The 69,412-nt window shown below is 43.5% G+C and overlaps 5 protein-coding genes across 9 annotated transcripts in view; 3 read left to right on the top strand and 2 right to left on the bottom strand.

Moving 5' to 3' along the window:
- The window catches only part of TTF2 (transcription termination factor 2), a 19,757-nt gene extending 12,554 nt beyond the window's left edge, over positions 1-7,203 (bottom strand). Inside the window, exons 1-10 of one of the 3 annotated variants that reach the window (XM_086463837.1) lie at positions 7,176-7,203; positions 6,963-7,074; positions 6,574-6,660; positions 5,810-5,876; positions 4,367-5,338; positions 3,357-3,483; positions 2,041-2,241; positions 1,659-1,816; positions 549-630; positions 132-245 (exon numbers count right to left, since the gene is read on the bottom strand). In XM_086463837.1, coding sequence (XP_086319963.1) covers positions 132-245; positions 549-630; positions 1,659-1,816; positions 2,041-2,241; positions 3,357-3,483; positions 4,367-5,338; positions 5,810-5,876; positions 6,574-6,660; positions 6,963-7,074; positions 7,176-7,203 — 1,948 coding nt within the window. Of the gene's footprint in view, positions 1-131; positions 246-548; positions 631-1,658; positions 1,817-2,040; positions 2,242-3,356; positions 3,484-4,366; positions 5,339-5,809; positions 5,904-6,573; positions 6,661-6,962; positions 7,134-7,168 lie in introns of all 3 variants that reach the window. The other 2 variants (XM_086463826.1, XM_086463817.1) reach the window with 2 other exon arrangements.
- A 2,887-nt stretch (positions 7,204-10,090) lies between these two features.
- On the bottom strand, positions 10,091-19,160 carry GPR161 (G protein-coupled receptor 161). 3 transcript variants are annotated; one of them, XM_086463874.1, is made up of 6 exons: positions 18,721-19,160; positions 17,476-18,200; positions 15,817-15,921; positions 12,991-13,110; positions 12,155-12,157; positions 10,091-10,338 (listed from the first exon to the last, which is right to left on the bottom strand). In XM_086463874.1, the coding sequence occupies exons 1-6, from the start codon at positions 19,158-19,160 to the stop codon at positions 10,091-10,093; spliced, it is 1,641 nt and encodes a 546-aa protein (XP_086320000.1). The 3 variants fall into 3 exon arrangements, with proteins under 3 accessions (XP_086320000.1, XP_086319989.1, XP_009951766.2); XM_086463863.1 differs by lacking the exon at positions 12,155-12,157; XM_009953464.2 differs by lacking the exon at positions 12,155-12,157 and having other exon boundaries at positions 12,979-13,110.
- Positions 19,161-22,793: 3,633 nt separating this feature from the next.
- Positions 22,794-33,735, top strand: TIPRL (TOR signaling pathway regulator). The gene is made up of 7 exons (XM_086463886.1): positions 22,794-22,974; positions 25,846-26,025; positions 26,865-26,964; positions 28,142-28,273; positions 28,678-28,773; positions 29,540-29,602; positions 33,133-33,735. Exons 1-7 carry the CDS (start codon positions 22,874-22,876, stop codon positions 33,280-33,282), a joined length of 822 nt encoding a protein of 273 aa, XP_086320012.1. The 5' UTR covers positions 22,794-22,873; the 3' UTR covers positions 33,283-33,735.
- A 3,329-nt stretch (positions 33,736-37,064) lies between these two features.
- SFT2D2 (SFT2 domain containing 2) lies at positions 37,065-43,499 on the top strand. The gene is made up of 8 exons (XM_086463899.1): positions 37,065-37,127; positions 37,818-37,904; positions 38,240-38,325; positions 39,428-39,509; positions 41,577-41,612; positions 41,730-41,788; positions 42,557-42,586; positions 43,233-43,499. The coding sequence occupies exons 1-8, from the start codon at positions 37,065-37,067 to the stop codon at positions 43,270-43,272; spliced, it is 483 nt and encodes a 160-aa protein (XP_086320025.1). The 3' UTR covers positions 43,273-43,499.
- Positions 43,500-54,342: 10,843 nt separating this feature from the next.
- On the top strand, positions 54,343-67,603 carry TBX19 (T-box transcription factor 19). The gene is made up of 8 exons (XM_086463909.1): positions 54,343-54,539; positions 60,249-60,513; positions 62,383-62,517; positions 63,294-63,355; positions 64,465-64,526; positions 65,187-65,375; positions 66,245-66,377; positions 67,163-67,603. The coding sequence occupies exons 1-8, from the start codon at positions 54,343-54,345 to the stop codon at positions 67,395-67,397; spliced, it is 1,278 nt and encodes a 425-aa protein (XP_086320035.1). The 3' UTR covers positions 67,398-67,603.
- The last annotated feature ends 1,809 nt before the right edge of the window (positions 67,604-69,412 follow it).

Genomic DNA, 69,412 nt, shown 5'->3' on the forward strand with positions numbered 1-69,412 from the left:
TTTTCCTACAGAAGAGAAGTGAGCACAGATGGAGCCCATTGTTTTACAAGCCATCAACCTATAAAGCTTTAGGCATTTCAGATTGCACTGCATCACATTGTATGTACTGTATGACAGAAACAGTTCTGTACCATTTTTGGATAGCCATATTTCTAACTTCTCCCTTCTTGTCTCCGTCTTCAGCTGCTTCTGGGCCAGAATGAGAGCAATCATCGTTAGGGTCTTCCCCAAACCCATGTCATCCGCTGGAAAAAGACAACAGAGATGTTGTGACCTGCAGAAATGAGCCCCCCTAGATCTACACTGAGGTAAATACTGCAACATAAATTGCCCTGGGGAACCTGGGAAATAAAAATACACGTATGACCATTTCAGGGTATGATTTAGTAATGGGTTAACAGCTGTAACCGGCCAAAGGGCACAGAGAAACAAGCCCCTTCGACATGCCTACAAAACAACCAGTTATTGGCCTCCGAGTAAGTTATGTGCCAAACTGTTGCTGCCATAAATCTGCCCTCCAAAATACACTTTCCTGTTCTGTTGCTTACCCAGAATTCCTCCACAGGGCCTCTGACTCTCTCTCCAGAGTAGCCACGCGAGCGCCTGTTTCTGGTGTAACAGCAGCGGAACCTGAGAGGGCAAGACAGAGGGTCTGAAGGAAACACCTTGCCAAGTTCAGACACTTCTGGTTCCTGTACCAAATCATCCAGTTGAACTGTTCTACTACATTCTTACTAAAAGGAGTTTGCCTATCTATTCTTTTCCCACATGGACTGGGATACCCAAGATAAGCAACTCCTGCAGACAGGTCAGCAGTACCATAGATCAGTCTTGCTAATGCTTTATGCGCAAACCAACCTATTGCCTCACAGTGCTCCGAGAGCACATGAAGGCGGCTTATTCAGGTGGAAAATCCACCCAAGCCTTCCTTGCTCCAAAGAAGTCACTATCAAGGAGAGGGACTGAGAACACTTCCCCTTTTCTTGCTGAGTCCAAGACCCCTACAGACTCTTTAAAGAAAGGAAGAGGGACTACATACCATCATCATAAGACATTAAATGGCCTTCCCCAGCACTGAAAAGGTCCCAAGAGGATCTGACGAGTGACACAACATATATGCATCAACTCACCATCTTGTAGAGGCATGTGCCTTTCAATACTTGCACATAACCTCAACTATGGGTACTGCACCACCTGATAGATAAAGAGCTGCTCTTTGGCAGATCAGAACAGACTACTCTGGGGTCTGTTGGGTTGCACGAACTCTATCATCTGCAACACATTTTTAAAAGACTATTTCTTATAGTTCACTGGGAGAAAAGACCAGTAAGAAGGTTCTTGGTCTGTTCCTCACTAGAGACCTGCCTCCGTTCTGCCAGTCACGTACCAACAAAAGGTTGTGGATCAGTTGCTTTGTCTGAAGCACTACTACTTCATCCAAGCATTAAATAGTCTGAAGACACCACAGCAAGAGGCTAGAACATCAGTACGGGCAATCTGAAGCAAGTCTCATGGATGGAAAGTCATTAGACCATCTCCTTCCAGCAGGATGAAAACGGCAAAGTACTTCGAAGTGTGAAAGGATAGGATGACCTAGGGTACCACCCAGATGTTACACTTATTCGTCAGCATGACATCCTTCATCCTTGCCAACTCACCTTCAATCCAGAGGGATCTTCAGCTGCTGTCTGCTCTGTTGGACAGGATTCTAGAGATTTGTGAAGATGATTAATAGCCTCACTTGTGGCACTGTGCACAGCCCTGATTCGGTCTTCTGTCATTCTTCCTCCGTATAGATTCTGCACTCCAGAGCTCACTGGAAAGATACAGTATTATGCACAAGATGTGTTTACAAAGCTAACTTTCCCAAGCATCTCTGAGATTGAGCTCAGTGCCTACGGATACCTGGGGGGACAATATGCAGCTCACAGTAACAAAAAAGGTTTGGTACTCTCACGTATAGCCACAAGTTGCAGGATTATTTCAGAAACAGTCTTCACCAGTGTTCTCTTTAATGAAAAAAAGTCTTTCTGTACTTACTTCCAAAACTGTGGCCGTAATATTCACTGGAAGCCAAAGTAGCAGCAGCAGCAGCAGCAGAGGGGTGACCGTGTGAGCCTGAAGAGATCTTTGCTGTAGGATCCTGGAGCGGTAGTGGCGTTATCAACTTTGTACCACCTGGCCTGCCAAATGGGTCACGAGAAGATTCATTACGGCAGTCACTGTGTGTGCTCTCCTCCCCTTAAGAAGAAAGGAATCACAGGTTGAAAAGACTGCACAATGGACCTCAGAGCTTTGCATTACAGCCCAGAGAAGGGCCTTTGTTTTGCCCAATAGTCTGCTTGCAAAATATTAAGTGGTGACACGGATTTGACAGCAGAGTAGCAGGTTACCATATCACCTGAGCCACTGCAACTTCTAACATGCATGCTCTTAGCCTGCTCCAACATGGCAGGCAATGCAGTTTGGCTAAAGCCTCAATGTGTGGTTTATACCAACACAGGGAACTTTGCAACTGTAATCAATTAGTGCAAATGCAAGTCAGTTCTGCAGAGTGTTCTCAGAGGATTTATTCCTTTTAAAGACATATTTCTTGTCAATCTTTTGGTCACAAAAACTATCAAAACATCCAAGAACGAATGGGCCAAGAACTCGTGAGCTTTTCTCTCCTTCCTGGAAAGCTCCGTCTTTCTTAAAAACAGGTAATAGTATAAGACATTGGGACTGCTTGTTGCATGGTGGCCTGTGAGTTACTGCTTCTTTGTTAGAGATCTTCAGTTTCCAGAGTTGTCAAACTGGATCTTTTCATCAACACAATTGATATTATGACACAAAGTAACTCTCTTGTTGAGGTGATTGTACAGGTAACTCAACAAAATGCCTCTCTTCCACAGGTGATTAATACTAATTAATAGAACTAGGAAATCACTTTACAAGAATGGCACACTGGAAGCTGCTTATCTTGTATCTGGTAAATAATCACTCAGACTCAGCAGCCAAAACATGCCTAAGCAGCATGGTTCCATACCGAACACTTCACTGGCAAGTTGTCAGAGAGACACTTGCCTCAATCATGCAGCCAAAGCAGGAAACAGCAGTAGCCCTGGGTCCTAACCATGGGAGGAAACTCTCTTGGGAAGCCACCACACTTCAGAGGAAAGGTTCGAGTTGTTCCATTCATCTCTCCCAGACATACACTTTGCAAATAACACTTTTCATCTTCAGTGAATCTCAACAGGCAAACTTTATGTAGACCACATGCCATATATAAGTTCATGCTATTGTTCCTCAGTATTAACAACTACAGTAAGACAAACTCTTTTTCAAAGTTCTGGGGCAAAAAAATTTAGCCCCACCTTTTTCAGTAGTATCTGCTGTCGAAATGTTAAGAGCACTGAGTGCAGCTTCCAAATCCTGCACTTGCTTTAATAACCGTTCCCCTTTATCTGGCAGCAGCTGAATGTTCACTGTAGCCAACGTACTCTGCAAAACAAAAGAAAACCTGAGTGTGCTTACCAAGCTCTCTGCCAACAGAGAACAATCAGGTCAGAAGTTTAAAAGCACTAATCTTATGCCACAGTCATTGCTATTTTGATACTGTTCTACATTCTCCAAAAGCATTTAAGTGTCATTCACTGTGATTAAACAGTCTTTTAGCAGAAAATAAATTAACCATTAGTGTACTTTAGAAGAGATGGAAGGATGCAGGGTCTCCCCCTTTTTATGAAGCAGGATGAACAGGCAGTCAAGTGACTTGGACAATCTTAACATCTCTCAAAGCACCCAACGTTCAACCTACTTGCATGTTTCTTTCTATAGTAGCAGGAATGACAGGACTCACTTTAGAGTTTCTGTTCTGAGCTCTCAGCCAACAGTCATTCTCACAATAAAAACTATGGAACATAATTATTGGCATTTATTAAAAAAAGTAAACAGACAGGTAGTTCATTTCATCTTAGTGTGAGCTTTCACGGCTAGATCACTCTTACGCCACAAGGCCGAAAGAGACCACCAGAAACAGCCACATTATTGAAAAAGGTTAAGCTGGCTGTGCACTGTTCCATCTTATGCAAATTACTTTCTGGGTAAAAGACAGACACAACCTCAGGCAGGTCAAAACTAGGCACCCCCAAATGCAAAAGGTTGTATTACCTATGGGGTAATTATCTTATATGTGGTTTAAAACAACTAGCCTGTGCCTCGGCTGAATCCCTTGCCCTGTCTTCCTAAACCATCCAAATATTTTGAGTTTCTGTTGTGAGGGGATACCAGGGGATACCATATTCTGATGCCTGTCATAAGTAAGGGAAGTCACCCTGGACAAAACCAGCCAAACAAAAAAGGAATAATAGTTGTAATAAATTACCTTCTTCTGCTTCAGCTGGACTACAAGATGATTGTGAAGAGCTTTAGGGTCCTGGGGCCCTTCCACGTGATGCGATGCTGCAGCTCCTGGCAAAGATGTCCCCTGCATACTCTTTCCTGATTTTCCTGAAGGAATCTCTCTTGACTGCAAACCTCCAATTGATTTTTCAGGTTTACTTTTATCTGATGAGGAACAAACAAATACTACTTCATCACTGTCACTGTCAGAGACTTCATCAGCAGGCTGTTCCAGCCCTGGCCTGATTTGTGTCTGGGGTGGCACTGCCTCTGCTCCTCCCTTCGGGGCAGCGTGTTGCAATGCTGACTGTGGTACTGCTGGGGAAATCCCATCTTCTTTAGACATCTGTTTAGTTCCTCCATTCTTCTGACCACTGTATTGTTTCTCTCTGGTTTCTTTATCCCCACAGTTTTTTAAGCTTTTCTCTCTGAGCTGCTCCTCCTCTGGAGGCTTGGTACTTGCACTTTGCTTTCCAAGACCTGGTGGAAAGAGCTTTGATCTCCCACCTGGCTCTTTCTCCACACACCCAGAAGACTTGGATTCCCTGCCACTGCCACCATATTTCTCTTCCTCCCAAAGGGCGTTTTTCCCTTTCCAAGTCTCAGAAAGACCAAGTTTAGATTCAGACACTGTGCTCTTCTTAAGTTCTGGATCACTCCTATTTCCTGTGGATTGCTTCTTTTCAGTTTTCAGCCCTTCTAGAGGGTCTTTCTCTATGGAGGAACCGGAGGTTGATTTCTTTTCTTTCTGTGACACCAGCATGCTCTCTTTCTCTGCTTTTACTCCTTTTGCTTTACTTTCCTCTCTGTTTCCTTGCATAAAATGTTTCCAGGACGACGGTTCACAATTCTTGTCTATCACCTTGAATGGATTTCTTTGGCCACTGGGATTGAAGACAGGTGCTGTGTTGGGCTGGGGTTCTAAGGCTTTTGACACTTCGGTAGCTTTTGGATCCTGCAATGTATACAAGTCAGTAAATGCTAATGTACAAATTAGTAATGCCTGCTAATTATACACACAACCCGATCATTTCAAGCAAGACTTCATTCTCTATGAACATCAGCTTTCCTGTCATTTTAACAGGATCAGGATAAACTTTTTACAAGAAAAACGAAACAAAACTGCTGGTTTTCTGCTTTCTTTGCCATTCCCATGCTTTTTAGGGATCAAGTCCCCACAGCATCATCCTCAAGAAAAGAGGACAGCCAGAGAACAAACCCAAGTTTCTTTTAAGACTGGAGAACTGTGATTACTTCACACAATTTAGGAGTAAGAGAAGTCTCATCTGGAGGACAGCAGGCTCATACACTTTTCAGCTAGAAAATACAAATTCTCCCACTATGTAGTCTCAGAGGTGATCACAGTACAGAATGAAAAGTCATGCTGGAATAAGATGATACTATAATACAAATGAAGCATTCATACCTGCCATGGGACACTTCCACACCATTTCTTCCCATTCAGCTTACTTTTAAGGCATCGGTAAAACAACCTACCAAAGAATAAAACATGATTTGAACTGAAGGAGCCAGTCAAGGAACTCTAAAGTGTTCCTTAAAAAGTACTTTGCACCAGAACCATCACAGACACGTTCTCTTGATCTGCACTTTACGTCCAGACTTCTGCATAGCAAAAGGCCATGAATATTGGCAATAAAACTTTTTACAAAAGCATTCTTCTCTAGATAAAGATTCCTAGGGCTTTGGGTTGCCTTTTTTTTTTTTTCCATTTTAACAATAAAAAATTTAACTGCTCAGGGAAAAATATTGTCTTTCAAGGTGTAAGGAAGCAGCTGTTCTTTTAGTTACACTGCACAGGCCACCTCATGAACAGAAAAACTTTAGATATGGTCTTTTTTTTAAACTGGCAGCCAACTAGGACTGCTGCAAGAACTTTGTCAGAATTAAAATAGGTGAATTCAGTGCAACCATCGCAAGCCTTGGATGAGTCCAACCGCAGGGCCATGTTCAATTCTGTTAAAAACAAACATTACCTGATCACTTAGGTTTATACCTTTGAATATAATTGCTAATAAAAATAGCAAACATTTTGAAACACGGTAAGTGAAGGCCTCAAGGCTGAATGAGCCTCTTTAATTTCAGAAGGAAACTGCAAATTAGCTGCCACCAAACAATTCCAGATGTTCAAACCTCTACAACAAACTTTTGTTTCTACTTTGAAGAACTTACTGGTATTCATCTCTGTCCTGCTGCTTAACCAGGACTTGCAGTTCCACCATGCATCCCTCATGGATCAAGCAGTGAGAAGCAGGAATACTGAAAAGAGGAAAAGAAAAAGAGGAAAAATAAAGCCAAGATAAGCTGCCCAGGGAACGGCAGCGGCAAAAGCAATTACTTAGGACAAAATACTTGGCGAGCCTTCTGAAAGACCACGTGACTAAGAAAATAAGTTTACAACTGCTGACGCCGCCCTGAACTTCCCTCAAAACAGTCATGTATCTTCCCGTCCCCCGGCAGGGGGAAGGCCTCCCGCCTCCCGCCCCCGCCCCCCCCCCCCCCCCCCCAGCCGCACAGGGCGGAGGGAGGCCCTCGTGCAGCCCCCCCACCCCTGCACCTACGGCGCCGGGAGGACGAAGCCGCAGGCCGCTGGGCCGTGCGTCCCGCACACGTAGAAGCTCTTCCCCTTGTTGGGGCCATCGCGGACTCCCGTCTTCAGGAAGCAGAGGGACCCTGCAAGGTGGAGAAGAGGGGAACTGGTCAGACCGGGACAGCGCCCCCCCCCCACCCCGCTACCCGAGACAACGGGACAACCGCTCCCCGCGACCCCTCACCGTGCTCCGCGCACGGTATTGCCTCCATCGCCGGGCGACAACCGCCGCCCCCGCTCTTGGAATTAGCCAATCCTAGACAGCGCCTGAGGACTGTCCAATCAGAGCGAGGCAGAGGGGGCGGTGGAGCCAATCGCCGCTGCGCTGGGAATTCACTGTTCCCGCCCGCCGCCGCTCCCCCACTCCCAGCTCCGCGCAGGTTCTGCTTTCGAAAACCGGGGGGAAGGGCGGGAAGAGGGTGGCGCGCGGCCATTGGCGGACGCACGCAGCGGGAGGTCGGGCGGCCCCGAGTGGGCGTGGTTCCGGGGCAGGGGGCGTGGTCTTCGCCGCGATAAATTTAAGTCGCGGTAACATTAGAGTAAATAAATACCGTGGGCCATTAGAAGCTCGAAATAGTTTTGGTTTTTTCTTTTGTATTTAAGAGGGGGAATACAGTTTTACAAAACGCGTGCATTTCTTAATTACCGGTTTTGTTAATGACAATTCAAGTGAGATAACGACTCCAGTAATAACAGCATTATGGAAAGGTTATAATGTGCGTACAAAAATATTAACAACATGTACACTAAGTAACAGATTAGTGAAATTAACACTGACAGCCAAACTCAGTCATGGTGTAAAGTGATGCAGCTCCACTGACCTGCTGAATTTGGCTCAGTACCTGTGTGAAAAACATGTTTTTTGTTTTTTGTTTTTTTTTTTTTTTTCCCACACTACTAACAAGTTTGTGCTTTCACATGTGCCTTGGAAACTTTCCTCCTAAATATACACCATTTGGGGCTAGGGCCGACTTCACTCCACCCCATGTATGCCTCCATACCCACGTGTGCCCTTTTCACATTCAGCAACAGCTTTGCTCAACGTGTTTTGACGCAGGAATATGAAATAAAAGGGATGCAGATAAAATACATTAAGCCACTGAAGGCAAGTGTATACCTTAAGGAGTGCTGAGTACAACAAGTGCTGTGACTGTAATGTTAATGATAGCAATAACGACCTCAGTGCAGGGCATCTCCTGGCAAATACCAGGATTTTTTTTGTTTTTAAATGAGTGCCCAAAGTGCCAATTTATCTAACACACTAGAACCACAAAATACAGGAGTGAGGACCTCGCTATTATTAGTCATTTCATTCCTGCGTTATGCAAAGAGCCATCTTACTGGTGCTTAAGTGTTCTTGCTTTAACAGCCTGTTCTTAATCAGCAAACCACGTACTGAATTTTAAGCACGCAGTTAAGTCTTACACGGGCACGTAATGGGGTTCAGGCTAGTTCATAAAGTCAAGCTGCTTTGTCCAGAGATGGACATAAGCTTGTGCTGAAATAAGTCTCTGAGCTGGGAACACGCACAAATAGGATGTCCAAATACAGCACCAGACTGAGGCTCTGCCTCAGGAACAGTTTGCTTCTGCGCCTCCGAGTAAGTCGCACGCAGCCATCATTTGACAGGCGTACACCCAGTTTTTGCCCAGATGGAAACATCCCACCCCTGATTTCCAAACAATCTGCAGCAAAACTCATACAAACCACTTTTGGGGAAAAGGTGGAGGCACAGGGGAGCAGACACAGAGTTAAAAAAAAAAAAGCAAAACCTTGGTCCTCAAGTCCATTTGCTACTGACACCCACCCCTAAATTATCCTACTCACTTTTGTCTCCCTCTCTTCGAAATAAGCAGTAAGGCAGGGATGTAACCCCCGCAAAGGAAGGGGCCAGCCCACAAAGGCACACGAAGGTTCCTCAAGCCGGACATGCTTGTACAATCCACCTCCTCCCCCTTCTCGTAGCAAACCTTTCCACCTTTGCAGCTTGTTTCATCGCCAGCAGCTTGACCGCTGCTGAGCGCCCCTTCTTCAGCAAGCAGGGCTGACCAACCCTCTCGCAAAGGCCTAACAAGGTATCATCCGTACAGTGCTTAAGAACATGCAAAGTGCAGTATAAGTGCCATATGTTCTTATTTTAGCGATTAATGAATTAATACTCCAAGAAACATATGCACCGAGGTAACTATAGCTTAAATACTACGCTCCCTCACATTCAAAGAAAACCCAAACTCCTAGAACTTTTCTCTCTAGAAAAGATGAGTCCTGAATATGAAGTGGTAATACCTTACTTATATTCTGTCAAGCTTACCACAGCCATAGAGTGACCTTTTAGTATAAGCAAAACCTGGGAAGCGAATCAAAGTTCTCACAGAAACTAAGAACTCTGCGTTGATGATTTCATCAAATACCATCTCTGTGGTATTTCCAGCACAGGTCTGCTCCCAGCCATTACATCTGGAGAAGCTGGTGTCTCGTAACACAGCAGCAATGCACAATCCAGTTTCGGATCTAGCGTTCTGGTGGCTGAGCAGCCAGAAATAGCTGCTAGCAAGGCTAAGTAGGACCATAATCTGAACGAGCTTTCTGGAAAGCTCAGGTTTTGTCTCTTAGTGAAGTCCATGCTCCATCATTTGGGATCCTGTGGCAGCAAGACTGTACGTAGTAACCAATGCACAAGCTCCTGTCAGAGCACTCCGGCTATCAAGTATAAACTGATTATCCTGGTGGTCAGAAAAGGATCAATGCCATAGTGAATTAAACACTGCACTTTTCCTTTTTCATTCCTGTATCGGCTTTGGCCAACAATAGACCCAAGATTCAACGGACTAACGATCTGGTCAATGAAGCCAAACCTTGCATTCCTATGCACTGTGTGACAGATTTAAGACATGGCATAAAAGAGTCAATAGCACCCCTAACAGTGAACAAATACTGCTGTAAAATGCTGATGGAAGTACCAGAACTCAGCTGGTTTTCAAGTGTTGAAAAAAACACTGAAAACATCCCAACAAGGTACGCTGGTTCTGTTGAAACACTAACAGCTGAAGTAGGTCCCACTTAGTGGTTTCATTCTGTTTTCTTACTCCAGTGTTCCTGTCAAATAGTCCCTTCATCGATGCTCTGCAACTGAAGTCTCTGGCTAGCATGGGGCCTGATACCGCGCCGTGTGTTCATGCTGCTTCCTGGCAGAGTCCGCACAGGGAACAGAGCTCCTGGTAAAGCATCTTCCCCAAACAAGCTCATTTTCACGTCAGCTTCAATAGCTCTTGCTAAACTGGATGCATAACTGTCCAGAGATTTATGGACTTCAGCTTTCACATGAAGAACAGAATTCCTTGCAGCTTCTGGAGAAAAAAAAAAAAAAAAGGAAAAAAAAGGCAACATATCAGAAAATTAACAGTTGATCAGCATGGCTGCGCAAATGCTTGGAAACTAATATTGATCCTTTTGTAAAGTTATGATCACGCCCTCTGCAAAATAACTACCCTAGAGAGCGCATTTCCCAGTGATACCCAGGGTTCCTAAATCATTCAATAAACACAAAGCTTCACAGTGACCTCGACAGGTCAAGCAGAGAAAGGTTACCTCCAATTCAAGTGAAAGTGATGAAGCAAAGTGCTTATGCACATCTTTAAATTTGAATTAAGCGTATGTTGAATGATTTTCTGAACCTGAAACTCTGAACTGAGGATTTTATTGGTCTGAATTTGTACCCAGCTGAAGTCAAAAGCCTGATTTCTGCTTACCACCTGGAGTCCAGGATGAGGGACAGTGGGAATCGTCTGGTATCAGGCAAGAACACATGCAGAAGACAGAAACAGAACCCTCAATTTGTACTACCTCTGCTGTAAGCACGATTTACAGTCTTACAGGGATTCTCAGTGCATTTAGACTAAGATCCTGCACTTCATTGACATGAGCAGTGCAGTTTAAGAGCTGTTTTATAATATGTTTTAAGCCCAAACACCAGACGTTGTATTTATGGATTAACAAGTCCCCAGATTCCAAGGGCTGCTTCCAAGTAGTGATTAAAATCAGCAGTCTGCTGTCCTTAGGCTTAAATTTGTTCCAGCCACACCATGGGACCTACCTGCCCTTCCAGTGGGGAAGCTGTAGAGGTCTCCATGCCAGAAAAAGTCGAAGACTGCAGCTGCAGACCGCAGTATACTTCTTCCTAACCTTTTATTAGCTTGGATACACTGTCTCTTCAGTGTTGGTGTACTTGCTTTTGTAGCATATATATACCCCTCTACCCACCAACATGCTGGGCAACACAGCTCTTTGCCCTAAATGTATTTCTTCAGTGAGGCTGCAGAAATAATTTAAAGTCTCAGAGATCCTGAAAACCCCGAGACATACCAGGGAGAATTGCTAAACCTGTGGAGAACTTTTGCACTAAACTGCAACTCTCACTGAACTGCACAAAACATTAGATGCCTGCCCCCATGTAATTGCTTAGAAAGACAATGGGAAACACGGTAATGTATTTATCCAAGGAAATAATCGGCTCATGCTGGGAAGAGGGCAAAAGTGAATTCCGCCAAGATGTTTGAAAATTCACAGAAAGAGCCTTCTCATTATTTCAGAATAATAAAAATAATAGAATCACAGAGTGGTTTGGGTTGGAAGGGACCTTAAAGCTCATCTAGTTCCACCCCCCCCTGCCATGGGCAGGGACACGTTCCACTAGACCAGGTTGCTCAAAGCCCCATCCAGCCTGGACACTGCCAGGGAGGGGGCAGCCACAGCTTCTCTGGGCAACCTGTGCCAGTGCCTCACCACCCTCACAGTAAGGAAATTCTTCCTAATCTCTAATCTAAATCTCTCCTCTTTCAGTTTGAAACCCTTACCCCTCGTCCTATCACTACCCTCCCTGGTAAAAGGTCCCTTCCCACCCTTCTCATAGGCCCCCTTTAAGCACTGGAAGGCCACTGTAAGGTCTCCCCGGAGCCTTCTCTTCTCCAGGCTGAACAACCCCAACTCTCTCAGCCTGTCCTCATAGGGGAGTTGATCCAGCCTCCTGATCATCTTCATGGACTCCTCTGGACCTGCTCGAGCAGGTCCATGTCCTTCTTGTGCTGGAGGCCCCAGAGCTGGACGCAGCACTGCAGGTGGGGTCTCACCAGAGCAGAGTAGAGGGGGAGAGTCACCTCCCTTGACCTGCTGGCCACACTTCTCTTGATGCAGCCCAGGATGCAATGGGCTTTCTGGGCTGCGAGTGCACGTTGCTGCCTCATATTCAGTTTTTCATCCACCAGCACTCCCAAAATCAGTCAGGTTTTATTGTTACTTGATTCTTAAAGGCATTCTGCTCATTTTTCTACTATCCACAATCATTTATTGATAATAACAAATTAATTTACTAAACAAGTCCTCTAGTCCATATTACCGTAACTATCAGCTTAAATGAAACTAACTTTGCCATCTTTAAATATGATCACAGCAACACTTCGCTAGCACAGAATCAAAAAGTGAGTTGACTGAAAAATAGTGCATGTGGTTCATCTATTTTCATACTCAGTAAAATGAATGAAATAAAAAAAAAAGTAGGTGAAACAGAATGAAATTGTATTTAGACCATTAAAGTCTGTAATGTAAGAATTTCAAGTCTGTGAAAGAAAGTTGAGAGGAGGCAGCAAATGAGAAACACTGTGATAACAGAATCAAAGTACGAGGGTAGGAACACGTATTCCTTGAGAAACACGAAACAGACTGCAACAGCCACCAGATGAGCGGAGATACAGAGCAGATATTGCTGTGCAACATAAACAATATGTATGTAGGGAATTCCAGATTCTAACTCTTGCCCTTGTCTGTTGCTACTTGAGAACTGGAAGACCTGATCTTACTTTCTGTGGCACCTGCATGAATGGTCAGGTCTGTCAAGGTGAACAGTGATCAGATATGTTTTAAGGCAATTCTGAAGGTTCTGGGAGGCTTCCGGAGCAGGCAATGTAGTTCTTTCTGAGCATTTCCATACTTACCCCTAAACCCACCTTTAATTTGCTCTACTTCATCTTCAAATGTTACTGAACTCCTCCTTCGAGGAGGACAGATGCAGTGTGGGGCATGAGGGCCATCTGAGCTATAATCTTCAAGAAGCATTGCATCTGTTCCTGAAACAAAGCAAGAGTTCTCAAGCAAAACAAAGTAACACTGGGATACAATATTGAAGTGGTGGCACAAACTTAGCAGTTCCTTCAAAAGATGTCTAAACCCAGCTTTTGTGAGTAAATTTCAGCTAAATTAAACACTGCACAGAAAAAAAAATGAGGTCAGAGTTTTCTTTGAAAGGATTTGGAAATCCTTCCTCATTAGCCACCTAAAACCTCAAGCAGCTCTGAAATTCTCAGCTGCAGAGCTTCTAATGTCAATAGGACAGCAGACAAAGATGAAGCCTTACCTTCAGTAAATAAAGGGTAAAGTTAAAGGCAACTTTCCCCGTTTCCCGATGAAAACAAGAGGCTAACAATGGCTACCTGAGAGGCAGAGGACCACAGCTGCCAAATATCACGCTGGTAATCAGACATCTGAACTGGAGAATTTTTCTGTTCATTTTAGTTTGTTTCTAATAACCTATTTTGGCTTTCTTGGAGTGTATTTTAATGGGGAAAAAACCCTTGCTGGTTAGGAATTATTTTTGTCCGGTGAGTCTTTTTACTAGTTTAGGAGTCTTTTTTTTTTTTTAATTTCACTTCCCTGCATTTGCTTTGCACCTTTCCAACATAAAAAGGAGTTTACAAGCACAAGGAAATTCATCTTGGCATCTCTGCAATGCTTTCACACAAAGGGCAAGACCGTAGCCTAGACCTCCCTTGCAATGCTGATCTCTCTGCTGTGTAGGGGAGAAGCAGAGCAAGCCCTTCAGAGAGATGTTAGGACAGTGCTGAGTGAGCAGCCCTCAGGGAAGCTGCTGTTAGAAGACACAGCTTGCATACACTCGATGTGTGACATTTTACTATCAGTCAATTTACTCCTGTGATATGACAACAGGCCTAGGACAAAGAGCCTCCACAGGTTTCTTAAGTCCTCCAGATAGTGGCTTTGCATCCCTCTTCACCCACTTGATCGCTTTTGATCCCCAAATTTATTCTTTTTGCAATAAGGAGGTGTCTCAGCACCCATTTTACAGAAAGTGATAGGCATCACTGGGGCTGTACCTCTAGACAACATACTGCTCCACAGGTCTAGTCTTAGCTGACAATTCATTGTGATATAAATAAGTGACAAACTTTTTAAGGTGAAACTTGTGTGTTATGTCGTATGTCTCCCTCTGGCACACAAGAAAGAGAAACGAGTTGCTGCCCTAACACCCAGTCCTAACTAAGCTAATGACTTTCTGTGCTGCTCTGTGGATCAGATGGGTTTGGGGCTGTCTGCTGAAAACAGTAGACTCAGTGATCTCCGTGGGTACCAGATCCTCCACAGCAATGCAGTGTGCAATGGAAGGGTGGCACCAGGCAGAAAGAGACACTTTCTTCCATGGAGCAGAATTTTAGCGTGTTTTTTTCAAATGCCCTAGTTCAGTGCATTTTTTTCAAATGAGGCTAGTGAAGAGACTAGCCTCTTATTCTCACAGGGCGGATCTTCGTTCTTGGAATAATTGATCTTAAGGCAGCATTTCTAGCAACTGGGACACAGGTCTCACTTCATATTCTGTGTACAGCTGGCACCACTTGGATTTTTTTCCCTCTTCTACTACTACATCTGTTTTTCACAACATGAAAAGCCCAGCTTCCATTTACCAGGGCAAAAACGCAACTGCATCGCCAGCCACAGGATCAGGTACTGCAGCAGGCAGCACTGAAGAAGGACTAAGACATCTTTCTGCTCTTTAGTTCCTCACAGTAATGGCATCCAGCGAAACAGTACTTCACAGTGGATCACTGTATATCCATTCCCAGGCTATGGACTGTACCCCTCCATAACAAACAGTGGCACTTCTAACAGCATTCGGCATGTATTTAGTTTGTCCATTTGTTTAAACTGCTCAGTACCACTCTTCAAAAGATGGTAACACAACATCCTCTTAACTGAGGCAGGTTTACCCAGATGCTATTCTCCTTTATCACATACAGATGCAGAATATCCACAACAAGCGTGGATAAAAACACCAGCGTAAAACAACTACCAAAATAAATCCCAGCTCCACAGACTTCCCTTACAGAAACAAACCTCTAACACCAAGCAAATGTTAGAAGATCACCTCTGGTGTCTCTAGAGAAATATTCTTCAAAATAACTGTAGTGCAGTTAAGGAGTGACAGCTGAATTAACTGCCAGAAAAGCCTAGCTACAGTTCTGGATAGAAAGTTACCGGCAGAGCTCTTTTTCCCTTTTCCAGAGCATCTTCAATTGAGAGATTTTAAGCAGTGACGAAATCGTAAGATGAAACCATCTGAAGTGTTTATGTTTACACTGCAGGATGAGCACGACAAGGTGTCTAACAAACTAGGAAACAGAGAAGCACATTCTCCACAGCACTTTGTTGCTCTGTTCCTTGTGGATACAGGGAAAGTCCCTGAAGAATGACAGAAACTAAAGGAGAAGAGCACAAAAGCAGCAAGTTCTGTTCCCAGGACACACTATCAAGGGAGGGTCATCATTCCTTAGAGTAAACCATATTGTGAAAGTAAATATATTGAGAGCAAGGAAGGAAAAAAGCAACTGCAGCCGTTTTGTTGTAACAGCTGGAACAGATGCTTCATGTCATCCATCCACCAAGAAACATCTGTGTGTGTAAAATCAGACTAGCCCAGAGTTCTGCCAAGTTACAAGTGCAATCTTCTGCCCAAGAAAAGAGAGCAAGAGACTTTTAGTTACCTGAATCCTGTGAGCAGCTGAAACCTGTGTCTCCTGTGCTGCTGCTGTTTCCTAACGGCCGCCCACCTGCCATGAGGGCAGTGAGATGAGGAGATAGTCCCAAATCTGCAAGACAGTTTTGTTCTTGTTACACAACGAATGTTTAAGGGGTCTGCAATAGCAGAAACCTCTTCCACTAATACTCACTCTACTGCCTTATTTATTAGTCTTCGTATAAAACTTACCTTGCTGATCCAGAGTGCATAGCACCTGGACTTCCCACCTTAGAAATCCAGTCAGCAGCTTTCAGGTATCCTTGGAGTCTCTCCATATGGCAAGTCTCCTCTCTACCTGCACCATCTCCCTCCCGCTCTTTTTGCAATTGCATGTGTTTTACCAGCCAGACATGCTTAGCACAGTGCACACACACTCAGAAAGACAAGGATATTTGCCAGACACCTTCTAGATAGAGAATAACCTGGTAGCCACTAGCAGCTGTGACAGGCCATTAGTGTGGCAGGAAGCTCACGAGCAAGGCTGGGGCACAGAGAAGCCTAGCTGCTTTCAAATCCCCAAAGCAAGAAGGGAGGAGATTCTAGGATTCTTACAAAGGTGCTGCCTTTTGATCCCACTTCAAGATTTTGTTGTGAGTTTGGTTGGCTTATTTTCCCCTCCCCGTCAGCCTCCCGCTAATACACCTGATAAGTTTGAAGCTGTCAGCTTCTTATCACTTGGAAAGAGAAAGAAATTTCCTGTCTTTTCACTCCTATTTCAGTTCCCAATGTATTCATCCATAGCATCTCACGGATAGAGATTTGCCAAAGCCCCTGCAGCTTGCGAAGTGGCTGCCACTGCAGAACTCTTTCATTTACATGGCAGTCTCTCCCAGTGATCCCAGGTTGCAGAAAAGATAACGCATGCCTTGCTACTCTCCCCTTCCTTCTGCATTTTGGATCTTCCTTCCCAATTAAATAACTTCAGTTCCTGCCTCTGCATGTAACATCCTAACGGACCCCATGAAGATGCCCCATTTTTGGAAGCTTCCGAACTGGACCAAGGAAAAGATAAATTTAAAAAAAAAAAAAAAAAAATCAGAATTTTCATTGCGTTACTACTTTAAAAAAAAAAACAACCACAAATGCTGAGCAACTGAAGCTTAGCCTGCAACTTGAGGAGACATCAAATATTTTTCCTCTTTTACATAGTTTTACTTCATTATCATTCCTTCACAACCATTAAGACTAAAAACCGAATTTGCAGAAATAGTAACACCAGGGTAACATTGGTGAATCTCCAACAGTTGTGGCATAAGCCAGGAATCAAAAGAACAAGTGCTGCACAATGTACTATTGGTAGTGCTCAAATCTGGGTAACACAAAAGAGTAGGCAGATGAAAGGAAACACTTGAGAGGTGAGAAAATAAATTATTTTTATTAACCCCACCACTATGTCTCCTCTAGCAGAGAAAATTTTACTGGAGTAGGAGAAAGAGGTTAACTCCCACAAAAAAATTTCTCCTTTCAAGTGTCTACAATAACCTCAACAAAAGACTGCTGAAACCTCCAGAAACATCCCACTTTGTTTACAAAGCCTTGAAACATGCCACGAACATGCAGATGTTAAGCTTTGCTCTTACTGGTATCAAGGAAGACTTGTGTCTTTTGCAGCCACGCATCTTACCTGTGATCCTATTGGAAATGCTGAATAACCTCGATGTCCGATGCCGCTGAACAAAGGACTCGCGATAATACCGATCCCCAAAGCACATTCCTAGTAGTTCCTTGCGCACTGTCTTGTTCCACAGTCCATAAATTAGTGGATGGCAAATGGCACTGGAAAAGGACAACCATGTAGCTAATGTTTCCAAGGCAGGGGAAATACTGTTTTTCCCCCAAAGTGCTTCTGATGTAATTACTACCATGTAAGGCCCCCACGTAATCACAAAAGCACCGATGACAACCAAGATGGTTATGAAAGCTTTGCACTGGTTGGCTGAGTAGACAACCCCTTGGAAAGCATTCCTCCGGCTGCCAGAAGAGGACGTGGAGGTGCTGGAGTTCTTCCTCCCGTTCCTCTGGGAGTCCTCCTCCACAATGACGACGCTACCGCAGTGGATTTTGCGGGCCTTAATCCTTGCCACACGGAATATGAACCCGTAGCAGATCATCATGACCACGAAAGGCAGCAGCGCACACCAGATCTGCCAAAAGGCAGTGTAACCAGCCTCTTTGTGCCAGGCCGCCACGCACATCCACTTGAATTGGTCAAACTCCAAAGACGACCAGCCGAACAGGGGAGGGAGGCAGCCAATAAGGGAATGTAGCCACACATACACAAGAGCTACCACTGCTCTGTTGCCTGTAATCTTCATTGGGTAAACCATCGGGTACAGGACAGCATAGTACCTGGCAGACAAGAAAAGAAAGAGTCAACAGGAGCACAAAAGATGTACAATAAAAAAAAGAACGTATTTTAATGATATTGATATCTAGTTCTCTTTTCCCTAAACCTCAAAGTGGGCTTAGGGACCCTGTTTACAAAGATAATTACATGTTGTTGCAGGCAAGATTGTAAAACTTGGCTGAAGGCTCACATGCAGCTATTAAATCTGTCCCTACGTGTGCGTGCATGCTTAGGGTATAATCTGGAATTTTAAGTCATTATTTCTTGTTTCTCAAGTAGTATGTTATTATACCACCAATAGCTTTAAAAAACTCTAGATGCAGGACTGCATTTTGCATTATTGATGACATAACTTTTTTCTGTTCTGCATCAAAATTTCACATGGGGCTGAAGGAAAAATTACACTACAGCAGTGCACAGCGTTATCCACTGCGACGCTTCTCAACTCTGTGAACAGCCAACGAGTCACTCTGTGGAATGACTAGGCAATTCATTATGATTCACTAGAAAAGAGCTGCTTACCGGTCTATAGCTATGAGTCCAAGAGTAAGCATGCTGGCTGAGCTGATCAGCATGTAGAGCAGGGCTGAGAAATTACACCAGACGACTCCAAAGATCCATTCCCGCCTGATGGAGCTGGTGACAACAAAAGGTAGCACCAGTACAGACAGTAGAAAGTTGGAGAGGGTCAGGCTGAACACAAACTTGTTGCTCAACGTGAGAAGGTAAGACTTCCGATAGAGGGTGACAACAATCACCAGGTTGCCCAAACAGATGAAAATAGCAATGACGATTATAGCAATGGACTCTGTTACTCTGACCGCCCCGTCTTCCTGGGTGGTGAGGTTCCTCAGGCCCTTCACGCTGCTGAGGGAGGAATTGCTGCTCATCGTCAGAGCGTGCAGAGCTGGAGCAGCCAAGACATGCTGAGCAGCTAGAAGCAGAACAACGCTGAGAAACATTCAGGTAAGATTTCTTCAAACTCTCTCCAAAGACTGGAGGCCCTTTTGCCTGTGTTAATTAAAATTTACCTGTAAGATGCAGGAAATCATTTCAGATGGGAAAGCGAAGGAGCAAGAAATTGCCTACGGGTACACCAAAGAGGTCAACAACAGAGCCAAGCCTAGAACAGGGAAGAAACTATCTAAAAGACAAAAAGAGGTGAAGGGAGGAAACAAGGAAGAAAATTAGCACATTTTACTTCAAAATCTTCAAAGGATCTTACTTGTTTCTAAGCCATACTTACCAGCTGTGCATCTCACTCAGTCTCTTCATCTAAGCTGTGAAAAAACCCAAGAATGTTACTATCAGTCTTCGTTTCTCTCACTTTAAAAAAGTAACTTTTTTTTTTTTGTTTAATTCTGCCTGTTTACCCTCATTGTTACCTTTATTCTGGCTATGCAGCATTTGCTGGTGGCCTGTGGATGCCTGGCTAGTCATACGCTACGGACTCTTTCGCAACAGTTGCTAAGTAACATTCAAAGACTCGGGGATCATTGCACGTACTCCCCTAACATCACTTCTCCATGTTCATAACCACCTTACCTACAGCAGTGACTCTATTTTACTGCCAATACTAAAGGGCAGGGGGAACTGGCTTTCTGTACAGCAGGTCTGAAAGCCACTTCCTTGCATTAAGCTGCGGTCCACCCTACAAAAATGTGTGAGAACTTTTAATCCCTGACTTCTTGGTGTTAACATCCATCCCACTGACAAAACCTCATCTTGTGGATGTCGGTATCTCTCCCAATTTCTTAGCTGCCTTTTCCCTGCTGTGCCAAACATACATTCCTATCTACTTCAATCCTTCACCCATCTCCAGGCCAGGACACTGAAGAAAAAAAAAAAAAAAAACAGCACCAAAAATGCAAATATGCAAAACAGAAAACAAAAGAGTCCATCAATTAATAGAAAGCTGATACTAGCATTTCTTGGAAATTAAGGACTCAGGGAAAGTCACCTCAGCTAATTCTGCTGCTGTGGCCACCCATTGCTTCTGAACGGCCAGTACTCACAGAAACGCTCCCGTCTGTATGGCTGCTGTGGCCTTAGGCAGCAAAGTGAGGCTGGAGAGACGTGTTTTTTCCATTTTTATCGGTGCTTTCCTAAGAGCATAATTAAAGACATCACTGGGCCTTGCTTCGTAAAACGTAACTTAACTCTCCTCTAGCGAAGCTGTTCTGCAAGTGTTTGCAAAAGTGCTTCTCCTCAAGTTTCTCTCTAAACGTTCCTGCACCGCTGCTGCGAGCCTTTCCATACTTTTTACTGGTGCAGGTTTTGGAAGGGCGGCTACCCCCGAGGGGCGGCGGCCACTCCCTACACCAGCGACGCCCGGGACAGCCGGCGCTCGCCGTCCCCTCACGGCCCTGCGGCACCCTCGGGGGAGGACAAGGCCTCTGAGAGAGATGGCCCGCCCGGGGCAGGGCAGGGCAGGGCAGCCCGGGGCGGGGGGAGCATCCCGCCCCTGCAGGCAGCCCGGCCAGGCGTGCCGGTACACACGCACAAAGCCAGCGGTGTCAGGTTGGAGATAGGTTGCGGAGGGAGGGGGTCGCCATTTTGCCCCCGCGCTCCCTCCGGCAGCGAACAAAGGGCGGGGGCAGGCTCCTCCGCCCCAGGCATCCCTCACCCTCCCCGGTCCCGTCGGCGACGAGCGGGTCCCGCCGCCGCTGCTACAGCTTGCCCGCCCACCTCACCACCACCCGCCGGTGCCGGCACCGCACTCACCGTGCCGCCGCCGCCAGAGCGAGAGATTCCGGTTACAGCGCCCCGGACCCCCCACAGCCGCCGCCGGCAGAGAGGCCCCGAGCCGCGGCCCGACCCTCGCCCGCCATGGCCGTGCTCCTGCCCCCTCCCCGCCGGCCCGCCCCGCCGCCTCATCCCGCCGCGCCCCCTCCCCGGCCTCGCCGCCCGCCATTTTCTCCGCGGCCGCCCCCCGGCGGGCGGGCTCACACCCCCGGAGCCGCTCTCGGCTTGCGACGCGACGGGGGTGCGCGGAGCCTCCCGGACACCCCGTCCCGGGCAGAGGGCTCCTCCGGTCGGGACGCGCCGTGCCGCCGCCGCGGGCAGTCCTGCCGTGCCCCGGCTGAAGGGGGACACCGCATCTGCCCCCGCGGGCCCGCCCGGAGGCACAGCCGCCGCTCCCCGACACCGCAGGGCTCTTCACAGCCTTCCTTTACTGGAAACGCAGGAATCCGGTTAAAAGGGGGGAATCCATTTTGCATAATTAGGTGAAATGACTTGCTCCAGCACACAGTGGAACTCGGGCACTCAGAGAGGGGCAGATCCTAACTCCTAAACTTCCTAGGCCCCAAAATGCTATTAAAAGTCATACAGAGCAGATTCGGGGAGGGGTTCTTGCTCCCCACCCGAAGCAAAGCACAGGTAGGTGCAGTATAAAGGGTGCAGGATGATTAAGTGCCACATTTGTGTGTGGGATTTCACTCCCAGCTTCCCCATCTCTTGGCGAGACCCTTAGGTGCAGAGGACCACTGCTCTGACTTGAGCTTTGCTGCCTTTTGGTTGCTCTGGGATTTGGAAGAGATGGAGCTTTTTTGTGACACGGGCATCATGTTCCTGTGGCCGCTGCCTCTGCTCACCCTCACCCTCGTGCTGTGGCCTTGGGTCCAACACAAGGAGCTGGACCACGGGTCGTTCCCCCCCCGAGGGAAGTTAGCTTGTCCTTTCAATGCAGAAAAGCAACACAAGCACCAGGCCGTCAGTGCTGGAATAGTGAATTATGCGTCGTTCTCAACCAGTTCTACCTGTGCTTTTCTACAGGACTAAGCTTACCACGCTATCACATTTTTACTTTCTTCAAAAATCATATTTGGATGGCATTCAAGGAAATATCCAACCAGTGCAAGAAATTCCACATATTTATTATCTCATAGGAGAGCATTAAGGTGCCTGGACGTTGGAGCAAAAGCCAGCTAGGTAACGCTTCCTGAACCCGAGACTGGCGAGGGACCATCAGGGCTCAAGAGCTCCCGGTGACCGCTCTTACCCATCCGTTAGCAGCACCGCCGCAGGGACCGGGCGTTAGCGCCCGGCTCGGCGAGCCCTGTGCCCAGCCCCGCGGCAGAGCCAGGGCCGCCCCACCGCTCTCGGTCGGGCTGGGCTCGGTATCACCGTGGGGACGCGCCTGGAGGCACGAATGCCCCCTGGCCACACGTACGCTTCACGGCGGCAGCTGCGGCCGCTCCGGCCCGGTTCTCCGGGACCAGGGGTTCAGGTGAGCTCACTGCCCCTTCGCGCCCAGCCGCCCACCGCGGCGCCGCCGGGCAGAGGAGACCAGAGACGCCCCTCTCCCGCGGCGGGCGGGAACAGATAGGCAGCTCCCGCCCACGCTCTCACCCCGCAGCACGACGGCGCCGGGGGCGCACAAGGGCCCGGGGCCCGCCGCCAGGCACCGCCCCGGCAGCGGCGGAGGCGGCGGCGCTTCCAGCCCGCCCGCCCCGCCGAACGTCACCTCCTGCCGCCGCACGGCTTCCGGGCTGGGCGCGCCCCCGGAAGCGGAAGTTCCTTGAGGCGGCGGTTCCGGCGGCGCCGTTGCTGCCGTTAGGCGTGTACGGGTGTAGCGGAGAGGCGAGGCGGGACGGGGCAGGGTAGGCTCCGCCGCCCCTTCCGGCCCCTCTTGCCTTCTCCCCGGCGGGGCCCCTTCCCCCTCGCCTCCGCCATGCACCCCGTTTTCCAGAGCAGCCGGCGCGAGTTCACCTTCGGCCCCTGGAAGCTGAGCGCCGCCCGGACGCACATCATGAAGTCGGCGCAGGCCGAAAGGTGGGGCGGGCTGGGGGCTACTGGGGCCGGGACGGTTCCTCCGCTGCTCGCTGCCCCTCCCCAGGCTGAGGCTCGGGAGCGGGGAGGAGCCTGCGAGGGGTTTGGAGCGCCTGGTCGCCTTGCGCGAGAAATAAATACCGTTCCCTGGGAGGGGGAGATGCTGTCGAGTGCAGTAGCTCGGGGATGGGGTGGGTGTCGTGTGTTGTTCTCCCTCTTTTTTTCAAGGGTAAGCTTGATTCTTTGGCTTGAGAAACTGGGATGATTTGGGTTACAGGCGGTTTCCGGAATTTAGTTTTTAATGATGGCAAATGGTTTTGGAGATCTAGACCTCGGTGAAGTGAAGCCTGCTAATTAGAAGCCTGTTTTTCTTAATTACTTTTTAATGGTGATTAAAGGTCTTTTAAATGTGGTCCACAGACTCTCGAGCCATTTCGTGGTAATGGCTATTTGAAGTTAGTGGTTTTCATTAAAAATTTATTATTTGCTCTCTGCTTGTAGTAGCAATTTCCACTGCTGTCAGACTTGGAGAAGATGCTCCTGTGTCAGCATCAAGTACTTAAGTCAGGTTTGGTCATGTGGAACTGAACAGTTCAGCTGGGTAGTGCAGTACCTGACCTTGATGGCAGGTGAATTTGACAGATGTTTCTTGGTTTTAGTTTCTGGAATACGTACATGGAATCTTGTTAGACTTGTTAAATGTTTCCTCATTCATATTGCTTCTAACTTTTCTGAGTCTTAATGTGTTTGATAAAGTCTCATGTCTTGAAATGTTATGCTGGTTTGTATTATACTAAACTATGTAAATGTAAAATTTTTTAACATAACAGCATTATACTGATTTTTTTTTTTTAAATTGGATATCAGCCTTAAAACAGGTAAAACCTATGTTCCTTCCTCCATCTTTGTCCTATATTGAATGCCTAAAATAATCTTCTCAAACCGCTTCTGGCTAATGATCCTTTAATTTTTACAGTTACAGATAAGAAAACTTGAATCTTGTGATTTAGTCATTTTTCTGTAATGAGGATTCAAGGTCCAGCTAAGCTGTACCTGTGTCCTGCAAGGGAAGGGGGGGCAATTATTAGGGTGTCCCGTTTCTGTGGCGTTTTTGTGAGGAGTTGTATTGTAGGATGTTATCTCTTAAAAATTAAGATCTTTATTCTTAAGATCAGGAGGATGTTAAGTGTCCTATCTGTAAACAAGAGGGAGACTTGGACTGCCAGCCTAGAAGCCAGATTGCCTGCTGTACTCATCTTCTGATCTATTCGGTTTCTTTACCTGTAGCTGTTTTAACATAAACAGTCACCTCTGTCATTTTCAGAAATTATCCTTTTCTGTTTAGATGTTTTTGAGGGATGCACAGTTTTTCAGAATGTGTTGAAAAAGGCCAAAAAGTAAAGTTGCAAAAGCCACAACGCAGCCTTGAGAGAACACAGAATCTTGCAGGGTAGGGAGGAGAAGTCCAAAATTAGCCATTTCCCTATAGGTCTTGGTACCTAGTGTGAGATCCCAGAAACAATTCTTCCACTTCAAATTTGAAGAGTCAAGAACTACCCACTTGCAGTGCTTTTAGTCAGTTTCCTTTTATAATGTATTTCTCTTGGCATTTTGCCTTTTTTTATTGCTTGGGGAATATCATTAGTATCTGTAGGAGTTTTATTTCTGGCAAGCAGATAGCATAAAAATCCGTTGGCAACCTCTGGGGAAAGGTGAAGGGTTAAATGTGCCATAGCCAAGAACTCCTTTCTGTGCTGGAGTTGGTTTTGCAGGTCAAGGGGCCCACTCTTGGTGAAAGTTCTGGAAAAGTTTATGATGTCATTGTGCCTTCTCTGGAAAGACGTTGGGTCTTATTCGCCAGGTCTATGAATTCACTATTTTTGTTTCAGTTTTGTTAGCGTAATGTTCTTTTGTATGCAAGGTTTCAGAAGTAAACTTTTGTTCAGGAGTGCCTTGTTATCAAAGTGAAAGTTGCAATTAGGACACTTCCCCCCTCCAATTAGTGTATTTCCTAAAGTTTTCTTCTTTGCAGATGTCATGCGTTTCCCTTTGCTCTTGCTAAGTGACGTAGGTAGTGGTAGGGAGGAAAAGAAGTATCTGAAGCCTTTTGGTAAATTAGGTCAGTATGTATGTAAAGGGGTGTTATATCTATTTGTGTGTCTATTTATATATAGTGTGTTTGTGTATATATACATATGTATAAGTAAGTATAAAGACTGATGTAAACCAAAAGGCGAGATAGGATGGTTTGAGATTTTCAGCAGGGATTGTGCTTATTTGGTTCATGCAGTACTTTGGTTGGTTGGGTCTGTGCCTCCAGCTGTGGCTTTCATCCTTAACGTTACAGATACTGGTATGTATTCACTGCCAGCTTGGGAAAGTAGTAGAGCATAGTGGTGTCTTCTGCACTTTTCACATACTCTGCCAGGGTTGTTTTCAGCCCGTTTGGTAGGCTTCTGAATTTGGAGGTGTGGACCACTGTTTTAAATTTGCTGACAGCGAGTGCTTCTTTTTGGGCACCTGCTGAAGTAGATCATGGACTGTCCGGGGATTTACTACAGCAGGGTGAAAGCTGCTGCTTCGTGGTTATCAGATATTTTTTTGATTCCTCATGTATGAGACTTTTGTACGAGCCTGATGGAGAAGGAATATTTTAGGAATACTTCTGTCATGGAAAAGTCACTTTGGATCGATGACTCTGCAATTCATGTCAAGTGATTAAACTGGTAAAACAAAACAAAGTTTTGCAGAACGTATTGATGATGTCTTCTAAATTATCATGGTCTAAAGAATAATTATTACAAAACAAGGACTGCTTTCACTGAACTATCGCTGACTGATCTCTCTTCATGGGATTTTTATTTTTCTGTGCAGATTGGCTGATGAATTACACATGCCTTCCCTGCCAGAGATGATGTTTGGAGACAATATCCTAAGAATAAAGCATGATCGTGGTTTTGGAATTGAGTTCAATGCAACAGATGCTTTAAAATGTGTCAATAATTGTCAAGGTATGATCAAAGTGGCTTGTGCAGAGGAGTGGCAAGAGAGCAGGTACAGTATTTTATCACCGGTGGGCAAGTACTGGTGTGTTGTATGTGAAACTGTCATAAAGTAGTTAAAAGAACAGACAGAGCTCTTGAAGACCGCGTTGCGTTTGGTTCTACCGTGGATACAGTGTGTGATCGCAGAAGTCACTTAGGATGATCATGGCAAAGAAAAGCTACCTGTTAAATTGGGTCAGCTGTATTTCGTAGTTGTGTCTTGGCTTTCTCGAAATAAACCACAAGTTTAACATAGCTTAGTGCTGTTTCTGTTTATTCAAACTCACATGGCCTCGAGCATGACAAGATTGTGTTGTGTGGCATTTCAAAGTGCAAAATGCTGTACGTGTTCAAAATCTTCGCCTTAGGAATATTGCAGAACAATTGCCATGCGTGACAGCTAATGGTGCTGCTTAGTATTTACCAAATTAGTTGCAGAGCACCTAGAAATAAAACAGAGGGAGAAATCAAAGCTGTCAGGAAAACTAAGGCAAATAGCAGTGTTAATGAGTGCTGTGTGTTATCAGCAGATTGCTTTCTGCCTACTTAAAGAAAAAAATTATCTCGAAATACAAGTTTTTTGACAAGACTGAAGTAAAATCTATTTTGACTCATAGGACTGAGATAGTGTTAGCACAGGAATTCTGGTAACAGTTTTCTATTTTATTATGGAAACATGTTGTGAAAGAAGCAATACCGTATGATTAGGTCTTGACATCCTTATTGCAGCACAGACAGTGCTGCTGTTTTTCTTGAAGAGTGTGGGAATTGTAACACATAATCTTACGTGAGGTTGTGATTTTCTAAGAATTACTACCAAGCTTGCTGTTTTTTCTTTCACTTCTTGAGGAGTGAGACTGAGCACACTAAGGAAGTTGTCAAGCCATATGATTGGACTTACACAACAGATTACAAAGGAACATTGCTGGGAGATACTGCAACATTAAAGGTAACTTTTCTCCTTGTTAAATGCTGATTGCATATTGTTTCAGTCAAACACTTTTTTAAAGCTGTCATTTGCCTTTCAGTAGGCTTCTGTAAAGTTTTTCATGCTTTATCATTTCTGACTTCAAAGTATAGTTTGGGATTTCCATGTCTCTCGACATGTTATCCTACTCAAACCATGGCTTATTAAAATAACAGGATTTTTTTTTTTTCCAAAGCATTTTAGGATTATGTAAAAGGGTGCCATTGTGTCCATTAGTGAGGACTTACTCAAGAGAGTAAAGCACATGGGAGTCTTCAGGGTTTGCTGGATGCCCCTCTGAAGCCCTGAGCTCCTCACACACAACAGAACTATCAAGTGTGTAATTCTCTAGTACCTTTACTCTCTGTTGCTTGCCAGTTTTTCTAAGCAGATATGTGGATCTGTCTGCTTTCAATGGCTTTATGTTTTTCTGTGACAACAACTCCTCATATTGAAACTCACAGGCCCTCCCATGTCTTTATTTACTTTAGAATAAGATCGAAGTTCCCAGCTTCTCTTTAGTACTTACTCTTCTGCTTAGTGCTTGCTACCAAGCAGATAATCTGTATTAATTCACTAGGATTGCATCAGTTCTAGATCACTTCAGTTACTCTGGAATTAAAAGTGCAGCATAGAAATAAATGATGTCTTGTTGGCCCTTAGTCTTTAGGCAGTGGAACCGTATGAGTGTATATGGAGAACATGAGATGGAAAACAATGGGTACTTGATTTCGATGGAAAGGCTTTATTGGAATCCTGTTCAGGGTTTGTAGTGGGCTAGAGATATAAAAAGCATGGAATCCTGTTTATAACCCAGAGCTTCTCATTTGTATGTTAAACATGAGGCATCTTCAAGTCTTTTGAAATACAGAAAGTGAGCAGAATTGTTTGCAGCTGAAACCCTACTGAGCCTGTACCCAGAGGGAAGTTTATTCAGAATTTTCCACTCTTGGTTTTTGCTTTGATTGATGTTTCCTCTTGGAAACTCTGGTTTTAATTTTAGCTTTTTCTTTTAGACATTTGGGATGTTTTAAGCTTAGTGCCCTAAAAGCTTTTTCCTTTCTAAAACTAGCAATTGTGGGATTTAAAAGATCAAGACAAACTTTATGTAGCTTGGCAACAAAATAATATGCTAACTGTTATTAATCTTTTTCTTTAGGTCGTTCCTACAACTGAACACATAAATACAGAGAAATTGAAAGCCAGGGAACAAATTATGTTTTTTGAAGAAGTACTTCTGTTCGAAGATGAACTTCACGATCATGGAGTATCAAGTTTGAGTGTAAAAATAGTGAGTACTGAGAGGTGTATGCAAGATGCTTGGTGACTCAGTTGGCTAACATATGCAAAATGTAGTCACTTTTTGAATGTTGTCCCTTCTGAGATTTAAAGCTTAAAATGCAAAGTTCTTTATCCTTGCTTTTAGAAATCGTACTGGAAACTGTGTTGTTTTGAAACCTTCCCGTTAGTTGCTTCAGGGAATAAGCATTTTCCTCTTTCTACCTCCTGCCTAACAATCTTTTGAGACACTGTCTGCCCTGCTGTCCGATGATAGCTGTAGCATATCAACAGCCCAAATTTTGACTTTACTCCTGAAAGCCCCTCATACTACCTTTTGTTGTGGATGTCTGGTGTAGACAAGTGTATAAAGTAAAACGTTGTAATACGCTGAATGGAACATCTTTATTTTTGCAGAGAGTTATGCCTTCCAGCTTTTTTGTGCTCTTGAGGTTTTTCTTGCGAGTTGATGGAGTACTTATCAGGATGAATGATACAAGGCTTCATCATGAGGTAAACCCTTATTTGCCATCATGAATATTTTACAGATGCTCCCTTGCATGTTACTCTCTGATGTTACTTTCAGAGAAGACCTGCTGATACTCCTGTAATTTAATACTGATGTTTGGGGGCATAGAGGTCACCTGAACTGAACTTTCAGGTGTATTTTATTATTGTGGTGGTGCTGAAGTAGCAACCAAGTGCTGGCTGCCATGGGGCTAGGTATTGTATGAGCAGAGTAGGCTACCCCTCATGTGAAGTACTTATTTTAATATATGTGACAGACACAGATTAGAGAGGAAGTACAAGAGGAAAAATAGGCAACAGTAAGTGGTGTGATGTTGTTCTTATCCTTGTCTCCCAGTAAATGTTTTTTTGGCTTGTCTAATATACAACTGCAAGTTTGAACTTGTCCCTACTACATTGAGTTCTAGTAGCTCATAAGTAATATAGAACGTAACAGTTGTGGTTTCCTTATTCTGTCTAGCTGTATTCGTACTGATGTAGGAGTTGCAGCTGAGTAAAGATTAACAAGCATATTCAGTCATAGAATCTTTCGTCATGCACGCACACAGAAAGGTGATTTTTGGCAAAGAGAACACTGCTAAACATCTTTCTCTGTCTTCGTGAATCTGAATGTACGTTTCTGCTCCCAGGTGAAAATCTGTAGTCAACCAAATTCAAATGCTTACTAAATTCAATGTATTTAAAATGCTCTTTTTGTGCTGATACTAAATGATAATTTTGTAATTATTTTTTGCCATTTTTTTCCCATTAGGCTGACAAGGCCTACATGTTGCGAGAATATACATCCAGAGAAAGCAAAATATCAAGTTTAAAGGTATTGCATTTTTAAATTTTTTTTTTTCCTGTCTGCTTTTAAATTTTTTTTTATAAGTCAGCATAGAAAATACTGTGTGTGTAAATCATTCTTTGTTAGGTTTGGAACTGACACAGAGGAAAAACCTTTCTGTTTCTGCAACATTTATTTTGGTCGTTTCAGGGCAGATTTGCATTTGTAAATGCTCAGATCACTTGAGAAGATATGGGATTTGGTTACTTTTTGTACTTTCGAGTTAACAAGATTTTTTAATTATTTTATTTTGTCATGGAACTGTTCAGCCACAAAATCAGGTGTACCATGGTGCTAAATTTCAGGGCTGGTTGCATGCTTGCAAGTAGTATTCGGGGTTAAGATCTGTTTGGTAATAGACTCATTCAGGTTTTTCTCAAATAAGTTTAATAGCCCACCTTAAAAACTCTAGTAATGGCTCAGAATAATTTGTGGCAACTCTTCTCCCTTGTTTTTCCTTCACCTGTAAAAAGTGACTAATGTGTTACTAGCCTTCTGCGGGAATGGTTTTGCAAAGTGCTTTTCTATTTGAGGAAAGGGGCACTGTATCATTTCTTAACCACATGTAATCCCTATCCTCAGGACTAAATCCAGACATGAGCTTTTTGATAGTTTCATGGTTTTTGAAATACAAATCAGTGATCTAGGTTTTACTTCACCTCATGTTTAAAAATTATCATCTATGCTGTTAAATAATTTTACTGCGTGTTGTTACAGAGAGGAAATGCATATGGCTTTCCAGTACCCTAGATCAACTTGCATAGGTAAAGCAGAAAAGATTCCTGTTTCACTTAGGTTTGAAATAATTGGAAGAGCAGTGTGATTCCTTGCGTATTAGGGGTAGCCAAAATACAGGTTGCATTTGAATAGCTCTGGGTACGCTTCTTAAAGAATGCTGTTAGAAAGTTTGAAGGTGGTTTGCTCAGTATAGTTTGGGTTTTTTTTTCATCAAATGTCTTGCATGTGGTGAAGTTGTCTACAGGAATCTCCAGAGAAAGGTACTGATTAACTTCAAGAAGGAAATGCACAGGCAGTGGAAGCAGGGACAGGTATCTTGGGAAAAGGACAGGGGTGCTGCCCAGTTGTGAAGGGATGGGGTCAGGAAAGCCAAGGCGTGGCTCGAGCTGCAGTTGGCAAGGGTTGCAAAGAATAGTAAGAAGGGCTTCTACAGGTATGTCAGCCAGAAAAGGAAGGTTAAAGAAAGTGTACACCCCTCCCCCCACCCCACCCTACCCCCCCACAATGAGCAAGTCTGACAAGCTGGTAACAATGGACAAGAAGTCTGAGGTACTCAACGGCTTTTTTGCCTCAGTCTTCACTGGCAACCTCTCTTTCCACACCTCTCAAGTGGATGGGCCGCAAGATGGGGACTGGGAGGGTGAAGTCCCTCCCATCTCCTATTGTAAGAGAAGATCAGGTTTGTGGCCTCCTGAAGAACCTGAGCATACCTAAGTCTATGGGGCCTGATGAGATGCATCCCAGAGTCCTGAGGGAATTGGCTGATGTAGTTGCCAAGCCACTCTCCGTGATAGTTGAAAAGTCATGGCCGTGAGGTGAAGTCCCTGGCGACTGGAAAAAGGGAAACAATGCACCCATTTTTAAAAAGGGTAGAAAGGAGGACCCTGGGAACTACCGACCTGTAGGCCTCACCTCTGTGCCTGGGAAGATCATGGAACAGACCCTCCTAGAAGCTCTGCTAAGGCACATGGAGGACAGTGAGGTGATTTGAGAGAGCCAGCATGGCTTCACCAAGGGCAAGTCCTGCTTGACCAACTTAGTGGCCTTCTATGGTGGAGTGACTATGTCAGTGGACAAGGGAAGAGCTATGGATATTATCTATCTGGACTTCTGCAAGGCCTTTGACACAGTTCCCCACAACATCCTTGTCTCTAAATTGGAGAGATATGGGTTTGGTGGGTGAGGAACTGGTTGGATGGTTGCATCCAGAGGGTAGTGGTCAACGGCTTGATGTCCAGATGGAGATTGGTGACACATGGTGTCCCTCAGGGGTCTGTACTGGGACCAGTGCTATTTAATAACTTCATCAACAATATAGACAGCAGGATTGAGTGCACCTACAGCAAGTTTGCCGATGACACCAAGGTGAGTGGTGCAGTTGACACACCTGAGGGACAGGACACCATCCAGAGGGACCTGGAGAAGTGGGCCTGCGTGAACCTCATGAAGTTCAACAAGGCCAAGTGCAAGGTCCTGCACCTGGGTCGGGGCAATCCCTGCTTTCAGCACAGGCTGGGGGATGAAGGGATTGAGAGCAGCCCTGCAGAAAAGGACTTGGGGGTGCTGGTGGATGAAAAACTGAATATGAGGCAGCAATGTGCACTCGCAGCCCAGAAAGCCCATCGCATCCTGGGCTGCATCAAGAGAAGTGTGGCCAGCAGGTCAAGGGAGGGGATTCTGCCCCTCTACTCTGCTCTGGTGAGACCCCACTTGCAGTGCTGTGTCCAGCTCTGGGGCCCCCAGCACAAGAAAGACAAGGACCTGCTTGAGCAGGTCCAGAGGAGTCCATGAAGATGACCAGGGGGCTGGAGCACTTCCCCTATGAGGACAGGCTGAGAGAGTTGGGGTTGTTCAGCCTGGAGAAGAGAAGGCTCTGGGGGGACCTCACAGTGGCCTTCCAGTGCTTAAAGGGGGCCTGCAGGAAAGGCAGGGAGGGACAATGTTTTTGCAAGGCCTGTTGTGACAGGACAAAAGGAGTAATGGTTTTAAACTAGAGGAGGGTGGATTTAAACTGGATATAAGGAAGAATTTTTTTACAATGAGGGTGGTGAAACACTGGAACAGGCTGCGCAGAGAGGTGGTAGAAGCCTCATCCCTGGAAAGATTCAAGGTCAGGCTGGATGGGGCTCTGAGCAACCTGATCTGGGTAAAGATGTCCTTGCTCACTGCAGGGGGGTTGGATTAGATGAGCTTTAAAAGTCCCTTCCAACCCAAATGATTCTAGGATTTTGACTTAATGAAACCACTTAATTTCTTCAAATATGAAATTAAAATCCAATGAGTTTTAGTATTTCATATAAATGTCTGTGGTAGACTTCATAAAACTAAGATATATGTTGAGGTATATCAGTTATCAGTAACTAAATCTGAGGAACTCCAGTGACTATACTGCAATGGCTAGAAGCACAGGTCCCTCTAGTTCTAGTAGTTCTAGTCTCATCTAGAACTAGAACCTCAAAAAGACTGTTTGTTACATTCAAATGATAAATGTATTTTTAAAACATTGTAGCTGTTCACGAATGCCTCTGACTTTCTTGCACTCTTATAATCTGCTTCTTAAAATCATTAAATACCTTCCCTTAGCCTATTGATCCATACAAGGAGTAAAAGACTGTGTGTACACTTGAGGTTATAAGGTAAATGTTAATAATCATATCTGACTGCAGGTGTTTAAATTGGGTAAATTATAGATTAATTGTCTATAAAACTTTGGGGTTGGAATACTTTTATTTTCCGCCTCCTTTCATTCACTTGTTTCATGTAAAATTTTTGCTTCTTAGCACGTTCCACCTTCCCTGTTCACGGAACCTAATGAGATCTCTCAGTATCTACCCATAAAGGAGACAATCTGTGAAAAACTAGAATTCCCAGAGAAGCTGGAGCCTAAACCGGAAGCATCACTGGAAACCACATGTGTTAAGTCTAAATAAATGTGACTTTATATGGACTTGAAGTAGACTGGAGATAATGTGATCATGTAACCATTGCCATGGGGGGGGCAGTTTCACTAATGGTGGAATAAAGAATTTGGCTAATTTTTCTGTAGCCCTGAGAAAACGTTTTAAGCAGGTTTTGCTAATTGTGTTTTTTGTTTGTGGTTTTTTTTTAACCTGTATCTGGAGTTAATGACAGACTGGTGGTGAGTTATTGTTTTCAATGGCATTGGAGAAAGGCTCTCACGATTAAGAGTCTGAGTTCTGTTTAGTTCACTGGTTAGGCAGGAGTATTGTCTGGACCCTCCAGCACAAACACTTCTATGAAGATTTTATTATTGCTGCTTTAGATATTAAGAGACTGCTGGAGTCGTAAAATTGGCATGATTTTATTTTTACTGAGAAATCATCCACGCTAAAAAAAAATAAATAGATTTTCCTCTGCATTTATTTTGAGCTGTCGATCCTTAACTGCACATTTTGCTTGGCTTCCCCTACTATGAGCTGATAACCAAGTAAGTTACTTCTTCGAGTCTCTGATCCAGACTCTAACTTCAGAATATTCATTTCATCTGAGGATAGGTTTAAGGAGGGAAAAAAAAACAAACCAAAACAAACCAAGTTGCATTTATTTGACACTATATAAAGGTGAAATTGCCTTATTTGTGAGGCATTAACTCCAGAGCAGGAGAAAAGCTGGAGGTTAACAGAGGCACAGACTGTTAGGTGTCTTCACAAGTACTAGTTCAATCTGACATCAAGGAGATCTCCTAGGGGGTTCTGGATATGCTTACTTGGGGTATGTGTGCTGCTCCTGCAGTCACGGGCTGTCTTGGAAGCCCGTTGTACTGTACTGACCTTGTGCTGGACGTACGGGATGGTGCCCACGTATGATGGTTGTCCTCCTGCTCCAACAGTCAAATTGCTAAATGGCAGCGTGGCTTAAGGCTGGGGAAGAGAGGGGTGTTTAGCCTCTAATCCCTAAGGGGTGTTGGTACTTGCACTTTGAGAAACAACATCCTATATAGCCTTAAAAGAATGCTAACGTATTCCAGATACATCATTTTGGTTTATTTTTAAAATTCTTTAAAGTTCTGATATTAACAGAAGTGTGATCCCATGTGTAGTCATGGTTTTAACTTAACACTTTGTAGGCGAAACTTTAAATATTTGTATTGCTTTTGGAAATCCTACATTATGTTAATGGTTTGGCCTAAGAATGGGGAGCTAAACAGACTTGTCTAGGTTTACTGCTCATGCTCAATGAAGTGCAAGAAACAAAAGACTGTAGTGAAAAGCAGGCCTTGTGGTTTACGGTGATGGCAAATAAGAATGTGTACACATTCTGATTTCTGGGAATTTTTGTTTAAAAATCTTCGTATTTTACACTGTGTGACTTAAGAGAAACAACCCACCTCAAAACCTGGTATTTAGCCAGGTCTTTTGAGAAATGGGTTCCACTTAGAGAAGACCCTGAGGTTTTTAGAAAAAAGTCTACTGCCATCTAAGTGATTGTTTTCTTAATAAAAACAAACACCACACTTCGTTTCACTTTTATTTGAGGCAGCCTGGTCAATAAATCGATCATAAGGCCGAAAAGCAGGAACTAACTACAGTTTTTCCTGTGTCACAGATTTACACTAACCACAGGGAAGTTGTTTCTCTGTGCCTCTGTTCCCTGTATGTAAAAATGAGAGTTAATACATGCCTGCCTACCTCGCTGAGGGTCTGTGAGGATTATTTTGTAAAAAGTTATTGATTAGAATTTTTTTTCTCCTGAATACACCTTCAGCCTTATCTTTGGAATATTTTGGAAAGGATTACTGCAAAAAATCTTATGATCCATAGGATAAAATGAGTGAAGAGAACTGAAATTAAACAGTGTCTGAAAGAAATTATTATCAGCCAGATATGATCTGGGTGAGTGAATTCACGTGTTCCCCATCAGGGTCCTAAATTCTGTTGGCTTTTTTCATCTTCCTCCACTTGTTTTCTAAAGACTTTAGGGTTGGGATGAAGAAGGGGCTGCAAATGAATGCAGCATGGAAGTGATTGAAATTCATTTGGTAATAGAAGATCATTTAGGTCCACTCCAGTGACAGAGGGATATGGGGAGAGAGTGAAAAGGAACAACAAATGGAGGTGAAGAGATACTTTGCTGGTAGAAGTAAATCATGGCACTTCTTTTACTCTAAGCATATACTATTTTACATGCCTTAAAGGCTTATAAAAACACACTTGAAAGCTGGTAGCGACCGAGAGGAGAGCTGATGTAGTGCCAGCATGAAAGAAACTATATCTGCATTCGTTAATTAAAATTGTGGTACAGGTTTGGTCAGTGACGCTAACATTAAGCTTCATTGGGCTAAAGTATAGCCTGGGGGCCAACCCCCAGAATCGACACTTGGCGTTGAGAAGGGTGTTCTGCATGTTTAGCTTATACTGTGGATTTTATCTTGTCCATTATACTTACTAATTTGTGACCTGTTGATACAGTTGTCTTGAATGGCCTTGAATCCTGACTATATAGATACGAGATATCCATCTGTTTTGGGTGCTGTGCATTTAAGTGGAACACACGTGTTGGGGAAATCACAAGAACATGTTTAGGAAGTTACAGTTACTACAGGGTAAAACTTGGAGCACTTTGTGATTCCCTTACACCACACAGATTATCAAGAAGCCGCAGTACAAACTGGTGTACCGCAAGCTCTCTGGTACAAATTTTTCCACAGAAAAGTACCACTTTGGATACATAATTTTAGGGGGGTGGGGGGAGTGATTCTCCAGCTGATTTGTGGCAAGTTTAACATGTGGCAGTTTATATTCTTTCTTGTATGTCGCTAAATAAAATGTACCAAACATTTTATAGTTCTGTTTTATCTGAGCAAAATAAACTGAAATAACCACTCCTAGTGCTGAACTTTGCACGCTAGTATGATGTTGCATCCGTGTGCCTTTGCCTGTCATTGGACCGCTCTGGCTAGTTATGAAAATAAGGTGAGACTTTTCCAGAACAGGAGAAGAGCAACAGTAGTGGGAGCAAAATGGAATCTATTACTGTTTCTGTGACCTACACTATTGCCAAGTAATGGACTCAAAAGTGGTGGGAGGAGATAGGATACAACTAGAGAAGTGAAACTGGCAGAAGGTGGGGACTCTTATTTCCTGAAGTCTAGAAAACACCTGGGTGGTTTAGGTGTCAGCTGTCCTATGCTCGGAAGAGTAAGAAATGCCTGACTCTTGGGGAAAGCAGGAGTGTTTGCTGTCGCCTAGAAAACCCGAGCCGAACCTATAAATCCCTGCGGAGATAATCTCTTTGCCACACGAACCTGGGCGTCGGCCCTAGGCTGGTCTTAGCCTCAGCGATCCGAAGGTCTGCGGTACTGAAGTTCGCGCACCTGCCCCAGGAGGGCCGGGGGGAACACGGGACCAGCTACGCCATAGCCAGGCCTTCCGCCCTTGTAGCGGCGGGCACCGCCCCGGCAGACGGGAGGCGGCCCCGGGCCCGCCTGCCCCAGCGGGACTCGGGCGCTTCGCCGGTGCCGGGGGCGGCTGGGGCCTTCCCCCTCACCGCCGGGTGCGGGCCCGCCCCTCCGCCCTGCGGACTACATCCCCCGGCGGCCTCTGCGCCGTCGCCGCCGACCTATACCTACCTGCCGAGTGCAGGTAGCCCCGGCGGCGCGGTGCAGGCCGGAGCTGGTAGTTCCTGAGGCGGGGAAGGGCAGTCCGGCCGTGCGCGGGGCAGAGCTGCTCGGGAGCGGGCCGAGGCGGACGGCATGGACAAGCTCAAGCGGGTGCTGAGCGGCCGCGACGCGGAGGAGCCAAGCGGCCTGGACGAGGTAACGCTCCGCTTCCCCTGCGCCTGCCTCCCTTCCGGGGGGCTGCGTGCCGCGGCCCGGGCGGCGGCGGGAGGGGGGGAGGCCCTGGGCCGCCCCTCGGCGCGCGTCGGCACTCGGCGGGACTGGCCCGCGCCGCCTCAGCCCGTCGCTGGGTCTGCGGCTTCTCGGGGCGGAGCTGGCCGGGGGGGGGCTGGGGACGGTGGTTCGACCGGGGCCGGTTTCTGGGCGTTTCACTTGAAAAGTCCCCCGGGTTCACCCCACGAGCAGGGGGGGCCGCTGCCCTTTTGTGAGAGGGGATGGCTCCGTCTCCCGAGCGAACCTGGGCCGGCCCGGCACGGGCAGACCGGAAATAAAGCGGGGGAGCGGGTACGTGCCCCTGCACTTGCTCGCTCTGAACAGGGAGTGAGTCCGCCAAACCAACGCCGGCCCCCGCCCCTTTGTTTGGGGTGCTGGCGGCGCAGCCACAGTGGAAAAGCCGCCGGTGCCGGCGAGGGGGGTGGGGGGGCCCGCGGCAGCGGGAGGCGGCGGCCCCTCCTGCCGGCGGGGCTGGTCCCCGGCACCGCCCGCGCTGCCTGCGGGCCGCTGAGTAGCCCCCGTTTGAGCTAGGGCGCGTTCAGCATCTCGGAGGCGATGACTGGCGAGGTCTATGGGTAAATGATAACGTGCACCCGTTATTTTTCTCGTTTCTAGGTTATCGATGCCACTTCACTAGGCTGGGGCACCAGAGTGAAAGGCTTCATTGCTTGTTTTGCAATAGGATGCCTGTGCTCACTTTTGGTAAGGGCTTTTTTGCCACATCTCGCTGATATTTGAATTTCAGGAACCCGAATAATTACAGCCTTGCTGTAGGCTCTTGCTTGGTTGGGTTTTGTTTTGGGATTTTTTTGAGTCTCTGGGGCAACATCTGATTCGGTCCCAGTTAGATGCAATGCACTAACTTTTCACGAGAATGCCAGTAAATGCAATTTACTTTTCTGTGAGTGGGTCTGCAGTTTTAAGTTTTCCTAAGACTTCTTTTGTGTTGTGATGTTTCTTGTGTATATTTCTTTTGTGATTTAAAAACGATGTTAATTTTTTTTTTTTCCTCTCTCTCCCTAAATGTTCCTTTTTAGGGTTCTTGTCTGCTATGGGTGCCAAAGAAAGGGCTGATACTCTTTGCAGTGTTTTATACACTGGGGAATATTGCATCTATTGGGAGGTAACAATCTTTATATACTAGTTCCCTAATATATAAAACAGTCTTTACATACTAGTTCCCTGATAAAGATGAGAAGCTAAAGCAGAATGGTAGGTGAAGGTGCAGAAGTGATAGGAACTGTTGCATTTGTGTGAGAAGATCTGCTAATGTCTTGCTGAATTTAAAGAACAGCATTTCAGTGCCCTGAAATTGTAAGGAGACTTCTTTTGTTCATTGTTACTAGCCACGCATTCAAGGTAGAAGTTACTCATCAGTAAGGAAGAATCAAGCTCATGCTTTGAGCATTGAGGTTTTTTTTGCTTTCTGTTTGAGGTTTTCACCCCTCATGATAAATACAATTCTTTGCTGTTTTGCGTTTGGTAACGTTCTCTGTGTGGTGCTGAATATATTTGGGGCAGTCTGTCTGTTAGGGTGGGCCTGTTTGATAAGCCTTTGTGGCCATTGAGATTCCTGAAGCATAGGCCTGCTGACTGGGACAGATGCAACCTGCTCTGATTGAGGAAACTCAACAAGGTGTTAGAAAGCACAGGAATGGAATTGGAAATAATACAGTAACCAGGCAGAATAATACAGTACATGAGGCAGAAATGTCACCTTAAATAAACCTTTCACCTTGTGTAATTCATGCAGTATCAATCATCAGGGCTCTAAATGAGGGCTGCAGGTCTGGTAAGGCATCAGAGAATGGATCCAGGCTTGAAAACAGCCCTTTATGTAGAGGAATTGAGCTGGATTACCTGGCAATCCATGCAGAGCCTCTGTGGCTGGTGGTTTTGAAAAGCAGGTTAACAAAGCATCTGTCAAGAATTATCTCATTGAAGCTGACCTTGACCTATGCTTCTAGCTTGTTATTTGTAACTGAACAAGTGTGAATAAAATTACAGAATAAATATCTTGCCCGAAGAAAAGGAGGGATGGATTCTGTCTCACTGTATATCCTGTTTCTTTTGTTATGCAGCACTGCTTACCATAACACTGTAGTGTACTGATGCCCCATATGACACCAGGCAATTTGACAAAAGAACCCCCCTTAGTGGGGACGCTTACCTAGCTTCACTTTTGCCTTTCTACCTCTGTGTTCATCTTGGTTTGTTTTTCACAGCACTCTTTTTCTTATGGGACCGATGAAACAATTGAAAAGGATGTTTGAGCCTACACGTTTGATTGCTACTATTGTTATGCTAGTGAGTATCAAAGGAATCCGTTTTAACTCATGCTAACCTGTAAATAATTTGCATTGTAAAGTCCTTTCATATTGATCTAACTATGTCTCAAGATGTGAGTGGGGCTTTTTGTTTGTTTGTTTTTTTCTTTCTTTCTTAAAACATCAAACGTCCTGTACATCTGCTATAGTGGAAAGGTATGTGTAGCACCAGAAAGCCACCTTCCTATTATGAAAGACTGAGCTGAAGCCAGGTTGTTATGCTCAGTGAGCATTAAGGGTCTGTGGCTGGTGTGTGTGAACCATGCACGTGCCGCTTTAGGGTGCTCGAGGTCACAACATCGTATTTTCATGTTGTTTAAAAGATGAAAGATGGGAAACTAATTTTTTTAAAAGTTGTACTATGGAGGTTATTACACATTCTATTTTGCATAATTTTGTCTTTCTATATTCTATCAGATTTGCTTTAAAGAGCTGTGTAGGTATTCCTACCTTGATAAAACCGTCATTTCCTGACAAAGCAACTGGGGAATCCCTATGCCTTGGTCATCTCGAATTAAATATACAGAAGTCATCCCAGTTGGCTGATAGCTTCAGGTTTTGAAACTCGTGTGACACAAAGAAATTGCAAATTCAACTGAAGTCAGCCCTTGGAATTATTTTTATCTTCAGAAGACAGGAATTGTGGCCAGCCGTCTTGCAGGGGGTGGTGTGTGAAAATTGCTGCTAAGTTTCAGACTCTTTCTTCTTTAAAGTGCATGTGCTTCTTTGTCTCCAACTTTCCCATTTTCTCTTGGAGAGTCTAAAATCTGGAAGGTGGTTTAACTTGCACGAAACTGTCCTCCTGTTTTCAGTGTGAATGTCTTCAGAGCATTCGCTTGGCATCAGCTCTTCCTGTTTTCTCTTTAAACATCCAGAGAGGCTGCTCAGGCAACTGATAGAGCTTGAGAAATGGACTGTGTGCGCTCGCAGATCAGCAGCCGGCAAGAAGCCTACTGCCTGGTGTGTTTGTTTTGTATGCATTTGTGTGCTTGGAGTCAGGAGAATGCCAGGAATGTTGTCCACTGGAATAAAGCCAGTTGTTAGATGTATGGTGTGGTATTTAGACCAATATACAAATCACCACCTTAAAACTAATGGAAAAATTACATTTAATGTCAATAGTCATGATTGAGGTGAAGCATGTGATTTCGTTGGTGATGCGTGTGTTACTGTCTTGAATATGCAGTACTAATTTTTTTTTTACTCAAGCAGAAACATGCACATTCTAATCTCTAGTAGCACAATAGTAGCTATGTATCAAAATGCTGTTAGATGTTGATGAAGGAAGATCGAGTATCGACATTTGTCTTAGCTAAATGAGCTGTCACGTCTTAAATTGAAAAAGGAAACTTGAACTAAAAGGAGACTCCTGCTAAAACTGAGGGTTAAAACAGAAAATAATCCAAAATGGCCTACTATCCCCTGCTGCCCCCAAGATTTTAACTGTCATAAAGACACAGTGCAACTCTGAAAGAAGAAAATGTGCCTGTTTGACTGGCTATGCTGGACTTTATATTAAACAGGAGAGCTACTAAGCAATAGCTGAAAATAGATCTTGAAAGTGGATTGTAGTTTTAATTGGTAGAATTAAGTAATAACATAACTTCAACCCCATGGTAACCTTGAGAGTCAACAGGAAATGTGGCATGTGCAGAAGCAGAAAGACTGGAGTTGTAACTGGAAAGTCTTACTTAGGCAAAACGATGAAGTGTGGGGTATACCTGTGACACCAAGAAGTGCATGGGGTGAAGTAGGAACCTGCTGATGTTGCAGAAGAGCTGTAGGAACATCTTCCTCTTGTTCCTTTGCAGCCATAGGTTTATCTTCTGGAGATATAAGGCTGATTTTTCCTCATTGCTTTAACTCACTTCAGAAAGGTAATAGTGAGGGCATTTTAAATAAGGGGAATTCTTACGCAGGATTGGATGAAACTATGAAATGATGTAATCTGTTTCTGTCTCTGTGAAGGAACCCCTTCTGGTGTTGCAATATCTATAAAAACTGGAATTGTTTCTGTGTTTAATAGAAATTATTTATTTTCTTCTAGTTGTGTCTCATACTAACACTGTGTTCTGCTTTCTGGGTGAGTACTGGAGTCTTACAGGTATATGTAACTGCAGTATGTTTTAACAATAAGGTTCTTACACTGTTGTCTTTGTCTGCTGTTTCTTCTCCCCTCCCCGCTTCTCTCCTCTTTCAGTGGCGTAAGGAAGGACTCACACTCCTTTTCTGCATCTTACAGTTTTTTGCCTTGGCATGGTAAGTGGTTTCTTCCCCACACACTCCATTTTCTATTGTACCTAACATCAGTAGTTCGCTTGTGAGTGGATTTTGACTTTGCATGAGTTAGAGGGAAGGAGAATTTTTACCTCGCCATTCCCCTAGATGCAAGACAATGCATCAGTGAGGAGGAGCTGACTTGTTCCTGCTTCTTGGTTTCTCAAACCACTTGAGAGGCTCTGGAGATGGAGCTCAGGGCTCCGTTTCTGGGGGAACTTCCTTTGAACATGTTTAATTTCTGTGAGCTTGAAGTAAAACTGTTTGGTTTTTTTTCTATCCCTTTTAAATCAATTTGTTGCTTACTGCCTGATGCTTCTCTTTTACACTCTCCTGAATGTCATGTTGAAAAACCCAGATAGACCAATCAAATTAAGTGTCAGTGTTCTTTAAGTTAATAGATACTCTGTATAGTGTCACAGAAGTAGTACAGAAACTGATGTGAACATCTAGCCAACCCTTAAGACTAATCCTACATGCCTGTAGATGTTGAAGCATGAAGAATATTGGCTGCAGGAGAACTGTGCTTAAAGTGCTTCTACAATATTCCCCCTGATTTTCCTGTGGTGTTTCACAACCTGGCTGGGCTAAGATGTCTTGCAGGGCTACTTGTTCCCATTGTGCACAAACTCAAAGCTTCATTTTGGTTGTGTATCTCAGTTACCTGTTTAGAACACCAGAGGGGTGGTGATTGTTGTTTGTGACTAATAAAATCTGACATGAAGAGTAACTAAAAATCTTTCTTCTTAGGTACAGCATTTCCTTCATACCATTTGCAAGGTGAGCTTCCCTATTCCCTCACTTTGTCATCCTGAGTTTAATGATACAGAAGATTAGCGTACAGAAGCACTGTAATGTATGGCTTCAGAAGTTTTTCCATGGTGGTCTTTTAGGGGGAAGACATACATGTACCTAAACCTGAAAATGAAACTAAGCATCTTCTCTAGTGGGAGAACACATATGTCACAAATGAGAGGGCTTCCTACAAAGACATATGTATGCTGACCGCGTGCAAAACTTAAGGCTTGTCTGTGGCCTGCCAAAATCTTGGTCCAAAACGCTACTACACAACTGTATTCTTCTGTGTACCTTTTTCCCCCCGTTCACCCCCATGAGCGCTACTCTGTTTGAGCACATATCTTGCTCCATCAGCCCCACCTTTCTTTACTGCACCGCCTCAACACAGGCTTATAGGTGTCTCTTTCACTGCAGGTGGGCGGTGAGCAGACCCGCTTGTCTCTAATGCATTCATGTAGTCATGCAAATTATGTAACCACAGTTAATACATGGGATTAATACACCTGCCCTCTAAAGTCCTCGATGTCTGTATGATAGCGGCATGGAATGAGTCTTATCAAGCAGCATAACTGAGGTGACTCACTTTTTTGTTTTTATTTTCTTTTTTTCTTCTTTTTCCTACCTGCAGGGATGCTGTGAAGAAATGTTTTTTGGTCTGTCTGTCCTAGCAGGAATACTGAATGCTTCACAAAGTTCTAGGAAGTATAGCAGAGCTATGTTAAGATCACTGTGTATGTATTTTCCTACTTCTGTCTTAAACCTGTGCCTTTCAGCCTGTTGTTAGAAGCTCCTTGTGTTAAATCCAGTGTATGCAATTGCTTGGTTTAAAAGCAATGGTGTCTGTAGGACAGGGTTGTTGTCAAATGAAGTTCAGTCTGGCAGAAGAACTGGGCAGACATCCAGAATTTATGATAATTCTTATGTAAAATCTTGTATTTGTTTGATTTTTGCAAAAGTAACAAAGTAATATGAGAAGTCTGTAAAATGGAGACCTTGTGTCTGATGGGACTATGCCAGTCTAGGAGATTTCTTTTTCAAGGAAAAGAAATCAGTTGCCAGCTGATTTCTTACTGACTTTTTTTTTTTTTTTCCAAATAGCCTTATGTCACTTAATCTTTGCACTGTTTGCCTTGGATAATGAAATACTGGTATTCTTTCTTTTGATGCCTCTCTTACAAAATTTTAGGTTTATGAGACTTCTAAAAGATTTAACTCTAAATGAAAAGACTGTTTTGGAGTAAGTATGAAATGTTTGTATCTTTAATGAAGTATTTAATTTTCAGTTGAGACTGATGGCATTTCCTTAAAATACATGAAAGGGACATTTTCACCTGTAAAAACTTTTTCCTGTAGAAAAAGCACTTTTTGTCAGTTGCCAGGAACCTTAGTTCTTTGCCTTGCCTACAGGTAATAGCAATACATACAAGGTAAAAAACTGAAACTTTTCACATGAGGCAAGGTGCTTCTCTTCTCACCCAGCTCTAGCACAGGAGCAGTGTGAAGCTGCGGGCGTGGTGGGTAAGCAGAATTTATGTATGTCCTTTCTCAAAAGACAAACTCTGATAAGGTGAGGGCTGCTGTTAAAGCAGCCTGGGCTGGGGAGAATAGATTTTCTTCTGAACTTGTAAAGAAGTTAAAACTCTGGTATTCCTTTTTGGTTTTTTTTTTTTTTTTGAGTGCAATCAGTTTCATTTCACCTAAAGCTTCCATATGCTAGTGAACTACTTCTGCTTTGAGGAGAAACTACAATTTTCTATTGCCTGTCTTAGCAAAGAAAGCATCTAACAATCTAGCTGCCAGCTCCAAACAAATGCTGAACAGTTGGTATCCAAATTCCAAGGCCACTCTACATTCTCTTTATCTTCTGAGCTATGTATAATCATTTACTCCCAAACCATTGCAGTGGGTAGTTGTTCAATATCTGAGCACAGATTCCCACTTCTGCTGTGTGAGATATTAACTGCTTTCACCTTTCGTCTTACTAAACGGTCTTGCTGGAGTCAGTGTCTGTGAAGATGATCATCCAGTGGACTTTAGCATGAACTGAAGCCTTTTTCTCCATCTACCAAGAGTTTAGTCATCTAAACAGCATTGTGTTTGCATGGCAAGTGTATCCCTGACTTTGTACCACAAAGATTTTAATGTAGGAAAAACCTAGATCTACTTGGCAATAAAGTATAAGCCTGAAGTGAAGCCGAATAATTCTCTGGCTTCCAGACAGTTACTAGAAACTGAGTTAATTCCAAATCTTAAACTTAAGTGTCCTTCTGCTAATTTATAAAGCACAGTACCATCCTGCTGTTAGGATCCTCCTAAAAAAGAAAATCCCTTTTGAGGGTGGTATGAAAGGGAAATTTTAACAGGCTTTCTGTGTATTCCAGCTGGCTAAAGTTACTGTTTCAAAGGCATTTGAATGGGAAATGCTGCCTTGAAAACATGGCACTGATGTTAGGATGATGTTCAAGTGCTATGTCCTGGTCCTTTTTCTTCCCCTGTAGGATTTGGAAGGTAGTGTTGAAATAACTAGGTTGACTATTACTTTTCTTGAAAGGAAGAATTTGTTAAATGCCCAAGAGAGACTGGTAATTAAAGAATACAGAGACCTCTTTTTCCTGACTGATTTAAGACAAGTATCTAAACCGATGTGTGGTGTTTTTTTTTTTTTTTTTTAAATCAGGGAGTAGGTTCAATACCTAATTTACATCTGTCGAAGGACCTGTGTTAGTCTTCTATCAGGACTTTGATAATGTTTACAGAATTCCTTTGCATAAGGGCAACTGAAATGCACTCCTAATGCCTTTTACATTCCAATATTTCTTTAGTTTTTAACACCTCTCGGTGTTCCTGGAAAACACAACAAGTATAGCATATGTTATTTCTCTTTCCCCTCTCCAGGAAAGTTATGTTAACTTGGAACATCATTCCAGGCTTGTCAGTAGTCAACATAATGGAATTTGACTTTTAGGGTTCTTTTTCAGAATACTTCAGGTTAGAAGGAGTAAAAGCCCTTTGCTTATTCCTTGACTAGTCTGTGTAGGACTGTGGTACCTTGACTCTCTAGCAGTTCCTCTGGAGGAACACTGGAATTGAGTATGCTGAATATTAGTTTTTCAACTTGTATACTAGCTAATGGGAAGGTTTTAGCTGACTGTTACGAGCACAACAACAACTTAGAAGTAGGAAATTAAGGAAACTACCAATAGATAGAGAGTAAGTGTAAATGGATCCCCCCCCCACACACACTTTTGAAAGCTGTCATTCCAGCCCCACAGCCTTTTATTCAGTAAGAGAAAAGAACAAATCTTCATTTGACTGCAGAGCACATGAGCCTAAGCAATTGTGCCCTTATAGGAAGGGAACCCAGGGAGAGATGGCAAAGACACAAGGATCACCAGAGTGCCGTTAGGGTTTATGTTGCCTTTTGGTGTTGTGTTCTGTTCCTGTGAAGGTCAGACAGCAGGAGGGACTCACCATATTCTTGCCAATATGTGAAACATACTCAGGGTTTGTTGCTTCACCTGCAAGCAGTCTTGATTTAAAATAACTCTTCTCTGTCAGAACAAAACTCTTCAGATTCTTACTCCCTTCTAAGTAGTTGTGTTCAGGTTATTGCCAAGTTTAGCAGCAAAAGATTTTCCACTTTGTTAAAATACTTTACATGATTTTACGTAATCAGGGAGTAAACTAGTGTATGAATGCTCCCTCTTGACCAGTTTCCATCTGAATTAGATTATACCATTATATAATTTTTTTTTGTCATTTGTGTTAAATTTTTGTATCGGCTGTGGTTAGCCACTTGGCAGGATTCATGGTGGGCATTTCTGAAGCCCTCTCTAGCTTTCTATCTTAATGTCCTTCGAGGCAGGAATGTTCACTGTGTGCACTGTGCTGCAAATAGATGTTTGCATTTCCTTCCTTCCCAAAGTCCTTGCTCAGTTGCCTACAATGCTTAATACAAGGCTGACTTTCCTAAGGAAACTTGTATGATGTTGGATGCCCATCTTGGTAGGATTTGGTGTTCTACCAGCAAGCTTTTTGCCCAGCCTTGCCGTTGGTCAACTTGCCTAGCCACTTTTTTTACTCTTTGCAGTACAGATAACATAACCTTAACCAAGCAGCCTTAGCATACAGTTCTAGCAAGAAATGTGCTATCTGGGATCAGCTGACTTTCCAGACGTAGTAGAAATGGAAATGGAGAGAGGGTGGTAGTCACCTGTTCCAAAGTACTGACATTCTATACATTAAAATGTGGGATTTTTTTCATTACTTCACATAAACCAGAGCAAAGTCCATTGTGAATACTGGTACTATCTGAGATGGTTCTACACTGATGTGAGCAATTCTGTCATGGTTAGTATTTACAGTAATAAGATTGTTCATGAGTTGTTACAGAAACCAAGGAAGAAATTCCTGCACCAAGTTGAAATTCTTTTAAGAAATCATGGGTTGGGTTTTTTCAAGTAAAAAAAGTATGTTAGGCTTTATGCGTGGGTACTTACTGTGTGAGTTCGGGACAGGGCAGAGACTCTGCTATGGGCTGGCTTTCAGCTAGGTGCAGGATGACAGGGTTGAATCGGTCATAACTTGTGGGTGGATTGCAGCTGGCGTGCAATGCATGTGGAGGCTCATGGCACAGTTGCTTTTGTGCAGTCTGAGACTCGGGTTCTGGGACCTGTCTTGTGGAGCGGTGTGGGCACTTGAAGCTCATCCCCTTTTGCTGTGTGCTAAGAGAGTGAAAAAGCCTCTGAGTTTCTGACAAGGGTTCTTAGTTTTGGTACTGAATTCATGTTAATGAAAGTAAGATCACTGTTGCTATTGTAGATACTCAAAACTGGGGGAGAGGATGTTTAAACACACATTTGTCTTATTAAACACTGATGTTTACAACCATAGCAAATAGTGACCATGTAGGACAAAGCACAAAAATGGTGTATTTTCTTAGAACCACATGCCTCACTGTAATGTGTCAACACTAAATTTTAACAGCTGTGGAATTGTTTTGTAAAATAAAAACCAAACTCTGAGAAATTCTGCACAATGTTTTATACTGTTACTGGTTCTGTTTGCTGTTGTGCTTTTTCTATGTATTTACACTGTTTGATTTCTACTTTGATAAACATCTTTTTTCCTAACTTGTAACTTTCTCTGTAACAAAGTGAAATCTTTACTTACAAGTGCTGGTTTTTTCCTTCAATAAAGTTGTCTTTGCATTAAATGAATTGTTCCTATGGTTAATAACAGAGTTTTTAATGATGCTGATTCTCCAGATGATGTTGGAATTCCTGTGGGTTGGTTTCTTGTTTTGTTTGTTTGGGTTTTTTTTTAAAAGTGATTGTTTTGTGCTCACTTCCTTTACTATGTACATAACATGTACTGCTGACGGGAGTTAACACATCGCTACTGCTGGCAGCTGCATCACCCAGCGTATATCTAGCTCAACCAAATCCTTATGGGCATACCTGCATGCACCTAGACAACAGGTTGGCACAACTAGAGTTGTTAAGGTGGGGATGGTATTTTTAGTATTACTTATTTCTTTACCACAAGAGTCAACCTAGATGTGCCAACAAACTTGGCTTAGTCCATGCTACAGAGCAAACAATTCCTGATGCTATTCTGCCAGCAAAGGCGAGTTATGGAGCAGCATGCCTCTGGCACTTCTTTGTGGAATAAATACACTCTGAATACTGGTGTACACTGGAAGTAAAAAGGCAATGACTTATGAATGTATGTTAAAAGTAGAGTTAGAGGCAATGATTTTAATTTTTGTGGGTGTTTTCTTTTTTAAACGTTCAGAAAGCACGTCTGTTGAACTTTGTGCCTAATACGTATCCAACCACTTGCTGTGGTTTTAATATTCCTTGGCAGTGTAACAGGGCTGTGCATTGGGCTGTGCATTGGGCTGTTCAGAGTACATTAAACTTTCTTGTGACCAACAGGGCCAACCAAAGCAGCTGCATTCTTTACAACAATGATGGTGAGACTTCTGTGCCATGGGAGACTGTTAAGATTTCAGTTACTTTTTTTGTTTTTTGACAACTGACTAAACTGAGATTTCTGCCCTGCAGGAAAGTCCAAAGTTTTGTCTGAAATAGAAGCAGCAGCCTGTCTTCCTGTAACATAGAAACCTAGGAGTTTGTATTTTGTCTTTTTGAAAAGGTTAGCGCTTCCGAGGACTGTCAGGAGAGCTAGATATATCTATTTCATATCAAGACAGCTATGGATCTGAGTCCTACAAGGGCAATAAATCCTTTCCATATTTAATAGCTTAGAGCTATTTTTGCTTGCCTAGTTCAGCCTTCTGCACAAAAAGAAACCTGTTGAACTTTGTCACATTGTTCTCATGCTGAGGTCTTGATACCTGAATGATTTAAAAAAAAATAAGTGAAATTAAATCTTCATTTGAAACCTTTAAACGATGAATGATCAGCTGCCTTCTAGGGAAAGTGTATTCTGTAGGTGACTTTGCTCCTTAGAACTACTCTGAAAGGGTTTATCAGTTGTGCTACAGCATCTAGTCCCTTGAATCCCATTAGAAATATTGGGGCAGAGTCATCAGCACCGCAGTCAAATTCAGTGGCAAGACCTGGGAGGCTGCCATACTTTCAAGGTCTGCCCTTTCCTTTCTCCTTCCACAAGGTCTGATTTGCAAAAGAGGGTATTTCATGGATGCAAAAAGTTCAAAGTAGGAGTTGATACTAATTTCCTTCCCTTACTTACACCTTTCCTGTGGAGCTCAGTCTTGGTTGCAGTATTAGTGGGGGCACAGACTTGTAACTGCCCGGCTGTGAAGCACTGGAGATGCCTAAACGGAACAAAATCCTGTTTTCTCACTTTTCTGAAGAAGGCTTCTGATGAATTACAGAGATGGAATAGTATATCTAAGCTGCCAGTCTTTGGGATTGGTATTTTAAGATAGCTTATTTGAAATCCTTTTAAGTTTTTCTTCGTTTCCTTTGTGGCATCTCTAAGAGGGGTTATTCCTGAGAGTTTGTGCTTCAAAATCTCTACAGAAGCAAGTGTGGAGTAACGCTGATGTAGTGGAAAAGTGGTACATTCAAAGTATCTGCTGGCCAGTGTTGTTTCATCACAGCTCTGAAGGGCTGTCACTTCCAAATATATGGAGTGAAAACAAATTATTTTATCATGGGCATGTACTCCTTCCTGTGTTCTCTAGTTGTGTGTAACAGGATGTGTCAGTCTCACCACTTTTGAGAGTCAAATGCTTCAACTGAGTTATACTTGCAACTTGTTAACTCCCATAGTTAACAAAACCCTTTAACTTGCACATCCAAGTCAAAAGTGCATGTTTGATTTCCCTAATATAAACACTGAACTTATTTTTGTTCCAAAATGTTGTAAATAGAATTTAAAAGTTTGTTTAGAGTCTCTTTAGATTCCGAAATTTTTATTATTTTCTGGTCTTAAAAATGGGGATAGTAATAGTTTCTTGCTCTAGGTGCTAATCTATGTCTGGAGACAGCACTGAAGATCTTCATGTAGGAAAATCAAATTAGGGAAAACTATAATTATTGTTTAGAACAAACTAACTTACATTTATCATCAGCCTGACTACATCAGGATTTTATTTTTTTTCCCTCCCTTCTCTTTTAAAAAGAAGGGTTGCTCTGGAAAGTCTCCCATGCTTTCTGGGCTCAGAATTAATCTCAGTTACAACCTCAATTATAACACCAGGCAGGAAGGTACTACTTGAACAAACTGCCTGCCTCTCTGCTAAAAACCTGCCTGGTGGAAGTTATTGAAATGGCCCCCACACCCCCAGACATCGATGAAAAGGCTAATCTTCTCTAAGTCTCTTCTAACCTAGCAATCTCTTAAGGGGCTGGATCCATGATTAAAAAACAGAGGTAAAGCAGCTGTCTTTTTATCCTCTCTTAATTATTCTGTGGTAGTTGATAGGTGTTGATTTCCTGGGAGTGTTATGGTGATGGAGGTTACATTTCGCTGTGTTGTTGGGACTGAATGTTCAGAGGGGGGGGTTAGTTGTTTGAATGGTTCAGTGGGAGCTTTGGAGGTGGAAAGAGTGTGTCTTGTTCTCTGTGATTTCATCTGATCACGAAGGGCTGCCTTTTATTTGGAAACATGCACCTAAAGGCCAAAAAACAGCTATCCGATGTCAAGGCAAGGAAGGCCTCTAATTACTTTTTTTCTTTATTTGGCTTTGTTTTTTTTTCTTTCTCCTGTATCTCACCAGCTGGTGGCCAGGAGGGTTTTAGAATTATTTTAATTAGAAAGTCAAAAATAACACCTTGCTTTTTCCTGCTGTAACTTGGTGAATAAAATCCAGTCAGTGTTGCAGGATTGTTCTCTCACTGCTTTCCTCAGCCCTCATTGCCTCATTTGAAAATGAGACGCTAAATTCTTATTAGTGAATCCTCGACATGGCTGGAGATGATTATGAGTGTAGTACTTGCATTTTTAGCTAGTAGGGGTTAGTTCTGAGTGGCTATGAGCCACAAGGTGTCTGATCCCTGCTCCGAAGTGCCCAGCTCTCTCAGCTGGGTTTCGGGAAAAGTTTACAACGTTGCAGGTTTTCTATAAGCATTTGCTGCTCCCTCCGATGCTCTTGCTGATTTGCTTGTTTAATTAAATGGGGGACCAGTGCAAGAGGGGCAATGGTCTTCTGTCCTTTGGCCCTGCTCTGTCCCACTTGCAGTGGCAATGATTGTCAGCCACCTTGTCACCACGTTACTCTGTAAGCGCAGCTACCTTTTCAAATGTCAGGTTCAGGGAGATTTGACTTTCAGCCCAAGAAATAACCCACCTGACATCTGAGCATGGGTTATTCTCAGTGCCCTGGCAATACCTACACCCAGTGATGTTTGTGCCTCAGTTTCAACATCTGTAGACTTGGAAAAAATTAATCTTGCAAGAAAGTAGGAGGGAGAAGGGTTGTTTGGGAAGTATTCAACATCGTTATTTAGGTCAACAGAAGGACACAAGATTAGAGGATGTCTCTCCTCCTAAAACGGGCTAAATATCCAAAGTAAAAATTTGCACCCTTAATGTTTTTTCAAATTAAAAGCCAACAATAAATAAATAACTTTGCCTGTGAATCTGGTTTCTCTTCTGCAGCCCTCTCCCATGGCAGCTGTGTGAAGCAGAGAAAATGTACAATGTGAGGAAGCCTGATGTGTGGGGTAGGATTCGTATGGGTCTGGGTGGGCGTTTTAGAGTAAAATCACATTCAGCTGATCATTTGCTTGCATGCACGCAAAGTTGTTATTTCTTTGGCTAATTCTTCTAGGTTGGAAAGATGTGCCAGTGGTGAGCTGTGCCTTCTGGATACGTTGCTACATACATCACCAATTGCTCTTAGTCTGAACTCTTAGAAACACCCTTCCCCATGCTGAAAACAGCAGTTGGGCTATCCCCACTAGCCAACCACAGGTAACTACTCTCATTTTGGAAAATGTGGTTGCAGGCGTCCTGAGCTACGGTAACACAGTTACAAAATTAAAATTCAAACTGTATAAAAGTCAGGTATTTTAAGAGATAAGATTTATGGGCTTGCTTTTTTTTCCTCTGGGAGACAAGACTTTCAAGTATCAGGTACCTTGTGTGAGTGATAACCGTAAGCACCCAAGTATAACTTTTAGTATTTGAAAGTGCATTTCATTGTGCAGGATGCAAATTTTACTGTGGTCTACGGTACTACGAAGCAAATGCCTCCATGCTTCTCCCTTAAGGATGCTAGGTGTAAAAAAAAAAAAAAAAAAAAAAAGTCTTACTGATGAAAAACTTGCATCCATTATCCATTCTTTCCATATATCCTTCCTCCTCTACAGCTCTGTCCCAGCAGTGCTTTGGGCAAGCAGCACACTCAGGGCAGGACCTCCCTTTCTTTGCTTTATGGCTGCCTTCATTTCCAATCCATCTTTGCTGAGCATATCCTTTAGCAATTCGCCAGTGTCTGCTGGTGAGAGAGTGTTTCCCTTCTTCGCCATTTGACACCCTTCCACCAATGTGAACTGTTGTCACTTTGTGTGTGCTTTTGATTTCCTTTAAGCATCTTGAGGAAGGCAGATTGGATCTGATTTTTCAGAGGCTCTAATCTGGTATGGCTCCACTTCAAGCCTGTGGGAGGGACAGGCAGTCAGTACCTTCCGATGGTGCTGAGATTGCTGGGAACTGAGGGCTCTCTCCTAAAGTCTCCCATTCTGCAGAACATCACATTGCTGTACACCTGCAGCTGTGCAGTTTTGAGGATTTGCAGCCAGTATCCTTACTCCATGTAGGGCTTGAGGGACCAGTAGGACTAGTTGCCAAGCAAGGTGTCATACAACGCAAATAAGATCTACAAGCTCTGGCCCTTGCTGCTTAGGTAGATGATCTCTCTGTTTTTTTAACTGCAAGATCTGTTGAGCCTTGTCAAATTATGGATTTAACTTATATCCTGTTTTACAAAATTTGCCAGACTCTTTCTTGCCTTTATAAACCAAGTCGTTTCATCTTTTAGAAAGAACCAGAAGCCCAGGAATTCCACAGGGGCTATTGACTTAAACGAATGCAAAGTTCTCAATAAGTAGCCAGAAAATGTATTTCTCTAAAAATGCGCTCCAACAGGCTGTTTTCATAATCAAGTCCCTGACTATGTCATGTCCAACAGACCAGAAATTTCAGAGACATTATTGGAGCTAGATGCATCAGGAGAAATTAGGAACTCAAGTGCCCTGTTATGTGCCAAAGTCGAGTGTTTACGGGTCACTGGTATTCACGTGGCCCCCACTTAACCCTTTAGCATGGAACTGAATCCAGATGTCTCATATCCTTGGCTGAGTGCCGAAATTGTTGGGCTTCTCAGTAAATTGGTGGCTTCTTTGTGGGGGATACGTGCAGTTGGATTAGGCTTGTCGGAGAAGGTCTCAGCCTGAGGTGAGAGGGAATGGCTGTTCTAGGAATGCTGAGGGAGCTTTTGTATTAGATGGACCTTGAGCAGGTCAGCAATGTCAGGCCTCAGGCACTTAGGCTCATACCCAGCCCCAAAAGCGTGGGGTCTGTCTGTGGAAATGCAGCCAGAGGGGAGTTCAGCTGCTTGTAAGGTGCAGCAGGGGTTTTGTGAATGACAGTGGGACCAAGGGATGGGCACAGAGGCATCAACAGTGGAGTGTAGGGATGCTACCTTGTCCTTGTGCATTGAAACCTCAGCGCAGAAGGGTCTCTTACTGTCACATTTTGATTTAGGAACATAGAGTAACGAGGTTAATGCATTTATTCAACATGCCTGGTGGAAATATTTTAAGACTACCTTCTCTGTGTAACTATCTTGACTGATACCAGCTCCTTCAGTTAGAGTCCGCATCAGCGTGAACGCAATTTCCATGCATTGTTTCAGTCTGGAAATGAAACAATTTTCATTAATGGAAACCTGGTTCTCAAGCAGAACAATTAGACCCACTTCAGGTTGAAAAAAGATAAAAGCATGCTAATTTGGATGGAGGACTCTTCTTTCAAGGCAGCCAATTGAGTCATCAGCCTGCCACCCACCTGACCGTCTGACAGGTAATTAGGAGATAGTCCTCTTTTTGTGTGGAGTGTGTGCGTAAACCTCCACACGCTGGTGTCACTGCCCATTGGGACTTCCAGAGGAAAGAGCTAGTCAGTGGAAAAAGAGTGAGGAGAGCACGTTTGTCAGACGGTGCCCAATGAACTGACTTGGGTTTTTATTTAGCTCATTATTTTTGTCTTTTAACAGCTACCTGAAGTTTCTGGCAGTCATGGCAGACCTGGGTTGCAAAAAACCCAGCGACTGCACTGTCTCCAGGCTACTCAGCGTGGTGGAGAGTGAACTCCGGGCTGGGAGAGACAAAGGCGACCCCACTGAGAAACAGCTCCAGGTTGTCTTAGAGGATGCGACGCTCTGGCAGAGATTCAGGGAAGTCACTAATGAGATGATCGTGACCAAGAATGGCAGGTGAGTGATCTGCTCAGCACTGTGGGCTAAGTGTAGGTGACAGCCAGGGGGGCTAAGTGGTTTAATAATAAACTGTGTGTGCAGACTTGAAAGAACTGCAATGAGCACATGAATGTTTTATCACTGCAGCCTCACAGTCCCCTAAAACAAGCATAGGAACCGAATGGAGTGTCCCCGCTCCTTTTTGGTCACTGCTAAACCATTCCTGCTTGTGAAATGTGCTGGAGAAATAATATTGATGGATTTAAGGTTGCACAAAAAGGAACTTTTGCAAGGGAATAGATGGTATCTCTCAAAACCTTTTGAATGACTTCTTGTACTAATAATCATCAGCCTTTATTAGCAACTCCTTACCTGTAGACCCCAAATTATTGTACAGAAGCAGGGTTGGTGGTGTTATCCCCAGCTGCAGTTCCTGTCTCTCTGGCCTTGGGTATTAACAGCCTGTACAAGCAGTCTGGACTAGAACGGAGTACAATAAAACTGGCATGTATGTGCAGTCTGGATTGCGTGGTCCCGCAATGGTATGGCTCCAGAGTTGTTGCTGTGCCCTTAGAAACAAGTGCAGAGTGTTGGTTAACACACACAGTTTTAGAAAGACAAAATATCATGGTGTAAATGGATCACATATCTTACTGTTTGGGGAACACAGAAAGGCATAGGAAAAGAGTGCAAAACCCAGCGGGAAGGATACTAATTCTGAATCAGACACTGGCTAGAAGGAGGCTCTCCACAGAGGTTCTGCTGTGAACTGGGCTGACAGCAGAGTCCAGCCCGTTATAGACAGGCAACTGCTAGAAAAAGGTTCACTGGTACAGCGGTACTAAGGTTTTTATTTAATGTACCCTTGCCACCCCTCTGCCGTCCCCCCTCACCCACCCAACATGCGCATGTTTCTTTTGTGAGACCTCTCAGGAGATCCACATAGGAGAGAGGAATTAAGAGATGGAGAGAAAGATTTACTCATGTGATGTGACTTAGGTTAATTTTGCACACTTTCATTTAGCAGAATTTGTGGACAATATTACTGTAGCTTGACAAAGGGACATAGGTGAAAACAGTTAAAAGGAAAAATCTAGTCTGTTGGCTCAGCAAGGTTATTCTGTTGAAAGAACAGCTACCTTCCCAAAATACCAGCTCTTGGTGTAACACTGCCTATTGCCATTCTGATTCCTCCTATTAACCTATAGGGATAGAAATCTTCTGCTGATGTTCTCTTTACACCAAGAAGCTGCTTTAGCTTCATTTAAATTGTTTTACAAACAGTTGTTAGGGTACAGCAAACTTCTGAGTGGACTTTGACTTAGTGCACGGTAGCTTAAACTGACTCCTTAGCAGTGTAAGTGGCCAAAAATGAGGTAAGATAGATGTGCCTCAAATTAATTAAATAGGTACAAAGAATCGCACCTTACCAACAGGGTTTTTTCAGTTTCTTTCCTCTCAGCCAATATAAATCATGATTGCATGGTGACACTAGCTTTCTCTAAAATGTCTAGGTGAGTGCATAGATAAAATCTTTTGATGATGATGATAAGGGAATCTTTTGTTATTTGAATATGTCTGGTTACTTTTTATTTTGTTGTGTAAGCTGCCTTATTTTTCTTTATTCTAACTTACACACTCCTTATCAGCTTGATCCTGGTTTTCCTAAAGCCAATGACAGCTCTAGTAAGGTCAGTGGGGGCAGGAATATGTTCTTTATGATCAAACTACAGCAATCTCAAATTAAAAAATTATAAAAGTATGTCATGCTGTAATCTGCATAAATCCTTTTAACAAAGCATAGCATCAAGGACTATGAAAAAGGATCGCTTGCATTTCTGAAAGTATCTTCCATAACAAACACATCAGCACACCGAAACAAGGAAATACAGACAGCGGCCTGCAGCAAAGCGCTCTGAACAACTCCACGCTATTCAAAAGGAGACAAACTTGACACAGTTTCCTACAAGTGCTGAGTTTTTTTCAGGTTCAAGATTCTTCAGTGGTTGCCTCCAGAGGGATTCTCAAAAGAAAAAATATTGATCTAATTCTCCTGCTGCTTAAATCAGTAGAACTAAGTCAGTCACTCTTGCTGAAGGGTATATGAATGCTTTTGAAAACTGTGTTCTACTATTAATGAGAACAGCCAGTCCGAACTTGTGCGTGTGAAAACTAAGACAGTTTGTGCAGACACATTGTTAGCAGAACTCAGAAATTAAACCGAAACCTGAAACAGGAGCATCCCAGAGAATGAAAGGCTGATTGATTAGTGATCCTCAAGTGTCAAATTCTGGCATGTACAAGTCTATCTGCTGTGATCGAGTCATCTCTAATTGGTACCGAGGGTCCCAAGATGTCATAATTAGATTAACCAACTTCAGTGTTAATACATAGATATGTCTCCATTGCTGTATTGTACTTCATTAAAATAATTACCTGCCATAGCAATATGCCTAAGTACACAGGGAAGATAGATGTATTCTGAACAGGGCAGACATCAGGGAAATTAAACCACATGCTATATCACAAAATTCATCCCAATGGGTGCAGCTGATACGGTGGGAATCAGTCTCGTATTTACTCAGACTTGTATTCAATTGGCATTTCAGTATCAGACGCTCTGTTTTCTGATAGAGCAGGTTTTCTCTCAGTGTTTATACCATATCAGCTATGCAGTATCCTGAGACTTTGCAATCCACTTTATTGCCTGGAGGTGGGAAGGTGCCACTGTTCCCCTCTGCATATGAAGAGAATACACAGTGGATCAATGTGGGCAAACGTGAGTTGGGGGAAAGAAGCCCTTTCCAGGCTTAAATGCTAAAGCAACTTTACTGGTTACCACACATTCAAGTTTGATATCAAACATCTTCCCGCTCAAGTTCTGTACTGTAGAGTAATTGTAGCAGATCTGCTCTGAATAAATTGAAAAGGCTGAAGTGCTTGGCTATTGGAGTAATGGAGGCCACGTGTGTACCTACCTGATCATTGAAACAAACATTCTGACTGAAACAAATCTGGAGGAATCATCATTTGCCATGCTAAAATTCAGACAAATGTGATTTTAACAGTAAAGCCACCTAATCAGCAGAACAAGTGAGGTGGTAAGTTTTCCATTGTTAGAACCTCTACTGTCAAGAGGATTAATTGTGTGTGAAGCAGGTTAACGCAGGGAAGTGCTATAATCTCTGTGATACAGGAGGTTAGAGTTGATGAGGACTGTATTCTCTTGTGGCATTAGTCTACAGGTATTTTGGGGATAAACTTGAGCCTTTCAAGTATGAATGGCAGAGAAGTCTGCATCGTGGGCAGGGGAATTAACAACCTGTATGTAACACAAATAATTCTGAGAAATCTAGTGAAATAAAATTTCTGTGTTGATGAATTTCCCCCTCCACTTCAATGTCAGCTGAATATCTGTGTTACTTCGAAGACTAACTGTATGGGGTCTGGGGGGTGCAGAGCAATGCATCCACACTTTTTATTACATCCCAGTTTGATAGCTGGTGCCTCCTGGTCAGAAAGACACATTAAATGTAGCGTATAAATCCTTGGCTAAGCTTCTACTTAGTTAGAAGGATCACGGCTCAATATATCTTTCTTAATGTGGCACTGGCCCTACATCACCAAGTATTTATAATAGATGAAAAATCTCAAATTTCTCAAATCCTGTCTTTTCCTGTCAGCAGAAGGTGCTGAATGTATACAGCAAGAACTATATAAAGGCATCCAGAGAGGTAGGTGGTGAGTGGGATGTCATAGGAGATTGTTAGCGATCTGCAGTTGGGTGTCACTGCAGGGGGAGAGACTTTTGGTGTCCCTTGAGAGAGCCTGGAGTTTCAGTTCCCTTCTTGTGTATTTTGGACATCTTGCACTGCTGCCTACCTAAGCCTAGAGAGCTACCTTACTTTAGCCCTGTGGCCACGGACCTCAGGCAATTGCTGTGGTTGCTTGGTGTAACCAGTCTCTCTGTACCCATAGAGAAATGGAGCTTGAAGATTCATTGGTCTGTGCATACAACGTGGCATGGCAAAACGCAGTTGCCAGGAGAGGTCAGTACAGAGGTGTCTGGGGCAGGGAGGCCTCTGACTCGTACAAGAATAATGTAGGAGGTGATCCTAACAGCTGTAATAATCCTCCACAGTAATGACATGTATGCCTTGACAAGCTAAGAAACTTAATTAATAGGATACCCTTGTTGGGAGACTCCTTTGTTCTGCTGACCATGAATTTTTCCCAGTTCCTGAAACTGTTGGAGCCCTACTAACTCTATTGCTGCAGACTTTCAGGCACTGAGATGCCAATTCAGAGCTGTGTGGTAGGGATCACAAATACTGGGACAGACAGAAAACTACTGAAATTCTAGCTGTGAGCTGCTGCAAATCTCATTTACAAAAGAAAAAAAAATAATTAAAAGGGGATTAAGAAAAGGTGGCATTGGACCTTTAAGCACAAAAGGAGCATTTTCCCAAAACTAAACCAAGGCAGGATTTCAGTTTTAAATGCACAAGATGGTGGGAAGGCTGGATGATAGAAGTTTAGAGCTTAGTAAAGGGTAACGTTCCGTTTAAGGTGGAACTAAAAGCCAAAGAGTCTGATCAAGCTGATGAGGCCAGGGAATATGGAAGGATGGCACCAAATTACTGGGAAAACTGCCAAGTGCAAGGTCTAACGGCAAGGATTGTAATCAGACTTCTCAAACTGGAGATGTATATAATAGTAGTGGGATACTAGAGGATAGTAAATACTTGCACTTAAAGGGAGAAAACACATTTCAGCTAAATACAGACCTTTTAATATATTGCTGTAATAAGAATTCAGGATGTATTTTGAAGGAAAATAATGAAATATGTGGAATACCATGGAAAATGAGACTAAAAAGCATTTTATTAAATTTAAGTCATGACAGACTAACCTGACACAATCCTGATAAGGTAAAGAAGTATTTTTAGACAAGGAAAATGTAGCAGACTTATTATGATACTTAGAATAATGCTACCTGGAAACCATTACTCAAGTCGGAGATGTTGGGGATTAACACAAGAACCATGGGAAATGACAGAGGGAAGTGACTGACTTTGCTCACAAAGATTAAAGAATGTGACCATCCCTTCAAAGGAAGGGGAAAACCCCTTTTGTATAGAGTAGTGTGGCCAATAAATCTAATGAGTCTGGCGAGTACCTGCCTAGGATTATGTCCTGATTGCTGGAGATTGCAAGGTGATTTCAGAGGATATATCCAGAGCCAAAGTGGGACTTGGCCACTGGATGGAGTATGGTAGCATGTGTTGGGGGGAATCTAAGCACCAAAGAAGTGCACTTCGTAATAGAATTCTGTGGTTAATGTAGTGAATCTGAGGTTCACCTCCACCTTCTCAGCTATTTTCAACACTTTTCAATCCTGTTCATGCCTTCTTGTCCCACACCTAAGGATGCATTTGGCATGTCCAGATCCCATGGACTCTGCTGACACTATACACAGTTCATTATATTCATTACTCTTGGCATGATCAAGACCTCAGTGCCCTACTTGAGAGATAACATGATTTCTTAAAAATTATTTAAATAAAATGAAGGGTTAAACTTTGAGAGACTTCTTCAGCTAGATGAAGGGAGGGAAGATGTTGTTTACATTGACTTAATTTGTGAGCATCTGGTCACAAACACACTGAGGAGAATCTTTCAAAGCCAGTTTCCAGTGGTGCCTCCCTTTTTTTGTTTCCTGGCCAGGCGGATGTTCCCTGTTTTGAAGATCAGCGTGTCAGGCTTGGACCCAAACGCCATGTATTCCTTCCTGTTGGACTTTGCCCCGACTGATGGCCACCGCTGGAAGTACGTCAATGGAGAATGGGTGCCAGCTGGGAAACCAGAGCCACCAAACCACAGCTGCGTCTACATCCACCCAGACTCTCCCAACTTTGGGGCCCATTGGATGAAAGCTGCCATTTCCTTCAGCAAAGTCAAACTTACCAACAAGCTCAATGGAAGTGGGCAGGTATGGCCTGATGTTTCCCTGTACACCTCTTGGCTTCAATTGCAAGCACCTACCAATCAAGAAATATCAAGGGTGCATTTATGTAATTATAGAGGCCCTTACAGGCCTCTTCACCCACAGATGCCAATTATTCTCTGGAGGCCAAATGTAAACAGGAATAAACAGGCCTTAATTGGCGCTTTCAGATTTTAATGGACTTCTTGATGTTAAGAGAGACAGAGTGCTGTGGTTTACTTAATCATCAGGGGGCTTTTCAGAGTTGGTCTTGTGTGCCGGGGATTTTTACATAGGACTTCAGAGAAGGGGGAAAAAATGGTCACAGGTATTAGGTTTTTGTTGTGTTCCCCCATGTTGTTTGGTGTAAGTGGAATGTTGGCAGGAGTCAGATAGCAGAATAAAAGGCTGCTCCTAAATGAAATAATTACTATGTCTGCTTCTGCATCATGATAATTATCAATATTCTATTGAATCAGCTTTGGCCTTTGGAAAGAAACCACATGTACCAGAAATAAGTGACTTTCTCTTTGAACCCCTTAAAAATGCAAACAGGAAAATTAGTTTTGTTTTGTATTTTATTTTCGATGATGCATCTAAAGGTAAAATGTTGCACAAGACCTTTTGTTTGCTTGTTTGTTTTGTACAAAACTCCTACATTGGATGATACTTGTCAGCCCAGAATCAGTTTCTTTCATGTAAATATTACACGTTCGCTATCTGTTATTTCCATTAGGTTTGTGAGGTACCTCCATAAGCCTGGTACCCTCATTAGGCAGGAAATTATCTCCATTTTTACAGACTGGAGAACAAAAAGATGACCTGACTTTTCCTAAGTCACATATGGAATCAGCACACGAGACTTATTGTGGAGCATAGAATGGGATCTGAATTTGCAAATTCTTGTCCTGCATCCAGGACATCAGAAAAGTTGCAGGCCTCAGAAAAGTATGCATGGGAGTAAAAAGGCTACTTGGAGGGTCAAATAGACCCTGGGAAAAAAACAGGGAAACACAATATGTATACATGGTGAAGTGAAGAGGAAAAAAGTAGAAAGCAGGGGAGGAAAAGCCATTTGAGAAACAGAACCCAGGCAAAAGTCACTAAATAGCAGATAACTGCAGTTTCCCTTGTTTTCTTCTGAAATCTTGACAACAGTGTTAAGGTAAACCATGTCCCCACTCTGTGCTTCAGCTTCCCCTTCTGTGGTGTATTAGAAAGTAATAGCTGTCTAGCAGTGCTTTATGCTAATGGCTGTGTTCTTCCATGCATATATGCACACAAGTATGCACACAGCACTTTCCAAAGTACAGATTTTTTAAAAACTTTTTTTTTTTTTTTTCTGTAGAGAGAATTAAGCAATTAATAGACTTCCTGAGAAAGGCATATTGTGGAATCAACACTATTCACACCTTTTAATGCCAGGTTAAGACATCTGCCAATGCTTGTTTAGATACACTTAATGTTGCCCAGAAAGATGACTAGGTGACTGCCTCAGCTCCCTCCCGGCCCTGGTTTCTATGATGGTGATTCTGAGTCTTTCAGATAGTAGAAGCAGGACAGGGATTGCCCCTTAACTGTTTCAACAGCTCTAGTGCAGTGGAAGCCCAATGGTTTGAAGGCCATAGGTGCTAACACAAATACTCACTAACACTGCCATATCACAAGCTTTAAATCCAGGTCCAATGGAGTCTCATTCTGTTCAGTCCTGTGGTTCATCATAAGGGAGGAAGGCACTTGCTTTTCTGCTCTTAGTAATCACTGACTGGGGAGGTTTAGCAGTGACATCTGGTCTATCATGGAGCCAGAGAGAAAGAGCAGCTGTGGGACACTGGAATGGCGTTGGGGTCTGTCTCTCTGTTTTGTTTTCTGCAGATAATGTTGAACTCCCTGCATAAATATGAGCCCCAGGTACACATAGTTCGCGTAGGAGGCCCCCACCGGATGGTGATGAACTGCTCCTTCCCTGAGACACAGTTCATAGCTGTGACTGCCTATCAAAATGAAGAGGTAGGCAGATGCCACACTGTGCTCTTGGTCACCATTGATGAGATTCATTAAAAGCTTATTAACTACAAGATCAGCATGGATAGACTGGTCTTTTTCTTGTTTCCCCGCTGGTTCCATGCAGTGTAATGTTCCACCCAATCTGATAGTCTGTCTTCTCTCTGCAGTGGAACATTGTCTAATCTAGTGTCTGGCTGCAGTACAAAGCCAGGTTTAGCTTAATAGCCTGCCACAGCTATTCCAGACTGGTCCATCTGTCCTGGCATCCCAATCACTAACTGGAAAAAACCCCTACAGTCAAGTCCAACATCTTTCTCCAGCAATGACTGATAGTTATAACAATAACCCTATCTCTCCCCGCTCCTTATAATACATACAGTTGCATGTATCTCTTCCCAACCGCAGAGCTGTAATTAAGGGATGCTTTGGATTGTGACAATTGCTAACTCATGTGCCATATCCCTTAGCTAGTGTTGTTTCAGATCTTAATCATACTTGGTAAGAATTCAGTGTCTAAACTTTCTTGAAAGAGTCTGCCATTCCACAGGATATGCCAGATTGGACCATGCCGTTAGGCTGCCCTAACTGTTCTGATTAGTACACAGCACTCTGCAATGAGCAAAGCTCTCTCCTAACCAGCCCTGGAAAAGATCATGTGTAGGCATTTACTTTTTTAGGCGAACCGAGGCAGTTCCACTTAGATTACTGTGAAAGATGTTCTGTCAAGTTTCTATTCCAAATTGCCTTCACTAACATGCCTTGTTTTCTGTAAACTCAAGATAACAGCTCTCAAAATCAAGTATAATCCCTTTGCCAAAGCCTTCCTGGATGCGAAAGAAAGGTGAGTTCTTTTTTTTTTTTTTTTTCTCCAGTAGCATTGTGCTGCTGATATGTTTAAAATTTCAGTGTCACAATGTGAAAGACAAATTTCATCTTCCTTCCTCGATCTTAAATCCAGAATCACTCCACTGATATTAGTGCAGAAACTCTCTCTATAATTATTACGATAGGGTCTGAAGAGGGTGAATATCCTCTTGGGGATCTTAGGACTTAGCATTGTCTACACAGGAAGCCTGAAATGAGATGGTGTGAACTTCTCCAGTAATGTTATGCACTGCGTATGTTCACTATATTGTACTTGCACTCCAATGAATCCCATAATTTGATAGCTCATGGGGAATAAAAGTTAACTGCAGATGTCAGAAAGCATAACTAAAGTGAAATTGCACTATAACTGTAGCGTAACTACACTGTTATTATTAAATCTGTGTGATAATGTATGATGCATTGATTAAAAGTAACCTGTAGGTTCTAAGTATGTAAGACATTAGAGATGCTTCCACTGGAAATGAATTGTGCTTTACCTTTTCAAGTTTTACTTGCGTCATCCATGCTAATGCAGTAGAGCATCCAAATGATGCATTTCAGTCCTTAATTGTTAATAAATTTTGTTGGGATCTGCTGTATCTTCTGACACATGAAGTGTCCTGCCATGCCTGCAGGGGAATCTGTATTTCTTTCCATTCCCCTCACCACTTAAGAAGCTGCTGTGTCCCAGCATCAGGGCTTCCAGGTGTAGCGGGGGAATGCTGCCTTTGGCTTGCCTGGCTGAGCAGGAGGCAGAGCCCTGCCTTGGTCTGGGCGGGAAGCCAGACTGAGGCCATTGATGCAAGCAGGAATGGTGCCAACAGGTAGATCTAGAATCCCAGGCTCAGCCCCCAAATTTGGCACAAACTTAGGAACATTTTTATGTATGCCATGAAACATAAGTTCCTGCTTCCTTTATGGCAGACTGCAGAAAATTCTACTGCTGCCTAGCAAGTGGTTAAAGAAGATGGATTTCCCTCCTTTTTAACTTGCTTTTCCTTTTTTTACTGAATTGTTCTGGTTTTAACTTTCTTGTGTAATTTCTCAATGAGAAGTTTCACCACTAAGTGTTTTGCTTTTCAGAAACCATCCCAAGGATGCTCCAGAAACAGTCTCTGAAGGTCAACATATGACATATTCTCACTGTAAGGTTTTTGTTCATGTCAGCTGCAAGTTTTGTGTGTTGTGATATAGGTGCTGGGAACCTGGGACTTGCTTAACTAGATCATGCCAGTCATTCACTGAGTCCTGAATTGTGTTCATAGTAAGGGACACTTCAAAAAAAAAAAAAAAAAAAAGATTGAAGAAACCCCACAGTAGGAAATAATGCAACAGTTTCTGCAGAGGGATCATTTTCCTTATGATCCAGCTTTTCAGTATTAAAAAGAATCAAGATGTCTAACATTTTTAGGGCTTTTCCCCCCCTTTTTTTGATTTGTAATGTGAATATTTTTGTTACATATAAAATTACCTTTCATTGGTGAACAGGTGAAAAAATGGGGGGGGGGGGCGGCAGAGGTTGTGTTTGTTTTAATGATAGTCACTTTTTCTTTCGTTTGTTTTTTGATGTTTGTGACATTTTCTGTTACTTGTGTCAGGTCTCGTTTTTAGGGTTGGTTGTTTTGGGTGTTTTAGTGGGTTGGGGGATTTTTTTTTTTGATTGTCAGTTGTTCCATAAACCAGTATCTTGGAATCTGCTTGGTATTTCTGAGGCACACTGATTCTGCAAGAAGTCTGATCACTTTTGTCATTTTATTGCAGTGCTTTTGTGCAATAACAGTTTTCTTCTCTCTTTCCCCTCAAAGTGGGTGGCTGGTTGATTTCCAACCCAGATACGATGTGTGCATCAGGAAGCTCTAATTACCAGTACACTGGACCTCTGCCTCTGCCAGCTCCACATGCTCCCCACAGCTGTGAGCGATATTCAGCACTGCGAGGGCATCGGGCTGCTCCATACCCACCTTCCTACATGCCAAGAAATCATTCACCTACAGGTACAACTGTGGTGCCGCTTGGCTTCCAGGGAACAAACACTCTCTGCCTGCCTGACCCTTGCCTTAGGTTAGCATAAGCATTAAAACATGCAAGAGCGGAGGTTAGGAAAGAGCATGACGAGTCTCTATAACAATCTGCACTGAGCCCTGCATGCACAGAGTATATTTAAGGCAGCAAAATAAGAGGTACAAAGGGCTGGGTGTGCTGTAACTGTTCATTATAAATGAGAGTGAATGATCTTGCTTAAAGTACAGCTCCCAATTGTACAAAAAGAGCGTTGCAAGACTTCTTTCAATGTCATGTCATGAAGCAGTTGTGCTCTCAAGTCAAAGCAGCCCTTAGGAACATGGTAGGAGCTGACTTGAGATGAGGGTATTTTCGTATCGCCAGAAAGTCTTTTGAGCCCCTTTCACTCTCGAGATCTGGGTGCAGAGTTTCAGAAGTTGATTCTACTTTGATTGGAGGAAATTGGTCAGAAATAAGAGTAAGAGTAAAGTAATCTGCTTGCTAATTATAATTTAGCAAGGCATCCTGTTTAATGGAAATACTTAAGCTCAAGTTATAAGAAAATCTGTATCAAAACATTGCCAGTTATATGTCAATTATCATTAATGAAAAGACTGTGTCAGACTTGCAAAAAGGTATGTCCTATGTCTATCATGCTGTACCTTCTCATATATCACACCTGGAATTACAATGGCACCTTGCTACTCTCTTAATAAACACATGAATTTTGTCTTTGGCTAGGAACCTCATGATCAGGTTGCTTCTTCAGGCCTACCCATGTTCTGTTGCCTTAGGACAATGTCTCTGCAATAGTCACTGAGGAGTTGTTTGTTGCTTTTTTTTTTTTTCCCCACTCCCCAAGCTAATTTGTTGGAGAGCTCCAGCAATAATCTTCAGGTATTCCCAGGACATGACAGCTGGACTTTGCCATCTTCTCCACATGCTAATTTGCTCTCGGTGCCACACACGAAGGGAGCTGCCAGCCCTGGACCCAGGTAAGGTTACTGGAAAACTGATGGTATTAGGAGCAGTGAGGCTTGTAGGACCGCCCTGGTGATTTACACTTTGTTCCAAGCTTTAGTCAGAGTCCAGGTTTTGAAACATGTGCTAAGTGCCCAACTCCAGATTCCTGGACAGATCTTTCCAAGGAGCTAATTATTTCCTGCTCTGCAATCAATGGGAACTTCGTTTTACCCCAGCACTGCTGAAAACCAGGAACTTGGAACAGCCACAGAGAACTCTGGTATCTACAATCTGTGAGCGTTTTAAAGCCAAATTATTTTTCTCTATATATTCCTCACTCTTCTCCTGCATGAAATGAGGATCCTACTCCCATGCAGGGATGTAACAATCTAATTAATGTTCTATTGTAAAAATATTGTTAATAGGGTAGTAAACAGTTCCAGGAATGGCTGGAATTTAGACCTAGAGAGTCAATTAATTATCAAGTATTTTCCCTTCTTCTCCCAAAGTAAATGTGTACATTTTTTTCTCTAGTTTAGGTGTCAGGAAATTCAGCTGCAATTCTTTAAAGTTCATAAGCATTCATGAAGAAGATCATTAAATCTTGAAACCTGACGTGTATTTGTACATTTCTCTCCATGCCTCTTTCCAAGGTCACTAGGTCTGATGGCCACTGGTGTTTTTTTACTTAAGATCTCAAGGCTGATTTGGATAGCTGCCTTTTAGCAGATAATACACTTGGCTTTAGTGTGGTAACTCTTGTGCAGGGGAAAATGCTTTGAAATAAGTCATTCAATTTGTACTGCTTTTTTTCCAGCCACTACCCTTGCCTGTGGACAGTGAGCAACAGTGCTGTAAATGTTGCCAACCCAGGAAGCGAGGCAAACAGCAGCCCTTCAAGCATGTTTCTAAGGGGTAACGTCCCTTTACCTACTGCATCATCAGTCCAAATCCCTCGGCAAGGAATGGTGTCTGGCAGCATGGAAACGCAAGGGGAAACCACTCTAGCCAGACTAGCCGACTCTGCGTGGACATCGTCCCACTCCTTTTAATGGACAAGCAGCTCATGCGGGAAGCTCAGCCAAACAAGACCGATGCAAATGGCAAACGATCCCCTAGAATTGCAGCCCAGAGCAGGGATATGGATGCAGAAAAACAACTTCATCAAACGTCACTTTCTGTAACGTACCTCTGGTGTGCCAGAGAAGCCAAAATGCATAATGCAAAGGCAGGAAATGTTATGGGAACAGGGTTATTACTGTAACCTTTATGCGCCATTCAGGATGATGTCCAGAAAGAATCTTCATAGTTAGTTTTACTTCTATATCACATAAAAAATGGTCAGAAACATGGGACTGAGTGAAGCAGACACAGCAGCTGGATGTTCGCATGTCATTTTACAAGTCCCTTCTGTAACTAACGGCCGAGTCCAGGGGAAATGGCGATCAAGTTCACAACTGGAAATTGGAAGGGACAGCGCTGCTTTAAAGGATATCTGAGTCTGTCACACGAATGTTTTCACAATACCTGAAACTAAACCCTTGAGGGGATGAAATTAGTCTGACACTCTAATACCACCTGCATACAGTATTTTCTGTTCCCTTCCCTTCTCCAGCTCCTGTTTGCTGTTTGTGTGCTATAGAGATAATGGACACACTCAAGCTGAGAAAGTGGCTGTATTGTAGCAGCAGGGTGAAGGGCATCTAGTTTAGGATTTATGGTCTGATGTGGCAGTCTTTGAAATGAAAAGTTCCAATGTTTTCTATATGTGCTATTTTTGAAAGGGTAGAGGGAAAAGAATTATAGAAAAAAGATTCAGCTTGCATTTCCACTTTCCTTCAGGTAAGAGTACACATAAAATATGAATAAATGGTGTATTATCTCCTCAGTGCCTTTCCAAGGTGTAAACACACATACAGTCTTTTTCACCTAACAGCCTCTGAGCAATTTAAAGCAGCTCTGCCAGAAGCAAGTTGACAGGACAGGAATTTTCTGTTCCTTGGCCAGTGACTGGCTGTATGCTCTTGGGCATGGTATGCCATGTCTGTGTACCTCTCTCCCCTCTCAGCTTTTGTCTGTTTCAGCTTCCTTTTTCAGGCTACGGCTTTTCCTATCCTGTGAGTGTACATCTAGCACAGTGGGGGCCTGATCCTGTCTGGGATTTCTAACCACTAGTGTGATGCAGATAGTAAGTCGTCCCCTAGTCTTCCTTGTCCTCTCATGTAGTCCTCAGGCAAGCCCTATCGACTTCTCAGAGAAAAGCACTGCCATTTGATCTCCTGTAGGGGTAAAGAAAAAATTACAAGCTAACTCATGTAGATATGTCTTTGTATAATGAAATACCCAGCAGCAATTCAGTTCTGTTTACAGTCATGAGCATTGATAGGGGCTGGATAGATAGCCCTCGAAGAGTGTTACGCATTCTCATGGCTTCCCCATCTGGCCTTCCACATTCGCTGCAGGCAAGACACCGTGCCAGGATGCACTCAGTAACACTGTTAGTTTTACTGACTTGTACTGCTATCCCCTAAAAGCAAAGTCATGAAGTTGCTCTGGATGTGCATTTTTATTAATAGAGGCATTGGTCAAACAGGAGCTTACAGAGTACAGAAAGCTCTGTGGCCTGCTACCAGTCTAATCCTTGTCATTTCTGACTGTGAATCTGTCTTTCCACATTCTGTCAAAAGCTCGGTGATGAGTTTCTCAATGTTACGTTTCTCTACCTTGCAGCCAGAAATAGAAGTCAGTGTTTCTCTCAAAAATAGCTTTGCTTTACAGATGAGGTTTATTAACTAACTTATGCTACCCTCTTCTGGCTGTTCAGCTCCACACCACACTCTAAGTCTATGTAAGACTGCTACAGATGCTAAACAAGGCAAGTGGTGACTTCTCTATGTTCCAGGACTTGCTATGCTCCCTTCACAGAGCTTCCTTAATGAGTTGGATAACTTCTTAGTTTTCCCATATACTGCATTACAGCAACAGAAGAGTGATTATAAGGTGTTACACAAACTGCATATTTATTTTACAAATAAACAATCTAGGAGAAAGTCCCATTAGCTTTCCT

This window comes from Leptosomus discolor, chromosome 1 (assembly GCF_034619465.1).
Source record: "Leptosomus discolor isolate bLepDis1 chromosome 1, bLepDis1.hap2, whole genome shotgun sequence".
Lineage (NCBI taxonomy): Eukaryota > Metazoa > Chordata > Aves > Leptosomiformes > Leptosomidae > Leptosomus > Leptosomus discolor.

Coding starts and splice junctions, on each gene's coding strand:
- GPR161 (XM_009953464.2), bottom strand. CDS start 19,160: ATGTTTCTCAGCGTTGTTCTGCTTCTAGCTGCTCAGCATGTCTTGGCT. Junction 18,201..18,720: donor GGACTCATAGCTATAGACCG/GTAAGCAGCTCT, acceptor CTTGTCTGCCAG/GTACTATGCTGTCCTGTACC. Junction 15,922..17,475: donor CATTTCCAATAGGATCACAG/GTAAGATGCGTG, acceptor ACTGTCTTGCAG/ATTTGGGACTATCTCCTCAT.
- TIPRL (XM_086463886.1), top strand. CDS start 22,874: ATGCACCCCGTTTTCCAGAGCAGCCGGCGCGAGTTCACCTTCGGCCCC. Junction 26,965..28,141: donor GAGATACTGCAACATTAAAG/GTAACTTTTCTC, acceptor CTTTTTCTTTAG/GTCGTTCCTACAACTGAACA. Junction 29,603..33,132: donor GCAAAATATCAAGTTTAAAG/GTATTGCATTTT, acceptor TTTGCTTCTTAG/CACGTTCCACCTTCCCTGTT.
- SFT2D2 (XM_086463899.1), top strand. CDS start 37,065: ATGGACAAGCTCAAGCGGGTGCTGAGCGGCCGCGACGCGGAGGAGCCA. Junction 37,128..37,817: donor AGCCAAGCGGCCTGGACGAG/GTAACGCTCCGC, acceptor TCTCGTTTCTAG/GTTATCGATGCCACTTCACT. Junction 37,905..38,239: donor GATGCCTGTGCTCACTTTTG/GTAAGGGCTTTT, acceptor GTTCCTTTTTAG/GGTTCTTGTCTGCTATGGGT.
- TBX19 (XM_086463909.1), top strand. CDS start 54,343: ATGGCAGACCTGGGTTGCAAAAAACCCAGCGACTGCACTGTCTCCAGG. Junction 62,518..63,293: donor CTGCCTATCAAAATGAAGAG/GTAGGCAGATGC, acceptor TGTAAACTCAAG/ATAACAGCTCTCAAAATCAA. Junction 66,378..67,162: donor GCTGCCAGCCCTGGACCCAG/GTAAGGTTACTG, acceptor CTTTTTTTCCAG/CCACTACCCTTGCCTGTGGA.